The sequence below is a fragment of the Schistocerca nitens genome, chromosome 4, assembly GCF_023898315.1.
Source record: "Schistocerca nitens isolate TAMUIC-IGC-003100 chromosome 4, iqSchNite1.1, whole genome shotgun sequence".
NCBI classification, from domain to species: Eukaryota; Metazoa; Arthropoda; class Insecta; order Orthoptera; family Acrididae; genus Schistocerca; species Schistocerca nitens.
In genome coordinates this window covers 207,153,829-207,225,917 of record NC_064617.1, presented here as the reverse complement: position 1 = coordinate 207,225,917, position 72,089 = coordinate 207,153,829, and positions in this window count along the sequence as shown.

Below are 72,089 nucleotides of genomic sequence, written 5' to 3'. Positions count from 1 at the left end.
AGGGCTTCCTCATTAAATGGATAACCTGCTGTAGAGGTAGATTCAGCAAAAATTCACCTGAGTTAAGTAAGGTCTAGGGTTACTATTTTTGCTGAGGTCTTTATGGATTTCTAAATTGGGGTGTGAATTCAATTCAGATTCGAATCCCTCGTCTGTGATCCCAGTGATAACAGCAGTGAGGTTGAGAGGACAGTGGGGAAGTCAGGGTCGTTCTGCAGAGGGGTTGGTGGTGAGAGATGCTAAGGCGACTTTGGGATCAACGGGAATGTGAGGAATTTTACAGATGAGGTCGGAAGGAAGTTGGGTTTTGGGAGGTTCATCAGTACTGAGTCTTTCTTAGCGATTATTTGCTTTATTTGTAAGTTTGAGAGGTATTTTTCTATTTATGAGGTTGTGGATTAGGGTTTTTGAAATTTTTTGTCTGGCTGGGAGAGGACAAAGATGGCAGGGAAGGGTTTTGCACGAGTTCAGTTTGAAGTTTTTTGGGAGTGGGACTAAGCGTGGTTTTGCTGTTTTGGCATTTCATGGTTTCTTAGTGACTATTGGAGGGAAACATGCTTGTGAGATACGGCGTTGTTGAGGGTTATCTTTGACAGATGCAGTTCTGTATTCGTTTCTGCTCTGCTTAAATACTTTCCTTACCCCATCAGGTGTTCGCAACGCCTCGACGCGGCATTCAATCTCAGGGTACGCAGTGGTCATAATAGTTTAGCCCATCATTGTACATCTGGTAGATGCGACGAACAACGCATGGAAGAGAATCGCCATGCACGTTCCCATCAAAGTGCATGATCTGGTGAGAAGCGTCAGGCCTTCCCTGGCTTGCCTCTCCTCATTTTTTCTCTTTTTGAGAAGCGAATCCAATGGGAAATTCGACAAATCACAGTCAGATTGATCGAATCTTTCTCTGATTTGGTAAGAGAGTAATAGCAGTAATTATAAGGTTCGATTACATTCTTCTTTCTTAATTACCAGTGTGAGCTTACTTAGAGCTTCGAGCCTGTGAAACTGTGTCTCTGGTGAGCGGACAGAATAGTTAACAGGGATAGCGGCTCAGCCGACCAATGCGGTACGGGATATGGCTGGGCAAACGATACAAGTTGGGAGGGGCTCGAGTTTTCCCGATACGTCGCGGCATTCGATACAGTATCGAGCCTGTTCGAACAATCACGTTACATTTGACTCGCGCGGCGCCAGTGTAAGGGATACGCGAGAAACTACGAACTAGCCACAACAAGAAGTAATGCTGTGAGGACGGGGCGTGAGTCGTGCTTGGGTAGCTTAGATGCTGCCGGCACGGTAGCTCAGCGTGTTCGGTCAGAGGGGTAGCTGCCCTCTGTAATAAAAAAAAAACTGAGTTAATGGATCAACGACGAACTTGAACGGGTGTCTTACGACATCCGCCCCGTGCAGATGCAACGTACGAAACCGAACAAAATGAGATATAAAGAAAAGGTAAGAAAAAGGACGGTAGAGCACTTACCCGGGAAAGTTTTAATCTGCCAGGAAGTTTCAAGAAGCTATAGCTCTGCTTAAAATCTAAAAATTTTGTGAAACAGAAGGACATAACATTAAATCTTCCGACTACACGAACTCTTGTTATATTTAAATAAATTTGCAGTAAGGGTTCTCATACAGTACTGATATGTATATATGTATAAACATTCATGCTGGAGTGGCCGTACGGTTCTAGGCGCTACAGTCTGGGGACCGCTACGGTCGCAGGTACGAATCCTGCCTCGGGCATGGATGTGTGTGATGTCCTTAGGTATATTAGGTTTAAGTAGTTCTAAGTTCTAGGGGACTGATGACCTCAGAAGTTGAGTCCCATAGTGCTCAGAGCCATTTGAACCATTCATGCTGATTTTTGAGTAAAGGTAACAGACAAATGCCGAAAATGTTGTCCTCCGAAAAAATTACTTGACTGAATCCAGTATAAAATTTTAATTTCTTTACGGGGTTTCAATCTATGCATAAATACCATTATAATAGCACTAGAAACGTTACAAATCAGTTTGAAAACGAGATGGTAACATTCAGATGAAACAAGGAAGAAAATTAATCAAGAATTAAATGCTTAACAAACGAAATATGTCGTCATGAACTGCCTGTAATTGCTATCGCGAGAACAAATCACAAAGACAAAATCAATCTAGTAGATAGTATCAACAGACGTCACTGTATCGCGGGACGGACGAAAACTCGAGAACTGGACAGAATTATGATTGCAATTATTTAGTAATTGTCGTTGTTACGTATGACTTCCACCGTAGAAAATATTTTACTCCGTGTTTCACAGATATTTTTACTACTAAAATCCATAGTGCATTAAAAACGCTAATACAGGTTGTGGACATAGTATCGACAACAGTCACTAGGTCGCGGACTGCTCGAAAGATAGAACAGAACCCGATATTCCCCTAACTGTGACTTAAACTGTTCGAACACTTCGAGTCGTGTTCAAACACAGCCCTCATAAGGACTAGCGGAGGAACGGACGCAGGTCGCCACAGGTAGACTGAGCAGAATGCATTCAGGTACACCGTCAGGGCGCGTTTTTGCCAGCCAAGGGGCAATGGGGGCGGTGTTGCCTCCCATTAAGGTGACACCATAGTGCATCTTCCTAGCAGAAAAGCGAACTGCTTTTATTGGGCAACTCTCCCATCAAATCATGGCCTATTTTTTGCTCGGTTGGATATCCAGTGAAATTCGCAGAAGACGGGAGTGAGAAAGACTGTTTCTGCATATGTCTATCTTTTCCCCCTAGTTTGAAAGCAAGTAAACCAATCCGAAAGACGTCCTGTGAGTCGTTGTTTACCATCAGATGCAGAGACGACCGGCGGACTCCACTATAGTGGGATGGCAACAATTTACCACCCACAGACAGCAAGATATGTCCTGAGAACTTGTGAAAAAACAGAGTGCCGTTTCAGTTTTTTTCCATGCGAAACGACTGGCTGCCTAAAAACGTGCGTTGATGTCGTAGACCCAAGGTCCAGAATTCTCAGAACAGAGCAGGCAGACGGACAACGGATTGAAGGCCACATTTTTTATAATCCAAAGTGGGAGTAAAACTATAGATAATATTGGCGGAAGATAGGAAAAATCTTGTCATTGGTGGATAAAGTTTTTCAGTGTGCAATGTCGCTCAGAGCAGACGCGGGGACTCACTGTCTTCAGTCTTAGCAGTATGCTCACTTCATTTTAGAATCTTCGTCAGACTCAACCTCACACTTCACATGGAGAGAGACTACAACCGATCGTAGGCTTTGAGGTGGAGAGAGGCGAAGGTGATATCTGCAACTGGATTAGTAGCAGCTGGTGACCTCCACCTCCACGTTTGCAGTCATCTCGTCCGCTAACAATAACGGTAAGATCGGACAGTAGCTTCAGTGGATTAGGTCGCAACAGAGTGAGGGTGTTATTAGACTCTAGTAAATGCATGCAGGCTCGCCATAACTGAATTCAGAGGCATAGCGCACGTCTAATTCTGTTTCTTTTTATCGTGCAATCACTGGTTTCACGCGATTCTGTATCGTTTAATGAAACTGTTAGGAAGTGGTTTATCATTGTTGTGCATAGCCTTAGCAGATAGCCTTACCAGATCCTCATTGTATTTCTTTCTGCAGTCAAATTCGCGTATAAGTTGAATATCATTCAAGTGAATCCGTGCGCACAGAAGGATTTGTAATAAAATTCAGATTTACCTAGTCCATGCATTTAATTTCGTAACCGGTAGATGCTTCTCGTGAAATTAATCAGTGTGATAATAGTAGATTAAAACTGAAGAGACTGCAAAAAGGTGGGAATTTAAGGAGATGGGACCTTGATAAACTGAAAGAACCAGAGGTTGTACAGAGTTTCAGGGAGACCATAAGGGAACAATTCACAGGAATGGGGGAAAGAAATACAGTAGAAGAAGAATAGGTAGCTTTGAGGGATGAAATAGTGAAGGCAGCAGAGGATCAAATAGGTAAAAAGACAAGGGCAAGTAGAAACCCTTGGATAACAGAAGAAATATTGAATTTAATTGATGAAAGGAGAAAATATAAAAATGCAGTAAATGAAACAGGCAAAAAGGAATACAAACGTCTCAAAAATGATATCGACAGGAAGTGCAAAATGCCAAGCAGGGATGGCTAGAGGACAGGATGTAGAGGCTTATCTCACTAGGGGTAAGATAGATACTGCCTACAGGAAAATTAAAGAGATCTTTGGAGAAAAGAGAACCACTTGTATGAATATCAAGAGGTCAGATGGAAACCGAGTTCTAACCAAAGAAGGGAAAGCAGAAAAGTGGAAAGAGTATATAGAGGGTCTACACAAGGGCAATGTACTTGAGGACAATATTATGGAAATGGAAGAGGATGTAGATGAAGATGAAATGGGAGATATGATACTGCGTGAAGAGTTTGACAGAGCACTGAAAGACCTGTCGAAACAAGGCCCCCGGAGTAGACAACATTCCATTAGAACTACTGACAGCCTTGGGAGAGCCAGTCCTGACAAAACTCTACTGTCTGGTGAGCAAGATGTATGAGACAGGCGAAATACCCTCAGACTTCAAGAAGAATATAATAATTCCAATCCCAAAGAAAGCAGGTGTTGACAGATGTGAAAATTACTGAACTATCAGTTTAATAACTCACAGCTGCAAAATACTAACGCGAATTCTTTACAGACGAATGGAAAAACTGGTAGAAGCCGACCTCGGGGAAGATCAGTTTGGATTCCGTAGAAATGTTGGATCACGAGAGGCAATACTGTCCCTATGACTTATCTTAGAAGAAAGATTAAGGAAAGGCATACCTACGTTTCTAGCATTTGTAGACTTAGAGAAAGCTTTTGACAATGTTGATTGGAATACTCTCTTTCAAATTCTCAAGGTGGCAGCGGTAAAATACAGGGAGCGAAAGACTATTTACAATTTGTACAGAAAGCAGATGGCAGTTATGAATCGAGGGGTATGAAAGGGAAGTAGTGGTTGGGAAGGGAGTGAGACAGGGTTGTAGCCTATCCCCGATGTTATTCATTCTGTATATTGAGCAAGCAATAAAGGAAACAAAAGAAAAGTTCGGAGTAGGTATTAAAATCCATGGAGAAGAAATAAAAGCTTTGAGGTTCGCTGATGACATTGTAATTCTGTCAGAGACAGCAAGGGACTCGGAAGAGCAGTTGAACGGAATGGACAGTGTCTTGAAAGGGGGGTATAAGATGTACATCAACAAAAGCAAAACGAGGATAATGGAATGTAGTCGAATTAAGTCGAGTGATGAAGAAGGAATTAGATTAGGAAATGAGACACTTAAAGTAGTAAAGGAGTTTTGCTATTTGGGGAGCAAAATAACTGATGATGGTTGAAGTAGAGAGGATATAAAATGTAGACTGGCAATGGCAAGGAAAGCGTTTCTGAAGAATGTTAACATCGAGTATAGATTTAAGTGTCAGAAAGTCGTTTCTGAAAGTATTTGTATGGAGTGTAGGCATGTATGGAAGTGAAACATGGACGATAAATACTTTAGACAAGAAGAGAATAGAAGCTTTCGAAATGTGGTGCTACAGAAGAATGCTGAAGATTAGATGGCTAGATGACATAACTAATAGGAGGTATTGAATAGAATTGGGGAGAAGAGGAGCTTGTGGCACAACTTGACAAGAAGAAGGGATCGGTTGGTAGGACTTGTTCTGAGGCATCGGGGGATCACCAATTTAGTATTGGAGGGCAGCGTGGAGGGTAAAAATCGTAGAGGGAGACCAAGAGATGAATACACTAAGCAGATTCAGAAGGATGTAGGCCGCAGTAGGTACTGGGAGATGAAGAATCTTGCACAGGATAGAGTAGCATGGAGAGCTGCATCAAACCAGTCTCAGGACTGAAGACGACAGTAACAACAATAGTTGACTGAAGACGACAATAACAACAATAGTAGAAAATTCGTACTTGAAAGTCAATGAAAGGACCACCTCGTCATTGAACCTGTGTTGAATTCAACCCCATTGCCTAACTTCAGGAAGTATTTGTATTTCAAGGAGCGAACAGCCTCTCGCTAGGTCCAGCTGATGCAAATCTGGAATCTCACACGTAACATTTCACACACGGTGACCATTGTGCATGCAACAGGAAATGTTTGCCTCACAGAATGAAAATTCAGGAGTCTAATCAGAAAAATGCTTATTGTGAAGCAGTACGAGTGTTGATGTATATGAGCTTTCTGTCAGGATAGCTACACATGCAAATGAACTTTGAAAAGAATATCTGTTACTTTTTTTATGGCCAAAAGTTTTTCAACTGATTGTATTTCTTTTTTTCTTTTTTTCTTTTTGTTAAGCCGAAACACGGACAGTCGACGTCTTTTTATTCATTGAATACATCTTTCAGTGTCTCTGTGTGCTTCGTGAAACAGTTAAGGATTGTGTAAAAAATAAGCATTACCTTGCACTTGTCTGTCCCCAAATCGACTGATGGGCAGCGACGTACAACTGCATCTATAGTCCGCAAGCCACGTTACGGTGTGCGGCGGAGTGTAGCTAAGCTGTAGCGGTACACAATAATAGAGCGAAACCTTCTTCGAGATTAGCAACACGTCACACGAGTAGGCTTTCAGAGAAAAATCTAGCGAAAAGCGGAAGTACCTTCAATAATGCCTACACATTGAAAATTGTTTTCTTTTTGTCGGACACTGAAAGAAACTACGTCTGGTGGGTCAGGAAACATCACTACCGGTTTTTTAATCACCTGTGTACTTTACCGAGGCAGACAGAAAGGGAAAACGAAAAACCTCAGTGATATATGGCTCCCATTGTTTGGCGGAAAGGACGGATTCAGAACCGATTTTTAGCTCACAAAGAGCGCGTGGCACAAGAAACGCACATGAAATATACGCATCTGTGCCAAAATGCTATGCCGTATACAGGAAGGACGACTTGGATGGTAAGAAAGGAGAGGGTTGTGTCGCCTTGATCGTGAGCGACACTTAACACTCCAAAACTATAACCTTCGCCGTTTACTTTCAGGTAGTTACTGTGCCCCTTTATTCGTTGCTTAATATAACGATCCCAGTACCTATTCAGCCTCTTTCATGAATGCTGTCTCTAATGTTCCTGGTACCTAGCAACGTTACACGCTGCACCTATTGTTTCTTAAGCCACTGTCCGTCATTGAGACTAATTCTACTCTCCAAAGACAGATAGATAGAACAATAGTCTACAGTATTACATATTGCACATATTGTTCGAAGTTTTCTGCTGAAGCTGACACCTAAATAACATATATCAATGACGTCAACTGACAAGCAGCTCTGCTGCCGTCCATAACATATAACACTTTTTGTAGACTACGCTTTTAGCCTGTATCGCGTTCTGTGTTGTTGGCACTTCCGTATCCGTAATAAGTCCCAAAATGCACTCTAAGACAAAAAAAGCGACGCATCACGAAGGAATTAACCGAATGGGACGGAAATCGGTAGATGTGACGTTCATGCACTGACAAACAAATAATTACAGTTTCATAAAAACTGGATGATGTTTTCTAGAGGAAGAGCTTCACAAAATGAACAAGACAATAACACGTTGGTCACTCTCTGGCCCTTATGCAGGCAGTTCCAGTTTTCAAGAAGGGCCGTCGCTGCGCAAAACTATAGGCCTATATCTCTGACATCGATATGTTGTAGTATTTTAGAACATGCTTTTTGCTCGCGTATCATACCATTTATGGAAACCCAGAATCTAGGCTGTAGGAATCAATATGGATTCCGGAAACAGCGATCGTGTGAGACCCAACTCGCTTTATTTGTTCATGAAACCCAGAAAATATCAAATACAGGCTCCCAGGTAGATGCCATTTTCCTTGACTTCCGGAAGGCGTTCGATACAGTTCCGCACTGTCGCCTGATAAACGTAGTAAGAGGCTACAGAATATCAGACCAGCTGTGTGGCTGGATTGAAGAGTTTTTAGCAAACAGAACACAGCATGTTGTTCTCAATGGGGAGACGTCTACAGTAACCTCTGGCATGCCACAGGGGAGTGTTATGGGACCATAGCTTTTCACAATATATATAAATGACCTAGTAGATAGTGTCGGATGATGCTGTAGTATATAGAGAAGTGGCAGCATCAGAAAACTGCAGCGAAATGCAGGAAGATCTGCAGCGGATAGGCACTTGGTGCAGGGAGTGGCGACTGACCGTTAACATAGACAAATGAAATGTATTGCGAATACATAGAAAGAAGGATCCTTTCTTTGTGTGATTATATGATAGCGGAACAAACACTAGTAGCAGTTACTTCTGTAAAATATCTGGGAGTATGCGTACGGAACGATTTGAAGTGGAATGATCATATAAAATTAATTGTTGGTAGGGCGGGTGCCAGGTTGAGATTCATTGGGAGAGTCCTTAGAAAATGAAGTTCATCAACAAAGGAGGTGGCTTACAAAACACTCGCTCGACCTGTACTTGAGTATTGCCCATCAGTGTGGGATCTGTACCAGGTCGGGTTGACAGAGCAGATACAAAAGATCCAAAGAAGAGCGGCGCGTTTCGTCACAGGGTTATCTGCTAAGCGTGATAGCGTTACGGGGATGTTTAGCAAACTCAAGTGGCAGACTCTGCAGGAGAGGCGCTGTGCATCGCAGTGTAGCTTGCTGTTCAGGTTTCGAGAGGGTGCGTTTCTGGATGAGGTATCGACTATATTGCTTCCCCCTACTTATACCTCCCGAGGAGATCACGAATGTAAAATTAGAGAGATTCGAGCGCGCACGGATGCTTTCCCGCAGTCGTTCTTCCCGCGAACCATACGCGTCTGGAACAGGAAAGGTAGGTAATGCAGTGGCACGTAAAGTGCCCTCCGCCACATACCGTTGGGTGCCTTGCGGAGTATAAATCTAGATGCAGATGTAGAAATGTAGATGTAGTTACTCGACTTGGCATTGACTGAAAGTGTTGGATGCCCTCAAGCGGGATATCGTGACAAATTCTGCCCAACTGGCGTGCTACATCGTCAAATCCGGAGATGGTTGGAGGGCCCTGCCAATAATGCCGCAAACGTTCTCAGTTGGAGGCACTGCTGGCCAAGATAGGGTTTGGCAAGTACGAAGACAAACAGTAGTAACTCTCGACGTGTGCGGGCGGGCATTATCTTGCAGGAAAACAAGCCCAGGATGGCTTGACCATGAAGAGGAACAAAATGGGTCGTAGAGAATCATCGATGTACGGCTGTGCCGTAAGGATGGGGCAGATGACACGCAAAGGTGTCCTGCTGCGAAAAGAAATGGTACATCAGACCGTCAGCCCTGGTTGTCAGGCCTTATGGAGAGCGACAGTCAGGTTGGCACCCCACCGCCGTCCGAGGCATCTCCAGACAACTCTTTGGCATGGAATCTTTTTGACTGGAGTAGAAATGTCTTCGGTGATGAGTTCTAGTTCGAACTGAGCTCCGATGACCAGCGAATAAATAAAGTATGAAACTCTTCTAAAGTTAGTCGGACTCAAGCTTAGCTATTGCTCATACCGTACACCCTTACTCACTGATGTCATAAAGTGAAAAGTGTGTGAAGTCCCATGCCACTTCGCAGAGCGTAGGGGAACGATGCGGGAGACCCACACCGCCGTACGGCAAGGTCCTAATGGAGATGGGTTGCCGTTGCCCTCCTCCGACCGTAATGATGATGACGAAGACGACACAACAACACCCAGTCATCTCGGGGCAGGTGAAAATCCCTGACCTCGCCGGGAATCGAAACCTGGACCCCGTGCTCGGGAAGCGAGAATGCGACTGCAAGACCACGAGCTGCGGACCATGTAATAAAAGTTAGGCGTTATTTAAAACAAAGGTGAAAGTTCTTAGTAGCAACTAATAACAGAAGATAGCTAATTATGATTAAAGGATGTAAGTAGGCTGTTTAGGTTTTTATACTGGTTACGCCACGTAGCACTCTGTATGAAAATCACTGGCTGTGCTGTGTGCAGTCTGTGGCTGGTTTGAATTGTTGTTCGCTATTGTAGTGTTGGGCAGCTGGATGTTAACAGCGCGTAGCGTTGCGCAGTTGGAGGTGAGCCGCTAGCAGTGGTGGATGTGGGGAGAGAAATGGCGGAGTTTTGAAATTTGTAAGACTGGATGTCATGAACTGCTATGTATATTATGATTTTTCAACACTATTAAGGTAAATACATTGTTTGTTCTCTATTAAAATCTTTAATTTGCTAACTATGCCTATCAGTAGTTAGTGCCTTCCGTAGTTTGAATCTTTTATTTAGCTGGCAGTAGTGGCGCTCGCTGTATTGCAGTTGTTCGAGTAACGAAGATTTTTGTGAGGTAAGTGATTTGTGAAAGGTATAGGTTAATGTTAGTCAGGGCCATTCTTTTGTAGGGATTTTTGAAAGTCAGATTGCGTTGCGCTAAAAATATTGTGTGTCAGTTTAAGCACAGTCATGTATAATTGTTCAAAGGGGACGTTTCAAGGAGAATTTTTTTAACTATTTAGCAGTGTTAAAAAGCAAATCTACAGTAATGGGACGAATGTAGTAAAGAAAGGTTAAGAAAATAAAAACAGTTGAATATTTTCGCTTCTACTGTATAACTTGCGTATCTCTATACTGTGTAGTCTTCTACTGGCTGCCGCGTCCGGCCATCCTGATTTAGGTTTTCCGTGATTTCCCCAAGTCGCTCCAGGCAAATGCCGGGATGGTTCCTTTGAGAGGGAACGGCCGATGTCCTTCCCCGTCCTTTCCTAATCCGATGAGACCGATGACCTCGTAGTTTGGTCTCTTCCCCGAAACAACCGAATCCAACCCAACTCTTCTACTGGCATGATGTTTTTGCGTAAAATTTGGAGTGTGAAGGAAAGATTTTTCATTGCTACTGCCGTGTAATCTTTTAGCTGTGTAGCCAGTATACTGTGAAACGAATGTAATATGACGGAGTATCTTTCTGAATATGACATGTGACTGCGCAATTCTACGATTGTAGAATAGTACAGAATTTTCTAAAAGCAATACTTGAAAATCTAATAGGAAGTACGAACTAGTATTTGTGATTGATAATTTTTGAACAATCAAATCTTTAATATTAATTGACATTTGGAACAATCATATACAGTTACTGATACTAAGTTGAATCTGTATATTAAAGCGGAACTTTTCATTGTTCCCTATTCTCGTCATAGCCCTAACGCTAATTATCATCAGAGACGCATCTTCATTCATCATCGGGACTCAATTTGATGCGGTAGTCATCGCTGAAGAAAATTCTACTCCACTCAATAAGATTCCATGCAGAAAACGTGTGTGGAGACGTCTCAGACAGCGGTGGGATACCAACATGAGTGTCTCCCGCCATACGGCATGAAAACCAGACGCGATAGTCTGTGGTGCCATTTCTTTTCATAGCAGGACCTCTTTGGTTGTCATCCGTGGCCCCCTTACGCATAGCGGTAGATCGACTACATTCTACAATTCGTTTTGTTGCCCTTCCTGGCAAGCCATCCCGAGCTTATGTTTCAGCAAGATAATGCCCGCTCGCATTCTGTCAAAGTTTCTAGTGTTTGTCTTCATGCTTAGGTTTCAGCAAGATAATGCCCACTCGCATTCTGCGAGAGTTTCTAGCGCTTGTCTTCATCCTTACATCTCAGCCAGATAACGCCTGCTCGCTTTCTGCGAGAGTTTCTAGTGTTTGTCTTCGTGCTTAGGTTTCAGCAAGATAATGCTTGCTCACATTCGGCAAGAGTTTCTAGTGCTTGTCTTCATGCTTAGGTTTCAGCAAGATAATGCTCGCTCGCATGCTGCGAGAGTTTCTAGTGCTTGTCTTCATCCTTACATCTCAGCCAGATAACGCCTGCTCGCATTCTGCAAGAGTTTCTAGTGTTTGTCATCGTGCTTAGGTTTCAGCAAGATAATGCTCGCTCATATACGGCAAGAGTTTCTAGTGTTTGTCTTCGTGCTTAGGTTTCAGCAAGATAATGCTCGCTCACATTCGGCATGAGGTTCTAGTGCTTGTCATCATGCTTAGGTTTCAGCAAGATAATGCTCGCTAGCATTCTGCGAGAGTTTCTAGTGTTTGTCTTCGTGCTTAGGTTTCAGCAAGATAATGCTCGCTCACATTCGGCAAGAGTTTCTAGAGCTTGTTATCATGCTTAGGTTTCAGCAAGATAATGCTCGCTAGCATTCTGCGAGAGTTTCTAGTGTTTGTCTTTGTGCTTAGGTTTCAGCAAGATAATGCTCGCTCACATTCGGCAAGAGTTTCTAGTGCTTGTCTCCATCCTTAGGTTTGAGCAAGATAATGACCACTTGCATTCTGCGAGAGTTTCTAGTGTTTGTCTTCGTCTTTAGGTTTCAGCAAGATAACGTCCATTCGCATTCTGCGAGAGTTTCTAGTGTTTGTCTTCGTGTTTAGGTTTCAGCAAGATAACGTCCATTCGCATTCTGCGAGAGTTTCTAGTGTTTGTCATCGAGCTTCGGTTTCAGCAAGATAATGCTCGCTCACATTTGGCAAGAGTTTCTAGTGCTTGTCTTCATGCTTAGGTTTCAGCAAGATAATGCCCACTCGCATTCTTCGAGAGTTTCTAGCGCTTGTCTTCATCCTTACATCTCAGCCATATAACGCCTGCTCGCATTCTGCAAGAGTTTCTAGTGCTTGTCTTCATGCTTAGGTTTCAGCAAGATAACGCCCGCTCGCATTCTGCGAGAGTTTCTAGCGCTTGTCTTCATCCTTACATCTCAGCCAGATAACGCCTGCTCGCTTTCTGCGAGAGTTTCTAGTGTTTGTCTTCGTGCTTAGGTTTCAGCAAGATAATGCTTGCTCACATTCGGCAAGAGTTTCTAGTGCTTGTCTTCATGCTTAGGTTTCAGCAAGATAATGCTCGCTCGCATGCTGCGAGAGTTTCTAGTGCTTGTCTTCATCCTTACATCTCAGCCAGATAACGCCTGCTCGCATTCTGCAAGAGTTTCTAGTGTTTGTCATCGTGCTTAGGTTTCAGCAAGATAATGCTCGCTCATATACGGCAAGAGTTTCTAGTGTTTGTCTTCGTGCTTAGGTTTCAGCAAGATAATGCTCGCTCACATTCGGCATGAGGTTCTAGTGCTTGTCATCATGCTTAGGTTTCAGCAAGATAATGCTCGCTAGCATTCTGCGAGAGTTTCTAGTGTTTGTCTTCGTGCTTAGGTTTCAGCAAGATAATGCTCGCTCACATTCGGCAAGAGTTTCTAGAGCTTGTTATCATGCTTAGGTTTCAGCAAGATAATGCTCGCTAGCATTCTGCGAGAGTTTCTAGTGTTTGTCTTTGTGCTTAGGTTTCAGCAAGATAATGCTCGCTCACATTCGGCAAGAGTTTCTAGTGCTTGTCTCCATCCTTAGGTTTGAGCAAGATAATGACCACTTGCATTCTGCGAGAGTTTCTAGTGTTTGTCTTCGTCTTTAGGTTTCAGCAAGATAACGTCCATTCGCATTCTGCGAGAGTTTCTAGTGTTTGTCTTCGTGTTTAGGTTTCAGCAAGATAACGTCCATTCGCATTCTGCGAGAGTTTCTAGTGTTTGTCATCGAGCTTCGGTTTCAGCAAGATAATGCTCGCTCACATTTGGCAAGAGTTTCTAGTGCTTGTCTTCATGCTTAGGTTTCAGCAAGATAATGCCCACTCGCATTCTTCGAGAGTTTCTAGCGCTTGTCTTCATCCTTACATCTCAGCCATATAACGCCTGCTCGCATTCTGCAAGAGTTTCTAGTGCTTGTCTTCATGCTTAGGTTTCAGCAAGATAACGCCCGCTCGCATTCTGCGAGAGTTTCTAGTGTTTGTCTTCGTGCTTATGCCGGTGGCATAATTACAGAAACCAGTACCTGTATGTTACAAGTATTGACCCTGGCTGTTGAGACACTTGTCTCACTGTGACACAAGGCGGTGAATGGCACTCTCATAAAATTCCCAGGACTGCGATATTAAGCAGTTCCGTACATACAGCTGGACGTCGGCGTCCGAGGTGAATCGTTTGCCCCTGTGCTGACGTTCTTCTTTGACCAAGAGGGCCTCCTTCTGCTTAATTTCCTGCAGCACGGGAAAACAGTGAATGCCCAGCTTACTCGCAAACCTTGACCACCCTTCGCCAAGCGATCAAATCAGAATGACCAGGAAATTTCACCCGTGGGGTCATTCTGCTCCACGACAATGCAGGGCCTCATACGGCCAACACAGTCACGGCACTCCTGCAGAAATTCAAACGGGAGGTTCTCGGCCACCCTACATACAGTCTGGACCTCTCTCCCTGTGATTACGCTATTTCTGGTCCCCTTAAAAAGGCTGTGAGGGGAAAACGATTCACCTCGGACGACGACGTCCAGCTGTACGTGCGGAACTGCTTCACATCACAGCCCCGTGAATTACATGAGACAGCCATTCGCCGCCTTGTGTCACAGCGGGACAAGTGTCTCAACAGCCAGTGTCAATACTTCTAACATACATTTACTGGTTTCTGTAATTATACCTCTGGCTCGTTTCTTTTTCAACGCCCCTTATATAAGAATATCAAAATTTGAGAAGATGGTAACCGCAGAAAAAATCGTACACAAATTTATTATTTAACAAATGTATGAAACTTACAGTGTGTCCCACCCAAACCTCCCAGATTTCAATGACACAGAAAAAAAAAAAATTGCTCCAACATTACCATATACACTGACCCATTCACTGTTTGTTCTGCAAAGAAGAACTGTCCAACAATCCTGTCATGCATTAGGCCACACCAGACATTTAGTTTAAGGCTATCACGAATTTAATATATTTTGTGTGGGATCTAAAATTTAAAAACCTCTCTCACACCGGCCTGATTTAGCTTCACTGATCAGGATAGTAAAAACATGCGTATATTAAGGGAATTTTCATCGACAAAGCAGGCTTATCACATTCACACAGTTCAATACTGTTCTATCCTGATTAAATTAAGCTTAACTTAAATTCCATAAGGCAGTGAAGCAATTTCGAAGTCTCGGTGCGACGAAAATTGTCAGTCGATCTCCTGGAAACATTTGTAATAATTATTAACTTTCGGTGATCACATGGGGAAGACCGGAGATCTGCTGGTAAGACCGTGTTAGCCTATTTATTTGAAGTAACTGGATATCTTGAGCATACAAAACGGCAGGTTCGTCCAGTGTAAATCAGACGTTCCCCACTGATCCCGTGCAACACAGCGTAGTAAGCAGACACTGTCAATAATAATAATCCGTTAAATAATACGCGAACACACTTACTTTAGTTTAGTTCATGTATTAAATTCCTTCTCATACAGAATCTCATCAAGATGGCGACTATCTCAACAATACATACATATACCTCCTTCTTTTACGACTAATCGGCAAGAAGTCCCCTATTCTTTTTCCTAAAAGAAAACATAGATAGCAGAGAAGCTATTCCATGGAGTAAATGGACGCTCCAAGGAATAATTGGGCTTGAAACTACTTTGCCTTGATAATCGGTAAGATAAGAAGAGATATTTCGAGATATGTACTGAGTTATATGATTTATAAAATTTCTGTAAATATCGCGGAGAGACCGCTGCAAGAGACATTACATTGCCCCTCGCAGCGAGCAAAGTTGATATGTATCCACTTTGCGAGCTAACTATTGGCTTAGCTAACTCGTTAGAATTTGTGGAACATACGTTCCTATAAATTTTAAGAAATTAGTAAGAATTTTTTGATTACAAGAACTGAAAGAGATTTTGTATCTTCGTTAGTCGATACCTAGTCGTTGCTTTCACGTGTACTGCGGCATACCCGCATCCCACGTACACAACCAGGGAAGATGGACATCTATAGTTGTTATCAGGTCTACCTATTCAGGAACTGGCCTTCACAGGGAAACCCCGGAAAACCTGGAGGCTTAGACCCCAACTAGGTATCACAGATGATAGGAAAGACAGAATAATTTAGAAATTTGAGAGTTATCTAGAATTCATAGGAAAGATAAAATCTGCCTCATAGCCAAAAAAAAAAAAACTTTACACATGCAAATTTTTTTACAATCTTCTGAAAAATTTTCTTCATCGATGTCTTGCTGAACTGCGGTGAAAGTGATCGAACAGGAACATGGGACACGGCACGGAGGACAGGCGTCGCATTGGCATACCGCACAGGAGACGTAACGGATTTGAGAGACCAGAAGGAACCTCAGGAACAGGTACTCAGGATTGTGGCATGAAACAATCGAAAATTCGTCTAAGGAATGGTCAACTATTAAAGATTCCTGCAAGAGAATGGTTAGTTGAATTTCTCCAGATTCATTTTGAACTCAAATATGGACCTGATCCATCCAATCTTCCATCTGAGGAATGGGAAAATCCATTCGTCTTATACTTTCCACACCTAGGTGTCTTAATCGATACTGTAGTTGCACAATATCACAACTCCAGATCGGAAAACAATTTTGAAAACATGGATAATTTCATCCATCTTCTTGAGTAAGCCGAAAGGTTCTAATCCTGGTTTTAATTATTCATTTATTTATTTATTTATTATTGGCTTTTCCAGGTGGAAGTAGATCTGAATCTTTCCTAATTTGGTTTCAAGTACGAATGTGGATAGCATGTCAGAATGTTAAAAACTTTATTATTGGAGACAATTTCCAAAAAAAAAAAAAATTATATCTTACTCATACATGATTAAAATGAAATTTTGCTGAAAGAGAACGTTTGATTAAGTCTTTCTGCATGACCTCTCCAGCTGAAATCAATTTTTCTCTTTTATACTCCAAATGCCGCATTTTCTCATGAACATATGTGAATGCAATATAACAATAAACAAATCCAACTGGAAAATGACACATTATTATAAATTCAATGAAGAACTTCCTTATTAACTCTAATTTTATAACACACACTAAGCTGGTTAATTAAAGTCTCTTGAATAGAATTTAGCTCGCGCCAAAAAACAAACCAGCGAGTCTTTATATCTGTGGACAGTAGCAATCGATTCTAATTTCCTAACGCGGTTCATTTGTTCTCCTGTGAACTGTCAGTTTACAAACACTAACTTCACACGCAAGCGCCGTATTCGACCATAAGGTTTCAGTAAACTTATTCTCACTGGAGATTAATACTCCCTGAATGTATATTATTTCACACGCACAAGCTTCTTTGCTGATCAACGTGTAGACAGATAAACCGTAAGTCTTCACAGCAGCAATAGCTACAGTTCCACTTACTTTTCTAAATATTCCTATACTATCACAGAAGCAATCGCTTACTGTTCATTGAACTATCACAGATGCTTGGCATGCTGTCATTTAACCTATCACAGTAGCTGAGGCATACTGTCCTTCGTACTTCATTTTTAACACCCAAATACTTCTTATAGACTTTTCATTTAATTTGAAACACTTTTCTTAAAAGCACCTCTTTAGGTCTACATGGGGAAATAATCATTTTATTCTTCCAGAATCCGGATATGCTAATAAATACGCACCAGGATTCGGTATATAAACTATTATATATGGACCTGTATAAATTAGAATCCATTTTCTGATGGTCTTCTTCAACCTTGATGACTTGATGTGTCTTCTTAAAAGAATTTTTTGTCCGATATTGAAAGTTTGAATCCGTTTGATGTTTCTGTCATGGATTTCCTTTCGCTGTCTTGCTTTCTCCGTAATATTAATGAGAGCATTGCGAATTTTTTCTTCCCCTGACATTTTGGTGTCCTCGAGTTTAGGCAAGTTATCTACCCAAAAATTTCTTTCGTTATCTCTGAACATCAGTTCATTCGGGGTAAAGTTTGTAGAACTATGAGGTAAATTATTATAAATATGCTCAAACTCGGTCAAATAGTTTATCCAGGTAGTTTGTTTATCATGACAGTATGTTCTCATGAATCTGTTTAGTTCTCGAAAAACCCGTTCAATTAAATTCCCTTGTGGATGATAGCAAGATGTAAATATCTGTTTTATTCCTAGTTGTGATACTAATTTTCTCCATAAATATCCAGTAAATATCTTCGCATTGTCGGAGATTATAGATTTTGGAATCCCTGCATGAGGAATGTAGTCATTTACAAACTTTACTGCGGCAGCTCTTGCAGTTGCTGATTTTATAGGATATAGTTTAACATATTTTGTAAACACATCACAGAATCCAATAATGTACTTAACACCACCTCTGGCTCTAGGAAGTGGTCCACAAATATCACATGATATAAGTGATCTTGGTGCTTCAGGTATTATTGAGTGAAGCGCAATTTTATTTCCCTTGTTGTCCGGCTTAGCCTTTTGACAGAGGATACATTTCTGGATGACTTTGTGCACTTGTCGCCTTACATTTGGGAAGTAACAATAATATCTAATCTTATTAGCACACTTTACAACACCAACATGACCCCAGGTCAAATGTGTAAACCAAATTAATCGTTCTTCATATTCTTCGGGTATGCAGACACACCACTTTGGATTCTCAGTCTTCCCAGATTTAAAAAATAAAATATTATTCACAAGCCGGTAGTATTCCAAATTGACCATAGGATTTTTTTGATTGAATTGTCGTATTATAGCATTCCATCGTCGATCCTTCTTCTGAAGCTGAGCCATTGTCTTACATAAATGAATATAATATAACTTGTAATTATTTTCTTGAAGAAGAAGCACTGGAAATTCAGCCTTATTATTTACATCCAGTTCAGGTGTTATTCCTTCTGGAGATCTTGACAACGCGTCAGCTATAATATTTTCTTTTCCGGCTACATGAATAATTTGAAACTGATATTCTTGCAGCGCCAGCGTCCACCTTGACAAGAGAGGATGCAGCAACTTACAAGTTTGTAAAAAGGCTAGTGATTGGTGGTCGCAATAAACGGCTATCCTTGAGCCATATACATAATAATTAAACCTTTTCGAAGACCAAATAACTGCTAAAGCTTCTAATTCTGTAGTGGTATATGCTCTTTCACAGGTGGATAAAACTCTGCTAGCAAATACAATTGGACAAAAGGTTTTTACACCATCGATGTACCTCATTTGAAATAAACAAGATCCTAATCCGACATCTGATGAATCAGTGGCTAAACAGAATCCAACATTCATATCAGGGTGGTATAATAACGGAGCATTTATCAGTTGATCCTTAATTTCACAAAAAGCCTTTTCACAATCATTAGACCATTGCCATGGTACAGCTTTCCTCAGGAGCCGGTTTAGTGCTTCAGAGTTCATTGCTTGAGTTTTAATAAATCGACGAAGAAATGAAGCCAAGCCTATAAAGCCTTTCAGTTGTCTTCTGTTTCTTGGAGTTCGAAAATTTTTTATCGCACTAATCTACGCTTCTGTTGGAAGAATTCCTTTTGCATTAATCATATGTCCTAAGAATTTAATTCTCTATAGAGAAAATTGGGATTTTTTTAGATTTGCAGTTATACCAGTTTGTTTGAACACAGCAAAAATCCTCCTAATAAGTTGTACATGTTCCTCCCAAGTTTTAGAGGCAATTAATAGATCGTCCACAAAAATTGTTATTCGACTACGTAGTTCTGGTCCTAGGGCATAGTCCAACGCAGAAATAAAAACTCCAGAGCTGATATTGAGACCAAACGGAACGACCTTGAACTGATAGCTTCTCCCTCCATATATAAAAGCAGTATATTTTCTTGAGTCCTTGTCTAACTGGACCTGCCAGAACGAACTTCTCAAATCAATACTGGTTAAATAGGATACATCTTGAAATTTCTGTATTAACTCATCGATGTTCTCCGGATGTGTGCGCACAGGTACTATAATTTTGTTAATTTCCCTTGCATCTAATACCAATCGAACTTTTCCTCCTGGCTTTGGTACAACAAGCAACGGAGAACAATATGGGCTGTTTGACGGTTCAATAAGATTCCAGTTTAACATTTTTTGTATCTCTTCCTGAACTGGTTGTTTTAATCGCCAGGGAATGGGATAGTGTGTGCGGCAAAATGTCTTATGGGGCTTAATCTGTAATGTACAAACATATCCTCTAATAATTCCGGGCTTTTCATCGAAAACTGACTCATATTCTGTTAATATATTGAATAATTGTTCCCTCTGACTATCCGTTAGGCAATCTGACTCAGCAATCTTCTGTTCGACTGTTTGTCTGAAATCCTCTTCTTGAATTGACTTGATCGGTAGTCGGCACATATTATTATTTTCAGCACAAATCAACTGCACAGCAGCACCACGGAAATATCGCTCATACACTGCCTCCTTTCTCAGTAAGATCAGTGTAACAAATTGATCTTCGATTTTAAAATGCACCTTTCCTTCTACCAAGTCCAACTTGCAATACAGGCTTGCAAAGTTCCAATGCCAAGAATACAATCTACTAACAAGTTTTCCACTACAAGGAATGTGCATTGTTTAGCTACATTTCCCAATTTTATCTCTATAAGCGTTTGTATCTTGACGTTCCTGGATTTTGCTCCCACTGCACCTATAACTCGGCAATTTTGTACTGGTAGGACAGGGATTTTCTTAATTTTACTAATTCTGCGAAACAAAGTTCCGGATACTACGTCTGTAGATGAAACTGTGTCCAATACAACATTGGTTAAAATTCCTCCCACTTCTGTGATGATCTCAGACACAGGAACCCTTTTATCTTCGACTACACAGGCCTCTAAGTCTCTTGTCAATTCATCTGTCATTAATTCGCCCTCATTATATCTCAACATTGCCACGGAATTAATTTCGTTTAAAACAGGTTTGCCCCTTTTGTATTCCCCGGCCGACTTTACGGAGCATAAAGCGGCCCTCTTCAGTTTAAATGTCGATTATTATTTCCTCTTGAATCATCTACTACTTCTGTTATGACTGGTTGTTGTTGATGACTGGTTGTGTTATTTGCTTCAAATCGAGTGTCAGAATTTCTGTACGCATTATTATTATTTGAAAACTGCTGGTTCTGATAATCTCTTGCATTTCCAAACATTGGGTTGTATCTGCGACCTGTTCGATTGTCTCTGAATCTGCCCCTCGCAGCACTGTTATTGAAATTTCCATTTCTGTTGCAATTGTTTCCGTTGAATCTCTGACTATTCCTGGTATAATAATTATTAAATCCGTTTCCATTCCGGTTTGCATTTGGCGCCTCAATCGCTCTCCTCTGCATAACCGGTTGTCTTGGCCGATGTTCATCTTCCTCGATCATATCTATAGTGTCAAGCGTAGTCATGAAAGAGTCAAGGTCATGCTCATTAATATACAGCATTCTATTTCTGATGCTGGCCGGAAGTCGAGATTTTAATATGCCAATCACGTCTTGTAGAGGCATAGGCTTATCCCAATACCGCGATTTGTTTATATGTTTCTCAAAGTATTTCTTTAAAGACCCACGTGAAAAAGAAAACGGTTCCGGGTATAATACCTCCTGCCTTAAACGTTCTTGTACTCCTTCGGACCAGTATTTTGATAAAAATGCTCGTTCAAAATCTTCATATGTGTCCCAAGTTGATATCATATCAGATGCCCATATAGCTCCTGACCCCTGAATATAACCGGTCACGAAACTAACCTTTTGCCACTCACTCCAAATTTTTGGCAATACTCCCCTAAAACTTCTTATAAACACTACGGGATGAACATTTTTCTTGTTTGGGTTGTAGATCTGGAATTGGCGTTGTTTCAGCATTTTTCTCCTCAGTATTGCTTTTACAATTACAGGCATTATGACTACCCTCATAGTGTTGTGATTGATGTTGATTGCAAAAACGAACGTGTGCATTAATGTCCCTGTCTGTACTTGATCGGGTAAATAATGTGGCTTCATTGATAGATCTTGTCATGGGTTCATTTCCTTGCGTGGAACACAAATCTTCTCGAGGTAGATTTAAAGATTTCTCATTGTTTTCTTTCCATTGTTTAAGTTCTTCGCCTAGTTGTTCTTTGGCTTCTCGAAAACTTTTATTAAATAAATTTTCTTCGGAACTCTCGGTCATAGATTGTTGCATAGCTGCTCTGACCGTATGTTCAATATTGTCTGAAGAAATGCTTTTCCTTTCTAAACTTAACTGCGAGAATTTTCCCGCGAGAATGTTTACCTTATGATCAACTTCGTCTTGTCTCTCCTTTATGTTATTTATGGATTTATCCAAATTTTGGATGTCCTTCGGGATCTTGTCTTGTGATTGTCTCAAATCCTGCATATCTGCTGACATCTCGTTTACTTGTTGCTTTAATTCATCTTGAACATCATCTAATACCGGAATTACTGCGATAGAACATTGCATCTGTTCTTGTGCTTGAACTATCTGTGGGATTGACTCGACCTGCTCTTTAATAGTATCAAGCTTAGTAGCAACATACTCAGTTAGCTCTAGGCGTAACTTCTTTGCATTTTCATTACACTGCTGAGTGACTTGCTCAATTTGAGCAGCTAATTTTAATTCTGTCTTTTCATTCTGAATTTTCAATTCTTCCGCAGTTTTATTTAATTTATCATCAAGTTTCTGGAAACTCTCTACTAATTTATTATTTAATTCCACTTTATTGGCTGCTAATTGTTCATTTATTTCCCTTTTAGTCTCTATTTGCGCTTTAGTTAATTCCCTTATAGTCTCTATTAGCGCTTTAGTTAAGTCTGTTACATTTTTGGCTAACAGTGTTAACTGCTGCATGATTACAGTCAATGGGTTTATTTCGTCCTGCTCAGATGACATCGAAACACTTAAGCTTTGTTGTGGGGCCTGACTAATGCTGCCGCTAGGCACTACTTCAGTTAAGCTAGCGTCTAATGTTTCACTAACCTCAGAAACAGGTGAGGGCTGTTGTGATTCGCTCTGCTGTTGCATTGCCATTTTATAAGCCGCCCTAGTAAGAACCATTAATACACAGAACAACAAATATATAAAGTCACTCGCATCTGAGTTAATAATGTCACTGACCTAAACTTTGCATAATACTCACTTCTAATAAACACTTCATATCTAAAGCTCAACCCAATCAATCTGATTCAAACCAATAGACATTTAAATAGTTATTATAAATTTCTATCTACGAAAATTTAATTGTATATTGTCTGGCCTGAACGACGTTCTCGTAGGTTGTGGCGAAATTGTGACTTCTGGAACAGGCCTCGTCTTCTTTTGTCTCGTGCACATGCAACATAAAATTCACACAATATTTAAGTAATGCTCAAAAATGAGTCCTGTCACGGTCGCCAAATTTAATATATTTTGTATGGGATCTAAAATTTAAAAACCTCTCTCACACCGGCCTGATTTAGCTTCACTGATCAGGATAGTAAAAACATGCGTATATTAAGGGAATTTTCATCGACAAAGCAGGCTTATCACATTCACACAGTTCAATACTGTTCTATCCTGATTAAATTAAGCTTAACTTAAATTCCATAAGGCAGTGAAGCAATTTCGAAGTCTCGGTGCGACGAAAATTGTCAGTCGATCTCCTGGAAACATTTGTAATAATTATTAACTTTCGGTGATCACATGGGGAAGACCGGAGATCTGCTGGTAAGACCGTGTTAGCCTATTTATTTGAAGTAACTGGATATCTTGAGCATACAAAACGGCAGGTTCGTCCAGTGTAAATCAGACGTTCCCCACTGATCCCGTGCAACACAGCGTAGTAAGCAGACACTGTCAATAATAATAATCCGTTAAATAATACGCGAACACACTTACTTTAGTTTAGTTCATGTATTAAATTCCTTCTCATACAGAATCTCATCAAGATGGCGACTATCTCAACAATACATACATATACCTCCTTCTTTTACGACTAATCGGCAAGAAGTCCCCTATTCTTTTTCCTAAGAGAAAACATAGATAGCAGAGAAGCTATTCCATGGAGTAAATGGACGCTAAAAGGAATAATTGGGCTTGAAACTACTTTGCCTTGATAATCGGTAAGATAAGAAGAGATATTTCGAGATATCTACTGAGTTATATGATTTATAAAATTTCTGTAAATATCGCGGAGAGACCGCTGCAAGAGACATTACAACGAACATGTTCAATGACAACATGCGGATTTTGCCAACCTCAAATCCGAACATTATGCCTATTAACCCTTCTGATAGATGAAAAGTTGCTTCATCTGAGAATAAACATCTTTCCAGGAAATTGGCATCCATATCAATATGGTGCTGCATATCCACAGCAAATTGTTGTTGGCGTGGTTTGTCGTTCGGCGTCAGATGTTGCAAGATTTGCACTTTGTAAGCACACATACGAAGACGCTGGTGAACTAAACGATGCAATGTTGATCGAGGTACATCAAGTTGCGTAGTGCTTGACGAATTGACTTATGTGGGCTTCTGAGAGACGTTTGTCTGATGCCCTCCACTGTCTCTTCTGAAACTCCGTAATGTGGACTGCCAGATTTTTTCAGAACACTTCCTATTGCCAGAACTTCCTATACCATTCCTTAGTTATTTTCACATCAGTTGGATCACATTCAAACACACGAAGATAATTTCTTTGCTCAGTAATCGGCGACTTTGTTTCTGCAAGCCACACTATTGCTTGTGTGCACTGCTGTGGAGTCGCCATCTTCAATTCCGTCTCCCATGCTGCACTCTGGCGACGATAATTGGCACTTCTGATGCGGGAATATAAGTTCTTTGATATGCTCTACAATGTGGTGCATTTTTCACTGCCGTACCTACTGTGGCTTTTCCATTCTGGGTCCTTGAAATCAGGGAACTTTGAGTGGAACACTCTGTATTGTGAAACCCTGTTGTAATTTTACAATTAATATAACGCCCTTGTATCTCCTAGCTTGATAAGAAACGGTCTTGTAATAACCTTCAGCGGAAATGGGTAGAGAAATGAAAAAAATAATAATATAAAAAAACAATGTTCAGGTTTCCAACAGAGGATACAAAACCGATTATCCACGACACAAGCCATTAAGCTACTACTTGGACTGAAATTATTGCGGTCTATAAGGCATCGAAATTACATCCAAAACTTTGATGGTTGTTTTCTCAGAAACTATCGAGTATCTATGAATAAGCAGAGACGCGAGTTCGCTTTTTTTGACCCCTTTTCCACTGACCAAATTTTCTGGGAAATCGGGTTATGGCACCTGCCGTGTTCTCCTTGTCAGTCTATTTCAGCTTACTCTCTGAAAGTTGGAAGAATGAGGCGAGAACACTGCCTTTCATTTTCAGCAAACATTAATATACACTCCTGGAAATGGAAAAAATAACACATTGACACCGGTGTGTCAGACCCACCATACTTGCTCCGGACACTGCGAGAGGGCTGTACAAGCAATGATCACACGCACGGCACAGCGGACACACCAGGAACCGCGGTGTTGGCCGTCGAATGGCGCTAGCTGCGCAGCATTTGTGCACCGCCGCCGTCAGTGTCAGCCAGTTTGCCGTGGCATACGGAGCTCCATCGCAGTCTTTAACACTGGTAGCATGCCGCGACAGCGTGGACGTGAACCGTATGTGCAGTTGACGGACTTTGAGCGAGGGCGTATAGTGGGCATGCGGGAGGCCGGGTGGACGTACCGCCGAATTGCTCAACACGTGGGGCGTGAGGTCTCCACAGTACATCGATGTTGTCGCCAGTGGTCGGCGGAAGGTGCACGTGCCCGTCGACCTGGGACCGGACCGCAGCGACGCACGGATGCACGCCAAGACCGTAGGATCCTACGCAGTGCCGTAGGGGACCGCACCGCCACTTCCCAGCAAATTAGGGACACTGTTGCTCCTGGGGTATCGGCGAGGACCATTCGCAACCGTCTCCATGAAGCTGGGCTACGGTCCCGCACACCGTTAGGCCGTCTTCCGCTCACGCCCCAACATCGTGCAGTCCGCCTCCAGTGGTGTCGCGACAGGCGTGAATGGAGGGACGAATGGAGACGTGTCGTCTTCAGCGATGAGAGTCGCTTCTGCCTTGGTGCCAATGATGGTCGTATGCGTGTTTGGCGCCGTGCAGGTGAGCGCCACAATCAGGACTGCATACGACCGAGGCACACAGGGCCAACACCCGGCATCATGGTGTGGGGAGCGATCTCCTACACTGGCCGTACACCACTGGTGATCGTCGAGGGGACACTGAATAGTGCACGGTACATCCAAACCGTCATCGAACCCATCGTTCTACCATTCCTAGACCGGCAAGGGAACTTGCTGTTCCAACAGGACAATGCACGTCCGCATGTATCCCGTGCCACCCAACGTGCTCTAGAAGGTGTAAGTCAACTACCCTGGCCAGCAAGATCTCCGGATCTGTCCCCCATTGAGCATGTTTGGGACTGGATGAAGCGTCGTCTCACGCGGTCTGCACGTCCAGCACGAACGCTGGTCCAACTGAGGCGCCAGGTGGAAATGGCATGGCAAGCCGTTCCACAGGACTACATCCAGCATCTCTACGATCGTCTCCATGGGAGAATAGCAGCCTGCATTGCTGCGAAAAGTGGATATACACTGTACTAGTGCCGACATTGTGCATGCTCTGTTGCCTGTGTCTATGTGCCTGTGGTTCTGTCAGTGTGATAATGTGATGTATCTGACCCCAGGAATGTGTCAATAAAGTTTCCCCTTCCTGGGACAATGAATTCACGGTGTTCTTATTTCAATTTCCAGGAGTGTAGTTATGTATTAATTTTAATCGTTTAATCATGATTTTAGCATACGTGTCCTGGATCTGGAGGTCAGGCCACTAGATTTTAAAAGACTGATGAATTTGTTAGACCTTACTTTTCATGAGAGATGTCAAAATAAGAACGATGAGAACATCTTACATACTGAAATAGCTCAATGGCTAGAATGTGAGACAGACAGAACGTGCTTGCTACAGTTTTAGAGGCGTTTCATTAGGTCTCGAATAGATTACGCCTTACAGAACTAGGTGTCGCAGTGGATACTGGGCAGCAGTCAGCATTGCGTTTCAAATCCTCCTGCGGCCATCCAGGTATAAGTTTTCTGTAGTTTCCCAATAGCGTTCAACGCAAATTTCTGGATGGTTGCCTTCACGCGAACGACTTCCTTCCCCACCCTTATTGTCCCAGTATTGTCACGTCGTCGAAGGACATCTTTATTATTATTATTATTAAACGGCTTAAAGCCGGCCAGTGTGGCCGAGCTCTTCTAGGCGCGTCAGTCTGGAACAGCGCGGCCGCTACGGTCGCAGGTTCGAATCCTGCCTCAGACATGAATGTGTGTGATATCCTTAGTTAGGTTTAAGTAGTTCTAAGTTCTAGGGGACTGATGACCTCAGATGTTAAGTCCCATAGCGCTCAGAGGCATTTGAACGGCTTAAATGGTGGCCCAGACCACGTTGTAGGTTGCCTAGCCAACGGCTTCTAGTGGAACAAAAATTTGATTTTCATTATTTCACATACCGAATTTAAAAATCTGAAATCCTCTCATAAGCTACTAATTAAGAGGTATAATGTGAAATTACATGTTTAATACAGTAAGGCAAGTATTAAAATTAGAAACTGCGTATATTGTCTTGAGGTAGCGGAACTCAGGGTGCACGATTACCCAGACGACATTAATCCAATATGTGAGGGTGAAAGCATTTAGCGACTTCCATCAAACAGTATGTGTAATTTCAAATATTTTAGAAATTTAACTCATTTGTAAAGTAATCAGACGTTTGAAACTGTTGTATACGGAAGTCTGATTCCTTAAAGACTCTCCTGAAGGGGTTGGGAGGAACAGTAGTAAAATTTTATTCTTTCTTCCTTATTTCGTTTGCATTCGATTGTATGCACAGACGGGTTCAAGGTTTACCCTTGATTTTGCTGTCCTTTCATCTGGACATGCCTTCGGAAACCGTCTGTAGCGTATGCGTATCTACACGGTCTTCTTACGCAAGATATTAGATGAAGTTCATCAAGAAGGCATCAGGATGGTTAGTGGCCCTTACAGACTCAACCCCACATTCAGCCCTTGTGCTGAGGCTCGGGACCCACCACTATCAGTCCAGCGGCAGCTCTTCAAGGTGCACTGTCGTGTAGTCGTCTGCATAGCACTCACCCACTCATAGGGAAGAGTGGGTAATAGCGAACACTTAAGGGAAAACTTAAATAAAACAAAACCAGATACAGTTACGAATACTATTTATTACTGAAACTTTACTGAAACAAATCATTCTTATGTTCGCATAATGAACCTAGGTAAATTTTCAACAAAAATCAAATATTAACAAAATAAGACCAGGGTGTCCGGGATTGCCCCACAGAGCGTGGGGTAATTACAGACAATATGTAAGGTAATCACGGACATAGTCTGAAGTCACAGATAAATCCTCTCGATGTACTTTCACCGCTCTTGCAGTTTTCGTGAGTCCATAAAATACATTTGTAGCGTTTTATCCATTCTTCAGTGGGAGGATCTTCATACTTTTTTCAGAAAATAGTCAATAATAATGGAGAATACTCCATCGTAGCTCCTTCACTGATCTTTTTCTTTCTGTGTGGTATGTCCTTCTCTTGAACCATCATCTTAATGTTGTCATCTGGAAATGCTTGAAGGTTCTTCACACCCTTCCTGTCTTTAGTGGAGCGTACAATCTTTTTCACTTTCTTTCACCCGTTCCTTATTGTTGTTTTATTTCTTCGTTTTCTTTTAAAATATCTTTCGTAGGAGAACTAACTATAACAGCTGAACGTCGTTTTCTGACGTTTTGTTTACGTTTCGTACGTGGCAGTTTGAGAATATTAGGAATAGCAATATCTTCAAGTGGAGTTGATTTGTCCAAAACAAACACAGGTGCTACTGGCCTCTGTTGCACATTTAATGCCGATACTAGGGCTATCTGCGAATCAAGTGTCACTGCTCTTTGCACATTTGATGTCAATGCTACTTGTGCATCAGCTGTCACTGGTGTCACATCTACGAAATGTTCATTAAATTTAGTTGTATCTATTGGCCAAATACCAGCTGCCCGGAAAGCGTTCGCTGCTTTCTCTATATTGCTAATGAGATTGAAGGCTTCCGTGAAAACTTCGACAACTTCACACTGTGTAATTCGTCCGCCTACATTTTAAGTAATGTGGAAGTCGCATTCTCTGTTATATGAAGCCTTGAGAGGCCCAAAATATATCAGGTCCAGTGGTCGCATACGATATGATACATGCGGTGGGAGGGATGACAATATTATTCCATGCTGGCGACGAAGCAGACAACAGACAAGACTAACGTAACTTTCACTTTCATGATTGACTAAAACATGTAGAACTGGTTCTGCAACAGTTGGTTTACCATAGGAGATGAAGTGGTGTAGCCTATCTACGAATAGGTTCTCGTTGATCTAACCCGAATCGGTTACTGCTGCTGTCATGTCAGCATTGTCTCCATGCAATAACTGAGTATTCATTCGCTTCCTCTTAAAAATAACAAAACGGAGGAACTTATCCTGAAGCAGTAAGTGCAAAAACAGCTGTTGCTGTAGTGCCTTTCTCACCACTTGTTGCCATGCCCAGATGTTTCTGGCCGTTTGGTGCTAAAATCCATTAATTTACTTGGACATTAGATACGCATGTCTCCTCAACATTGTAAATACAATTATCATGAAAATGGTATTTTGTTTGCAAAGCTTGCAAGTTGTTGAAGAACATTTTCATTCCCGTTTCAATAAAAACTGAATTTCTATTGATGGAAATGGACTCAGGTTTCTGCTGTGAAAAATTATGATGCCTTTTTTTAAATCCGTACAACCAGTCTTTTAGGATGCTATTTAGGGTTTTTTCTCAATATTATGCTTCGAATTATTTACTTTAGCAAATATGAAAGCTATTTTCCGCATTATCTCTATGGTTAGTCAATAAAATAGTTTACTGCATTTTAATATATGTTCTTCTAATTCCTTTCTTGTTCTTCGGAAAATATATAGCCTTACGTCCAGGTTTTGGTTGCTGTATTACTTCTTTCTCGAGATGGTCACTTACAGTACTTTTTGGAACAGAGTAAGCAGCAGCTGCTTCTCCTAGTGGTCGTGTTTTGTTCTTGTCAACATTAATGGCACTCTCTAACTCGTCTAGTCATTATTTTGTCTCCGTCGTTCTTTGGGAATTTCGTGGCATCTGAAACAGATGTGATTAAATGTGGAACGGTAATTACGGGCGGTCGGGATTACCCCACGCAAAAGGTCCGACATTACCCAACACATACGGTAACTCAAAACAACGTTTTTATTTGAGGCTAGAAATGCACGATGCACGTGGCGAGTACGCAAAAAGTTGTGTAATTAGACGTTAATTCTTAAAAAGGATACCGCGTTTCTATGTTATACCTAAAATATTGTACACCTGTTCTAGTTTGCTCATCCTTTATACGAAATTGTTTAAAAAAATTAAGTTAACGTACTCTGTACAGAGAGTGCAGCGACAATTCAGAACTGTTTGTTTGGCACTACATTCAGGCTCGACTCACAATTGCACCTTGAAATATCTTTCATCCTTCCCTAACATAGCCAAACAAATGTGCCGCCATTACACGATTCCCCCACTCTCCCCTAAATCTGTAGAGCAAACATACATAACATCCAAGAGCTACGAGTCCTCTCGGGATTTGGAACAAAAAAGCAGCAGACTGGACAGGCACAGACATTTTTTCAGTACGAGGGAGTAGAGTTAATCTCGTATCTCAAATCAAATATTATGAGATTTTTAATAAGAATTATGATTTCAAAATTGTGTAAACAGAAGGGTCTAAGTAAAGGTTTAGCTTTGGCTCGGCAGCCGTTTTACATGATCCTGACTTCACAGTTCGTCTCCAAAAGGAGTTTACTACCTTTGAATCAGAACGCGATGTAATTCAGAAGGCAATGGAGCAGATGAGACGTGAAGCGAAGAGCAAACCGAGTGTGTAGGCGCAATGCCACATACCTACTCTAAAGAAGAATATATAGACACCATGTATGTTTACGATTTAGCTTTGGCTTACCAGCAGTTTTACCTGATAGTGCCTTCGTATTTCATCTCCCAAATGAGTTTTTCTGTCTTTGGAGGAGAACAGTTTAATTCAGAAGGCACCAGAATATATGAAACGTGAAGCGAAGAGCAATCTGGGCGAATAGGCGCAGTGGCAATGCGTTCGGGAGTCTGGCGGTTCAAATCCCTGTCAAGACGTCCCCATTTTGGTTACTCGTTATTTCAAACGCCAGAATGATTTCTTTGGAAAAGGACGCGGCTCATTTCCTTCCCCATCTTTCCTTAATACAGATAGTCAAATAAAGGTAAAATAGTCGTCCACGCCAGCCACTTATTTATTACAGCACCACTCGTTTGATGGTACACATTATCATCTACAGGTGAGGGATTATATTATTATATTCTTGGCATTAGTGAGCAGCATTGACGCCATTTCACAGGAGCAGGCAAGCGAAAACCGGTTTTCTGGTGATAAAAATGTATAAGTCTACCTCTAACCTACCCTTTATCTCTGTCATGTGATGATTCGCCAGGAACGACACGTAGTTCCTTTTCCACGTTAAGTAACGTTTCTCCGTTAGGAGTACTGTGGTAGGTCAAGGGACCGCAAGTGCCACTGAAAACTGGCACCCGACTGTTGCGCCACAGGGAATTACTACTACTTAAAGGAAAGCAGAACCAAGTAGACGCTGTGTACTGCTAATTTGATGTACGAGCTCTTCACTGAATGTTTTATACGAAGATTATACACATATGAGCTAATATATATATATATATATATATATATATATATATATATATATATATATATATATATATATATATATACTAGGGTTATTTGGAAAGTATGGAACGATCGGTCGCGAAATGGAAACCGCAGTGAAAATCCGATGAAGTTTTGTACAGGTTTATTGGGCAGTGTCTCTAGTACGCCCGTCGATTGCATTACGTCGCTCTTTTTAGTTCTGAGCACACAGGGAGCACATAAAGATACCTAGAACATTAGTGTCTCCCGCCAAGTACGAGGGCCTGGTGAGAAATTTCGCCTGAAACTATGCAGCCAACATTACACAACTGTCGTGTGTTTTCTTTTTTTTAGACAATTCTCAGCCGCATTCTGTAGGGGCAATGAAGATGCTCCTGCATTGTTTTCAGTTGGGAATGTTTGATTACCCACAATACAGCCCGTAATTGTCTCCCTCTGAGTTTCATCTCTGCTCACATGGACCGCTGGCTATGAAAACATTTTGGCACAGGCAACGAGCTGTAGGCCAGCGTAGAGAATTGGCAGAAAGCACTGGCGGCTGCCTTCTATAACGAGGGTATTGGAAAGTTGGTACAACACTACGGCAAACGTATAAGTCGGATCGGCGACTAAGGAGATAAGTGGCTGGAAGTTGTAGCTAACCGTTGCAAATAAAACAGTTTTGATTTTCACAGTAGTTTCTATTTCGCGACCTATCGTTCCTTACTTTCCGAATAGCCCTCGTGTATAAATGTGTGTATATGTGTGTGTGTGTGTGTGTGTGATTGTAGAAAAGAAATTTGAAATTTGGCTCAAAGGTACCTAAAACTTTCTCTGTAATAGGGCAGAGCGAGCCGCCCTGCAACGTCACTCTCGAGCCCTGTTACGCATCAGACAGCAAATGTCGACAAGTGCAAAAGAAATGGCCAGAGCTCAGAAGTTCATGTGAGGTGGGTTGATGATGTCACATTGTCACCAAATTTCACCTCAATTATACCCACCGCAACGGTGGACGTGTCACACTGTGAGAACGTCGTCACACCACGACTTACCCACGTATCATCTCTTCTATTGACACCTCTGCGTTTGAGGTAGGAGTGGCAACGGCCAGTGTTGAAATCATGGGGTTTTCTTGCGGTGGGTGGCGGAGGACAACATTTGAGACACACTGCCGCTCAAAATCGACACTGAAAGGCTTTAACAGGGGGCGTAAAGGGCGCGAACGTAACCGCCAGTTCCTTTGTGGCGTTAATTCGCACTCATCTCGAGGTCGTAATCGATTGTTCGTAGTGCGATGAGCGACAGGACGACGTTCTGATACCCTTTGATGCTGCTGACATCACCTGGACGATCGAACCTTTCCCTAAGGACATTTTCGACCTGCATCGCCGCTGAAAGTGATCGCAACGCTATGGAGGTTAGCATGACACCAATTTTTGCTCTGGTGTACATGGTGGAACCTCTGTGGCCGTTCAGATCCATTCGACGCGTTTAAAAGTGTTCCGAAGCAGCAAAGGGTGTTTATGCTTTTTAGCCCTCCTGTCGCGTGATCATAGGGGGCTTCGACATTGACACTTGCGTGAATGAAAAGGCAAAAGGCTCCTATAAGACGTCACAGTTCGGCAGCACCGTCGGTGCCACCTGCACTCCTTTGTTGGGCGCTTCAAAAACGTTGCTGTACAGAGACAGCCGGTTACTAAGTCCTAGGAGCCGGGATGGCAGACATCCCTTTCAACACCCCTTACAAGGGAACCTCCCCATCGCACCCCCCTCAGATTTAGTTATAAGTTGGCACAGTGGATAGGCCTTGAAAAACTCAACACAGATCAATCGAGAAGACAGGAAGAAGTTGTGTGGAGCTATGAAAAAAATTAGTAAAATATACAAACTGAGTAGTCCATCCGAAGATAAGCTACGGAGCACCGTGGTCCCGTGGTTTGCGTGAGTAACTACGGAACGAGAGGTCATTGGTTCAAGTCTTCCCTCCACTGAAAATTTTACTTTCTTTATTTTCGCAAAGCTATGATCTGTCCGTTCGTTCATTGATGTCTCTGTTCACTGTAATAAGTTTAGTGTCTGTGTTTTGCGACCGCACCGCAAAACCGTGCAATTAATAGACGAAAGGACGTGCCTCTCCAATAGGAACCGAAAACATTTGATCGCAAGGTCATAGGTCAACCGATTCCTCCACAGGAAAACACGTCTGATATATTCTATGCGACACTGGTGACGGCATGTGCGTCACATGACAGGGATATGTTGTCGACCCACCTAACTTGTACACTTAGCGAATGGGTAAAAAGATTCTTCTACCTTGTCCGATTTAGGTTTTCCTGTGGATGTGATAATCACTCCCAAAAAAGTGATGAAAACATAAGAGTTTGTCACATAAACTGAAAATAAAAAATTAAACTTTTCACTCGAGGGAAGACTTGAACCTAGGACCTCTCGTTCCGTAGCTGCTCTCGCTAACCACGGGACCACGGCACTCCTTGACTCGCGTTCTCCTTGATGTTGCATATTTTCGCATGGACTACTCAGTTTGTATATTTTACTAATTTTTTTCATAGATCCACACAACTTCTTCCTGTTTTCTCGATTGATCTGTATTCAGTTTTTCAAGGCCTATCCACTGTGCCAACTTATAACTAAATCTGAGGGGGGTGCGATGGGGAGGTTCCCTTGTTAGATTCTGTATGCGGCCGGAAGGAGTTGCTTCAGTGACACAGTGCCACACAACTCAGGAGTGTCGAAATGGTTGTGTGAGGTTCCCTTGTTAGATTCTGTATGCGGCCAGAAGGAGTTGCTTCAGTGACACAGTGCCACACAACTCAGGAGTGTCGAAATGGTTGCCTGTGACATCGGTGCATAGAAATCAGTGACTGGCTCTGTGTGCAGGAACGCACGCATTGGTAGCACTCAGGATGTTACTGAAGTAGGAGTCTTTAAGGCACCCTCCGTCATTTCATCCATGCGTGTATCAATGTCGCACCCCCCTCCCCCCACTCTTTTCCTTTCCCTCCCCCACCCTCGATCATGCCAGAGGAGGGCACGAAGCAGGATGGATGTGAGAAAGCATTAACACCTTTAACTGTTTCGGAACATTTTAAATTCGTCTAGTGGTTTTGAACGGTCCTTAGTGGTTGGTTGGTTGTTTGGGGAAGGAGACCAGACAGCGAGGTCATCGGTCTCATCGGATTAGGGAAGGACGGGGAAGGAAGTCGGCCGTGCCCTTTGAAAGGAACCATCCCGGCATTTGCCTGGAGCGATTTAGGGAAATCACGGAAAACCTAAATCAGGATGGCCGGACGCGGGATTGAACCGTCGTCCTCCCGAATGCGAGTCCAGTGTCTAACCACTGCGCCACCTCGCTCGGTGGTCCTTAGTGGTTCCACATTGTACACCAGAACAAAACTGCACTTGCAATACACTCCAAACGGGTGCGATCACATTCAGTGGGGCCACAGGCTGACGATGTCCTTAGAGATGCACTGAATCGTCCGCGAGGTGTCAGCAGTGTCAACGGTTGTCAAAATATCGTCCTGTTGCTGATAACACGGCGAACCGTTGTTTTAGATCGCGAAATGTGAGGAAATCAACGCTCCATCGGAAGTAGTGGTTTCATTGGCGCCATTTATGCCACCTCCTGAGGCCGTTTCATGTCGATTCCGAGCTGTGATGTGCCTTCTCGGCCACAGGTAAGACAACCGCGTGATTGAACACTTGGCGTCGCCATTTCTAACTACATCGCAGAGGCGTCCAGATAACGGGTGGTATGTGGATCGTGTGACACCCCCATTGTGGCGTTGGCCAGAATTGTGGTGAAATTTGGTGCCAATGTAACGTTATTAATCCACCTTACACATCACATTAACTTCTGAGAACGGACCGTTTTTCCTGCATAGTATGTCAACACCTTGCGTCGCATAGATCGAGGGTGACGTCGTAGGGCGCCGTGCTTTTGCACCATTACTAAAGAAGTTTGTAGGCCCTCTGAGCCAATTTCGAATTTCTGTGTCGCAGCAGGAGACAATTACGGAGTTCCGAAAGAGTGAGACTTTAACTGCGTTGTTAAGTAAGTACATATTTACATACGTTTAAAATGTGTTAGTGATATAAGTGCAGATATTTTTAGTTGTCACTGAGGACAGCATGCTGAACAAAATTACAATGTGGCAAGAGCAAGCCATTAAAGCTCATTTTCCGCCGAGTAGCAGGTCAGGTATTGAAGTGCGGCCACGTGCATTCAAAACTGTTAGTCTATGCTCAGAGGTATAGTCCACTTAGTGGTGCAGTTATGACTGCCCAAAAAACATCAGGTAGTGACATACATGATGTGTCTATTGGAAGACTGTTAGACGCGGAAGAAAAGCAACTCACAAATGACCACAATGTCTGCACTTATACCCTTAACACGATTTGTATATAGAGGGTAAATCACCTAACACTTGCACCTCAAACATTGCGGAAGTGGAAAATGCTTTTAATGTGCGGTTTTCACAGAATGGATTGGTAGTCAGAGGCTCGTACTGTTAGCCAGTCAACAGTTGGTTAAAATACTCGTAGTTAAAAAGTGTTTTTTTTTTAAATGAAACAATACCTATGGATATTAACCAGCTAAACATAAGGTAAATTAGAATTTAGTGGTGTTTGTCTCAGAATTATAGTGTTAGTCGTTTACCAGATACCTATTTTGAAAAGTACGCACACCGACACTTGTGCAGTACCCGTGGTAGCACACACTAAAGAACAACATAGGTACATACGCCAGTGCTGCGAGGGAACTGACCATCACAGGTTATGTTAAAATTGACCAGCGACAGTACACACTTCCAGTCTGATGTGGAATGACTGCTTCACACGTGCTAGCATTTCAGCAGAGATGTCAGAGTAGGCTGCAGTGATACGTCGTTGCATATCATCGGATGTTGTTGGTATGTCCTTGTAGACAGCGTCTTTCAGCTTTCCCCACACAGAAAAGTCTACAGACGTCAAATCCGGGGAACATGCCTGCGTCCAACGACTCGTGAAGATATGCTGTAGTACTTCGTGCACTGAGGGTTGGACAGCCATCATGTTGGTACCACAGGTTGCACCTCGTCTGCAGAGGAACACCTTCCAGCATCCGTGGAAGATGGTCTGTTAGGAGGCTGGGATACCTGTGAGCGTTCAGTGTTCCGTCTATGAAAAATGGGCCTTTGAGCTGATGATTCACTATCCCACACCACGCGTTTACATTCCATGGATGCTTACGTTCCACGTGACAAAGCCAATGGAGAGTGTCAACAGACCAGTAATACATGTTTATGTGGTTTACCTGGCCATCATTGGTTTTATCATTAATCAAGATACATGATACGTCTGGAATATCCTTTTTTAATGCCCATGTACAGAAGTTAACACGATCCTCACAATCCTTAAAGGCTGCTCTTGGTAGAGAGAGATGTTACAGGGATGGAACCTATATCGATGGAGAATTTGTAGGACACTTGCCAGATTCATGCCACTTCCTAGTGCGATTGCGCGGGAGCTAACGCACGGATCAGCTGTAACGGCAGAAAGATCATTAATTTCCTCTTCTTCTGTCGTTACTTGTTTCCTTCTGTTATATTGTCTAGGTGTTACACTACCATTTTCACGTAACTGGTTGAAGAAGCTGATTAATAATTGCCGAGGTGGTTGACGTTGTAGGGAAGCAGCCTACTCACGCCGTGGTAAATTCACATCAGTCTTTCCATTGTGTGCCAGCCAGTCTGCTGTAACTAGCTCTGACGTCATAAATGTTGCGCAATACTTTAAAAATCAAGCAAATAACCTAACACTTTTCTAGCATGTCAGGTGTAATACTAAATTAATATGTGTTGAATATCAGTTTGATAACTTTAGCCATTTTCGAAATTTGGACGTTTTTCTGTAAAAATCATTGGCGCAACAGAAAAGAGCTAGAGACTTCAAAATTTATATTTAGATTCATCTTTCATAATGATTTAATAAAAACAGTACTTTGGATTTCACAAATTAAGATTTTAGTGGAAATTCATGATTTTCTGGTTTTCGTCTCAAAACTTAAGGAAGCAAGATAGATTAAGTAGGCTAATAAATAAGGCTAGGATGTTTAGATTTAAATAGGTTGGAGATCCGCTATAGCTATGAAGATGTGAAAAGTTTCATTTGAATACCTATAAAATTATAGCGATAGCGTATCTCCAAAGGGTCAGTTCAGAGCTCATCTACTGCGTGCAGTGTAATTAAATTAATTCTCTCGCCCAAAATATTTAACTTAGCCACATCAAAATTTTATTATCAATACTTACCTGTGTGCTGAATGCACATTTAAATTGAGAGCTTCATCGGCCATCAACAAGAGAAGCTATGATTTATTCGGTAACTTAAAGTGGTGCATTTCTAGCCCAGCGGCTAGTCGGGAGAGCCGATTTGATCAGGCGTTCCCTTAGCCGTCCGCACCGCGGCTTTATATATAAGAACGCTGCGCGAGGAAGCAAGGCCCCAGTTCTCTCTAGACGCTGAATAACACGCCATCTGTGTCGGGAGTCGCGTCGCGTCGGTATCATTGCTACAAACAGCCTCGGATGCCGTATTCAGTTACTCGAGATGCGCGTAACCAGGAAATCATTTTCAAGTGAAGTGTTAATTCTGGGATGATTTTCATTATCTAGCTTCAGTTTGCGTATTGTCGTATTTTCACGTGCCGTCGCGGGACAGACATTCTACCAATTATTTAGCGTGGCGTTTGATGAAATATTTTCATCAAATTATGGCGAGCATTCATTTTAACATTTAATTCGGACATTTATAGTTGCATCAGCGCATTAGACTCTGAACTGCTCTGTTAGTTAGGTTGTAGGGATACTTGTGTTTTTCATCTGTGACTTTCAGAATATACTCAATTATTTTAGAAAATCGTTTTTGATTATAAATCCCGGACAATCTCCTAATTCTTCAGAGCTATAAGCTGCAGCTATAATTGTATTCTCAGATGAAGTGGGCACTAGGAATTCTAATTACAGGCTTCACGTTTTGTTAAATCACTTTCTGGTTGCTAAAGTGTAATTAGAGAGCCAGTGTTGAGAACGGCGAAAGACAGCATAAATAACATTCTAAATGCCAGGAACTGGATTCTATATTGAAACTTTTATACAGCAGGTATATTTTTCTCCACACCGCCGCCCCACAACGTCTATTGGGATATCTTGTCGCATACACCATAAAAACTAACTACGTTGTTCCTACACTCTCCATACAGCATGAGAATCTCGACATTTCCTGCACTGGGAGATTCCACTATCGTCTCACGACCTACTGCTTGGACTGTCAGACACTGCATAGCGAGTCGCATTGCACTCAAGGAACACACAACTACGCAGGTTGAATGACAAAAACAAGTGTCGGCGTGGAAACTTTTCAAAATGCTGTATCTCGTATACAACTGGCACTATAATCCTGCAAGAAACACCAGTGGCATCCTAATTTACACTTCTTGTAATATGTTAATGCCAACAGTCACTGTCCCATTTAAAAAGTTAATGTTTACACAAAAATATATTTTCCAAGCATTACACTGAAGAACCAAAGAAACTGGTATAGCTGCCTGTACACGATAGAGCCCCCGCGAGCACACAGAAGAGCCACAACACGACGTGACATAAACTCGACTAATGTCTCAAGTAGTGCTGGAGGGAACGGACACCATGAATCCTGCAGGGTTGTCCGTAAGTCCTTAAGAGGACGAGGAGGTGGAGGTCTCTTCTGAATAGCACGTTGGAAGGTATCCCAGATATGCTCACAAGGGAACCTCCCCATCGCACCCCCCTCAGATTTAGTTATAACTTGGCACAGTGGATAGGCCTTGATAAACCGAACACAGATCAATTGAGAAAACAGGAAGAAGTTGTGTGAAACTGTGAAAAAATAAGCAAAATATACAAACTGAGTAGTCCATGAGCCACATAGGCAACATCAAGGAGTAGGGGAGCTCAGGAACGCCGTGCTCTCGTGGTAGCGTGAGCAGCTGCAGAAGGAGGGGTTCTTGGTTCAAGTCTTCGCACAAGTGAAAATTTTACTTTCTTTATTTTTGCATAGTTATTATCTGTCCGTTCGTTCATTGACGTCTCTATTCACTGTAATAAGTTTAGTGTCTGTGTTTTGCCACCGCACCCCAAAACCGTGCGATTAGTAGACGAAAGGACGTGCTCTCCAATCGGAACCGAAAACATTTGATCGCAAGGTCATAGGTCAACCGATTCCTCCACAGGAAAACACATCTGATATATTCTATACGACACTGGTGACGGCATGTGCGTCACATGACAGGAATATGTTGTCGACCCACCTAACTTGTTCACTTGGCGAATGGGTAAAAAGATTCTTCTACCTTGCCCGATTTAGGTTTTCTTGTGGATGTGATAATCACTCCCAAAAAAGTAATGAAAACATAAGAGTTTGTCACATAAACTGAAAATAAAAAATTAAAGTTTTCACTCGATGGAAGATTTGAACCAAGGACCTTTCGTTCCGCAGCTGCTCACGTTACCACGAAACCACGGCGCTCCTGCAAGCCCAGTGTCCTTGATGTTGCATATCTTTCCATGGACTACTCAGTTTGTATATTTTGCTTATTTTTTCACAGTTCCACACAACTTCTTCCTGTTTTCTCAATTGATTTGTGTTCAGTTTTTCAAGGCCTATCCAATGTGCCAACTTATAACTAAATCTGAGGGGGGTGCGATGGGGAGGTTCCCTTGTCAGTAATGTTCATCTCTGGGGAGTTGGGTGGCGAGCGAAAGTGTTTAAACTCAGAAGAGCGTTTCTGGGGCCAATCTTAAGCAATACTGGAAATGCAGGGTGTCGCATTGTCTTGTTAGAATTGCCCAAGTCCTTCGAAATGCACAATGGACATGAATGGATGCATGTGATCTCACCCGTCGGGGCCGGCCGGTGTGGCCGTGCGGTTAATGGCTCTTCAGTCTGGAACCGCGTGACCGCTACAGTCGCAGGTTCGAATCCCGCCTTGGGCATGGATGTGTGTGATGTCCTTAGGTTGGTTAGGTTTAAGTAGTTCTAAGTTCTAGGGGACTGATGACCACAGATGTTAAGTCCCATAGTGCTCAGAGCCATTTTTTCACCTGTCAGAATCGTATCTAGACGTATCGGGAGTCCCATATCACACCAGTTGTAAACGCCCCACAAAATTACAGAGCCTCCACCAGCTTGAACAGTTCCTTGTTGACACGCAGAATCCACGGATTCATGAGATTATCTCCATACCCGTACACATCCATCCGCTCGATACAATTTGAAACGAGACTCGTCCGACCAGGCAACATGTTTCCACTCGTCAACGGTCCAGTGCTGGTGTTGAAGGGCCCAGGCGAGGTGTAAAGTTTTGTGTCGTGCAGTCTTCAAGGGTACACGAGTGGGCCTTCGGCTCCGAAAGCCCATATCGATGATGTTTCGTCGAATGGTTCGCACACTGACACTTGTTCATGGTCCAGCACTGAAATCTACTGCAATTTGTGGAAGGGTTGCACTTCCGTCCGGCTGAACGATTTTCTTCAGTCGTCGTTGGTCCCGTCCTCGCAGGAACTTTTTCCGGCCGCAGCGATGTCGGAGATTTGATGTTTTACCGGATTCCTGATATTCACACTGCACTTGTGAAATAGTCGTACGGGAAAATCTCCGCTTCATCGCTACCTCAGTGATGCTGTGTCCCATCGCTCGTGTGTCGACTATAACACCACGTTCAGATTCACTTAAATTTTGATAACCTGCCATTGTAGAAAAAGTAACCGATCTGCCAACTGCGCTAGACACTTGTTGTCTTATGCAAAGGGCGTTCAAAATGTTTTGCACAGCCGCCTCTAATTTTTTTATATTTTAAAGGAGGAGAATGAAATTTTTTTGTGAACATACTTGGAACATTTAGCTACATATAGTGACTACTCAGTATAGCCTCCATCAGCCGTGACGCATCTGGCCCAACATTCTTTCCCTGATGTAAATGCACTTTGGTAAAATTCTGGGGATTGACTTTTACACCGTCGCTTGACACATCACTTAAGGTCTTTCTCACTATCAAATGCTTTACAGCGCAAGTAGGTCTTCAGGCGACCAAAGGAGTTAAAATCAGACGGAGCCAAGTCCAGACTGTAGGGAGCAGGAGGAGGAGGAACAATTTTCCAACCCATTTTCCTGATTTTCTCCTGCGTCATAAGGGTTATATGGTGTTTGGCATTGTTATGGTATAGTCTGATGAGCTGACCCTGAAGCTGTGGTCTGTGGGTCTTGATGGCACGTCGCAGCTTGTCCAATGACAAACAGTGACGGTTCCGGTTAATTGTGGACCCAGGTTCAAAAGTCAATGAAAATGACACCTAACTGATCGCAGAAGAAGGAGGTCATCATCTTTCGGCCTGCTGTTCGTGAAAGTCTTGTTTTTTATTTTCCCGAGGGGAAGGGATTGGGATTTGCTCTCAGGTTCGGACAAAAGCAACCATGTTTCATCCTGGGTAATGACCCCATCAAAACACTGTTTCCACTCTTCAGTAAAGGTCTTCATGAGACCCTCGCACACATTCTTCCTCGTCGTTTTCATTTCTCTTGTCAATAATCTAGGCACCCAACGTGCACAGAATTTTTGTGCCCTACTGACTGTACCAGTGATACCACACTACCCAATGACAAACGAGTCATTTCAGAAAGCTGTCGTGTCGTCACAAATCTGTCATTTTGGATGATTTAATCAATGGTCTCCTTATTCACATCACTCTTTGCCGCCGATGGTCTACCGGATCGTGGATTGCCCAGTAGAGAGAAATCACGTTCTTTAAACCTCAGCAGCCACCGCTGGAAACTGCTTCGATCCACTGTGTCCTCCCCATAAACAGGAAGCAACTTCCTGTGAATTGATGTGACAGAGTCATTGCCGGTCTTGAAGAGGAAATCCATCACCGATCGTTGTCGCAACTTCACGGTCCATTATGGCTTTTATATAGCAACTTATAGCTAAATTTTCCAAGTATATGTTCACAAACAATTTCATTCTCCTCCTGCTAAAAATTAAAAAATTAGAGACGACTGTGCAAAACGTTTTTGAACGCCCTTTGTATATGCGTTGCAGACCGCAGCCCCGTATTCCGCCCATTTACGTATCACACAGTATTTGAATTCGCATGACTATATCAGTTTCTTTGGCGCTTCAGTGTATTACAGTCTGTTGATTGGTTGACAGTACGAGCCCCTGACTACCAATTCATTCTGTCGAAACCGCGCATCAGTAGCGCTTTCCATTTCCGCAATATCTGTGGTGGAATATACATAAAACTGTGTTTGATATGTGTAACCGTTCACGGCATGAAAAAGGTGTTAATATATATATATTGGGAGAGTCACGTAAGATGTAACACTCCTGTGATGTCGTGAACGGTTACACATACCGAAACGCAGTTTTCGCAAATGGTAGAGCGTCGAAGCGCACGTATTTTTTGGTTTGGCTTACGTTTTTAGCGCTGGTATCAACGGATATATGGAAGCAAGGAAGTTTTTTTAGATGGAGCGTATACTTTTTATAACTACATTCGATAGCTCTTGAGAAGACATTTACAGTGATATACTGTTTGCTAATGTTGACATTAAATCCTGGCGCAAAAAATTCGCGAAGTGCCTTAGAAGTTGAGAGCACGGGTTCCGCAATCGGAATGAGCGGTGCATGCACCGCCAGGCAGAGCTCTCGTGCTACGCTGTGTCAGAACAGATTTGCCTGTTTCCTTGTCGGCACTGCAGGCCACTTATTTCTGCTTTGCGTTGCGCGCAGACAAGTACTGCAATGAGGAAAATCTGGATATAATACTGTTATGTCGCGAACGTAAAAGAAATGCTGTAAAACCAGTACAGCGATGTAGGGCTAGCTATATGGATCGCCAGTGTCCGACGAGCCAAGCAATTGCACGAATTATTGCAGACAGGCTGCTTGAACGTCAAAGAGACGACAAGAAAAAGGACTGCAACTGACAGAGAACATGAAGAAACAGTTCTGGTATGACGCTAATGATTCCACCTAGGTTTACGAGCCATACTGCCAAGGAATATGGAATAAGCGAGACGAGCGTCATTCGCATGCTGAATAGACAGAATTTCCATCTCTATCATCTGTCGTTGCATCAGGCACTCGATGAATATGATTTCGAACATCGTTCAGAATTTTGTCGGTTTGCCCTTGAGCTCTTGAAAGATGACACTAGGTTTTTGCAACGTGTGCTAGTTACCGATTAAGTAACGTTTACTTAACCACATTGGTGTAAATTTGAATAACGTGCACTACCTGGCAGCCGAAAATCCACAATGGTTTTGTCAATGATTGTGGAGCGTAAACATACTGCATGGCATCGTAGGAAATTACATTGTGGGACCTTACTTCACCTCAGGCGTTCTAAATGGACATTTGTACGCACACTCTCTGACGAAGATTCTTCTGGTTCTTCTAGAAGAGGTACTACTGGATACTCGACAGTGTATATGGCTGCAACTCGACCGCTGTACACCTCACTCGTCCCGTGTTGCAACGCAAATACTGAATGAGAATTTCCCTAAATGTTGGATAGGGCGAAATTCTGCTTTCAAACAGCCTTCGAGGTCCCCCGATTTGACTTCTCTTGATTTTCTTCTTTGGGGGCACCCAAAAATGCAGTCTATGACGAAGCCCCAACAACGCCAGACGATGTGTGTCTTCGAATCGCCGAAGAATGCTCTACCATATCATCCACTATAATTACATCTGTTCATCGCTTATTCGAACGGCGATTGAAGATTTACCTTTTAGTTCGTTGTCAACAGTTCGAGCACATGAAACTACCTAGCAGATTAAAACTATGTGCCGGACCGACTCGAACTCGGGACCTTTGCCTTTCGCGGGCAAGTGCTCTGCTATCTGAGCTACCCAAGCACGACTCACGACCCACCGTTACAGCTTCAATTCTACCAGTACCTCGTCTCCTACCTTCCAAACATCACAGAAGCTCTTCTGCGAACCTTGGAGAACTAGCACTCCTGGAAGAAGGGATATTGCGGAGACATGGCTTAGCCACAGCCTGGGGGATGTTTTCAGAATGAGATTTTCACTCTGCAGAGGAGTGTGCGCTGATATAAACACATACTTAAATTAAAGATATAGTTATTTTTTTGGAAGAAAAAATTTATGTTATGTGATTTGGGTGGTTACCAAATCATTGTTAATAAATTGTTTATTTCATTTACGTGTGTAGGAAATTGCATTGAAATGTCAAATAAGTCGACAGCGTGTATCGCATGTAGCTGGTAACACAATCATTATGAGTTTACGTTCAGCATGAAACGACGCACAGGTGGTCAACAAAGTATTTTTAATAAAATGTTTAGTTCAACGAATGTATACAACATATAATTTAGAGCGGTTAGGTAGTTGTCCGACAGCACGTGTTTTACTTCTAAGAAGCACGTAGCTACGTACAGTGAAAGATAGGTCAAATCTTCCTCGTAACATTTAGATATAATACAGTAGTTGCTTTTTGCAGATTATAAAAAATGGCTCTGAGCACTATGGGACTTAACAGCTATGGTCATCAGTCCCCTAGAACTTAGAACTACTTGAACCTAACTAACCTAAGGACAGCACACAACACCCAGCCATCACGAGGCAGAGAAAATCCCTGACCCCGCCGGGAATCGAACCCGGGAACCCGGGCGTGGGAAGTGAGAACGCTACCACACGACCACGAGATGCGGGCTTGCAGATTATAAGACCTCTTTATTTTTGAAGAATGAACAGCTGATTTCTCTGTTTTAACTCACGTAAATCTGGCAGGATGGACAAATATGAAATAATTTTCCTAAGCATTTTGTGATACGCTTAATTCTAGCCTATGTCGTATTTCCATATACAATACAATATTCGTAACGACCTGCATCTAGGTCGTAAGTTGGTTCAGGAGGAAATAATGGTTTATTCTCGTACCGCAGGCATACCTTACGATATAGAACTACGCAGCGTGGACAGAGACCCTGCTTGGCAGTGTTTGCTCCGCAAACGCCGTTTCTGGCCATAGTGCTCTCGTATTCTAGGAAATTCCTCGAATTTTTTTCAGAGTGAACAAACGCATTATGAGTGTAATTGCCTTCCCAAGAGCTGTCAAATGCAGATACAAAAAGTACACTGTTCCATTAAAAAAAAAGTGCTCATTTCAATATCTCAGTTGATACTAGCACTAAAAACATCAACCAAACAAAAACATACGTGTCCGCCGACTCTCTAACATTTGCCAAAAACCGCGTTCCGATATATGTAACCGTTCACCAAATAAAAGTGGTGTTACGTCTTACGTGACTCACCCTGTGGATATATCAAAAGAAGTTTACAAACTGACACGGCACATTGGGAATATAACAAGGATCAGTACTCACATAAGAACGGGGGTCGTGAACGCCACGAGAGAGCGCTATGTTAATGAGAGGGCGTTGCTATACAAACACGGGCGGAGCACACGAAGACCATCGCCATTCGGGTCGTAGAAGCGTTCGGAGCACCATGGATAGCTCCACGTACCACTAAATTTCTGAGATTCATTTCTTTTTATTTATGACGCGGCCAACTGCGATTGACGAGAAACCGTGCGATTGTATCGTGCGAAATAATTCGGTAGAAAGGTGCTATACCACACGTTATTAGCCACCCTGCATCGATGATCGTGCGAAACCGGTTTGTTTGTGTGCACAAGCTGGATGCTAGTCGCTAACCAACAATACGGACACCGAGCGGTCTAAGGCGCTGCAGTCATGGACAGTCCGGCTAATCGCGGCGGAAGTTCGAGTCCTCCCTCGGGCATGGGTGTGTGTGTTTGTCCTTAGGATAATTTAGGTTAAGTAGTGTGTAAGCTTAGGGACTGATGACCTTAGCAGTTAAGTCCCATAATATTTCACACACATTTGAACAATACGGACAGTTGCGGCGGAAGAAAGCGTTCTCGATAAGGTGCAGCATACGTAGTCAACAAGTACAGGAGCCACTAATATCCCCCAACTCCTCCTCTGGTGCATTGTACACGAAGAAGAAAAAAATTGTTCAAATGGCTCTAAGCACTATGGGACTTAACATCTGAGATCATCAGTCCCCTAGACCTAGAAATACTTAAACGTAACTAACCTAAGGACATCACACACATCCATGCCCGAGGCTGGATTCGAACCTGCGACCATAGCAGCATCACGGTTCCCGACTGAAGCGCCTAGAACCGCTCGGCCACAGGGGCCGCTCACGAAGAAGAACTATATCACTTTCATTATCAGAAAGTTAACTTCGCTTATCGTTAATCTGTTACTTTGTGACTAACGTTGCGGTACACAGATATGTTACAGAACCGCATCACCCCTAGCCTATGGGATAAATACCTGCTGGATGTACGACGTTAATGCAGGATGGCAGCAGACCGTATTATTCGTTTCGGACCTCTTGATAAGTATGGAAGTGTGATTACGCATGTCAATCACATCGCGATTACGAGCAGCATGGAGTTCACGCCTGAGCCTCTGTCGTGCGCTAGCAGCGCATGTCGGGTGTTTCAAGCCTCAACTTCGCGTCGTAATATCTCGGGATGTAATGGGAATATTGCGATGCAATCAACGCCATTGTGTATGTGCTTTGTCATGCTATGGATTGCTGCAGAAAAAATATAGGAGGACCATTTAAAAAAACATAAGTTTGTGTTAAGAAACACATATGCTTTCGTTTTAGAATGTTTCCAAATATGTACATTCATGGGCCCCAGCCCTACATTGATACCGGTGAAAGTCGTTTTCCAATAGCTGTTATTGTTCCAGAGATATTTTGGGTGGACAAGATAGCTGGGACACCCTGTATATATACACTCCTGGAAATTGAAATAAGAACACTGTGAATTCATTGTCCCAGGAAGGGGAAACTTTATTGACACATTCCTGGGGTCAGATACATCACATGATCACACTGACAGAACCACAGGCACATAGACACAGGCAACAGAGCATGCAGAATGTCGGCACTAGTACAGTGTATATCCACCTTTCGCAGCAATGCAGGCTGCTATTCTCCCATGGAGATGATCGTAGAGATGCTGGATGTAGTCCTGTGGAACGGCTTGCCATGCCATTTCCACCTGGCGCCTCAGTTGGACCAGCGTTCGTGCTGGACGTGCAGACCGCGTGAGACGACGCTTCATCCAGTCCCAAACATGCTCAATGGGGGACAGATCCGGAGATCTTGCTGGCCAGGGTAGTTGACTTACACCTTCTAGAGCACGTTGGGTGGCACGGGATACATGCGGACGTGCATTGTGCTGTTGGAACAGCAAGTTCCCTTGCCGCTCTAGGAATGGTAGAACGATGGGTTCGATGACGGTTTGGATGTACCGTGCACTAGTCAGTGTCCCCTCGACGATCACCAGTGGTGTACGGCCAGTGTAGGAGATCGCTCCCCACACCATGATGCCGGGTGTTGGCCCTGTGTGCCTCGGTCGTATGCAGTCCTGATTGTGGCGCTCACCTGCACGGCGCCAAACACGCATACGACCATCATTGGCACCAAGGCAGAAGCGACTCTCGTCGCTGAAGACGACACGTCTCCATTCGCCCCTCCATTCACGCCTGTCGCGACACCACTGGAGGCGGGCTGCACGATGTTGGGGCGTGAGCGGAAGACGGCCTAACGGTGTGCGGGACCGTAGCCCAGCTTCATGGAGACGGTTGCGAATGGTCCTCGCCGATACCCCAGGAGCAACAGTGTCCCTAATTTGCTGGGAAGTGGCGGTGCGCTCCCCTACGGCACTGCGTAGGATCCTACGGTCTTGGCGTGCATCCGTGCGTCGCTGCGGTCCGGTCCCAGGTCGACGGGCACGTGCACCTTTCGCCGACCACTGGCGACAACATCGATGTACTGTGGAGACCTCACGCCCCACGTGTTGAGCAATTCGGCGGTACGTCCACCCGGCCTCCCGCATGCCCACTATACGCCCTCGCTCAAAGTCCGTCAACTGCACATACGGTTCACGTCCACGCTGTCGCGGCATGCTACCAGTGTTAAAGACTGCGATGGAGCTCCGTATGCCACGGCAAACTGGCGGACACTGACGGCGGCGGTGCACAAATGCTGCGCAGCTAGCGCCATTCGACGGCCAACACCGCGGTTCCTGGTGTGTCCGCTATGCCGTGCGTGTGATCATTGCTTGTACAGCCCTCTCGCAGTGTCCGGAGCAAGTATGGTGGGTCTGACACACCGGTGTCAATGTGTTCTTTTTTCCATTTCCAGGAGTATATATATATATATAGTGTTCCAAAAATGAACAGCATAGAGACAGAACTGATGACACTTTCTGCACGACCTGATCATCATTTTGCAGGACAATGCTCAAGCACGTACAGTGCAAGCTGTTACTGATTTGTTTGACTGATGGGGCTGCTAAGTGCTATACCACCTACTGCACTCCCTTGACTTAAGCCCTCGTAAGTTCAACCCGATTTCTAAATTGAAGGAAACACTTCACGGCATTCCCTTCAGAACTGCTACAAATTCGTCGGAAAATAGACTGCTCCGCTCGAACTGTCAACACAACCGGACCTGCTAAGAGTATCCTACGACATCCACATCGCTGACAATGGGTTATACACAATGCTGGTGACTACTCTGAAGGTCAGTAAAACTTTGAAACACGTATCTGTTTTGTAGGAACAGTAAATAAATAGTTGCCACTAAAGTGTGTGTGTGTGTGTGTGTGTGTGTGTGTGTTGTGCTCCTTGTATTATTAAAATACGGATGGATTGTAACAGAGTATGCACATGTACATAAGTAGTGGTGACAAGAGCAAAATTGTTTTATTATATTGTTAATGAAGTGAAACCTATTATAAATGTAATGTGCATTTAAATTAAGAGCACCTAATGTGGCTGGTAGCAGAGTTTGGTTGCCTATTTCATTGCGTTAACACTATTTTACTTACGTATCACTTTTCTATGTTTCTTAAGTTATTTCTTGTCTTTTATAAATTTAAATTAAGAGAAGCTAATGTGGCAAGTGGCAGACTTCGGTTGCCTGTTTTGTTGCGTTAACACTATTTTACTTACATATCACTTGTCTACGTTTCCTCAATTATTTCTTGTCTTGCGCATATAAAGAGACTGCAAGTGGACATACACATACCGATGTTAAAACTTATCGGGACAAGAGTAGGAAAGTTTTGTTAAAAATTTGTGCACAGAAATTTATTGGATATTGTGATAAAACTTTAAGTACTTCATCGTTATTGTACAAATTTTCCCCTAATTTATTTCTCTTGATTTGGTCGCACACCGACACCTTTTGTCCTTTATTCAGTGTATATAGTATCTTAAGTTTGTTTTGTACGATATCCGGTATCTTTTATAGGGAGTACAATTGCAGAACTGTGTGTAGTATTGTTTCGAAAGCAATGGTATGTTCTCTCTATATAGTGTGCAAGCTACGGCCTTTTTGAACTCCATATTGAAATGGGCATTTGCTGCATAAAATTGTCAAGATAAATTTTCATCTAACTGCAACTAAAAACTAGTACCATGACTCAGTCCTTACTTCGCCCGGATAGTACAACAAATCTCCGACCAGTGTTTATTATTTGCACTATTTCTTTTGTTCAAACTCCGAACTACTCTGCTGAGATTTCTCTTCCAACAGTGTGGAAAGATTTTCAATAAATGCACAAAAGCCACATAATGATTTTACCAGAATTTTTACTAAATCAATTAAAATACACGAAATGACACATATATTTCTACTTGCCTATCGTATATGCAAGCACGACTTCCTTCTGCGTGGCAGTATAATATGTTTTTTTTTTCTATATAAGGCTGTTTCGTCAGCTAGGATTGCAAAACCTGCTCAGCTGTCATGTCGAATGGCTGTATTATCATTTCCGGGGTTAACCAACAGCGTTATGAATTGTGTGGACTGTAATGAAGGTGTTTACTATCTCCGCACTACATTTATCTAATTTATCGTACGTTAATGAAACCTGTATTGACTTTTGCTTTCTCATACAGGAAATCATTTACGACTGGCCGTTACCGTCATTTGTTGTGCCACATGTTTTTCCTTCATAGAGAGAGCAACAGTAATAGGCGACATTCACAGTCCATTGTTGGTGTGAGAACTCAATCATCTAAATAACCTTCAGCTAAAAAACAATGAAAAAAATTTGACAGCACTTTACCATTAGAGTAGCGTGTCCCGGCCTTAACCTGTTTGCACAGCGTACCGCATAGCCATTAAGCCGAGAAACTGGATGGTAAGAAATGCTCTACATCGAATCTGAAAGTCCGATCAACGATCGCTAACCGGTATGTCACCAGGATTGAATGCAGCATACCCACTCAGGGTAATATCGAACTGGTCCCTCACCTCCACATCATAAGGATTCCAACAGTTAGAAGCGAAAACAATTACGGAAGAAAGATAACATGACTTGCAGGTTGATTGTGTATCACGCATGCTCGCCTCACAGTAATAAGGCGCCAGGAAGGGCACCCAATTACCAGATCTGCCAGGAAAAGTACAAAATATGAAAAACAGAATACCGCAGCAAAAAAAATTCATATTTCGTCCTTTAATTTTGCTGCTTCGCTTTTCCTTTGCTAATCTCCTCTTGCTTGTTTTACTCATTTCAGTTCACGCTGACATACGATGAAAAACTCCTTCAGTCGTAATGGTCCGGTGGTAGCCTTGTCTATAATACGTTAGTTAAGGAGATGAGGGACAGCACTTGCGTACTGATTCTTGGATTCGTAGTCCTCGGTGATGATGGTATTGTTGTAATTAATACAGCTACAGTTTACCGAACGACATATTGTGTAGTATTGGCAAATTAGAAAATATTAAATTAAAGAAACGATTGAAAGCAAGAAGAATGAAATAGGGAATTATTTTGAGCAGGCATCACATTTTATTATTTACGGTGGTAGATATCACATTGCAAACAATACAGACAAAATTTAAGCATCATGTGAAGATTGCTTTAAATGTTTATGTAGTGACAGAGGAATCAGAAACATAATATAGCCAGTCAACGTGCATAACGCACTTGAGGAGTGAAGGGAGCAAACACCCCTGCAGATCATAGTGTTTCACTAGAAATGATAAATCCCAAAGCAAAAGTAATTCAAAATAAATAAGGGAATTAGAAGATTATTTACATAATGTGTGCTGAGTAAGTAGGTTCCCCAAAATTCTATTTCTGTAATTCGGTAATCAAGGCATCGAACCGAGAAGTATATGAATAAGCAATAAAGTTCTAGAAGTATCTGATATGATTCTGTAGTCCAGGCAGTTGAAGATAACACTTCTATGGACAGCAAAAGATACAGGGTGCGACAAATAAAAGTGCCCAAGAGAACAGGGTTTCAAGGTACAAAGAAACACAGCAGAGGAAAGGGAATCCGTTACTAACTTGACTATAAAATATGTTGAAAGTGGCCACCATTCATCTCTTGGCACTTCTCAGCCCTGATCAGCAACTTGCTGAAGACGGATCGAAGCTGGACTGTTGGAATTGCTGCAGTCTTATCCGAAATGTTCTGCTGCAATTCTTGAAGACTATGACGGCTGTTGCGGTACAGTTTAGACTCGAGGGCTCTCCACACAAAGTAATCGCACACTAACAGACTCGGGTGGTCAGCAAGGACCGCGACCAGACTCTTTCAGGCGTGAAGAGTGTGTTAAATGTGCTCCAAGGTTCGGCCGGCTGTATGCGCAGTTGCTCCATCACATTGGAAGTAACTGTAGGTTTCTCCTCCTCCGATCGTATCCATTTGTTCAGGCCACTTTTATTTGCTCCACCTATGTAAACAAAAAAAAAACAAAATACCGTCCGAACAGGCTTTGAAGACCCAACGGTACCGGTACCGACCAGCCGCCATGTTACCCTCAGCCCAAACGCGTCACCGGTTTCGAATACGGAGGGTCATGTGGTCAGCACACTTCTCTTCTGGCCATTGTCAGTTTTCGAGACCATTGTCGACACTTCTCAGTTAAGTTGCTTCTTAATTGGTCTCACAAGAGCTGGGTGCACCCCACTTGCCAACAGCACTCGGCTGACCCAGATGGTGAACCTTCCAAGGGCTAGCCAAGCTTGGCAGCACTTAACTCCAGTCATCTGATGGGAACTGGTGTTACCACTGTGGCAAGGCCGTTGGCGACCTGCATTAAGCAAAAGAGTAAAATGGTCATCAATGTTTCTGATTTATTAAAATAACGTTTAACTAATTTCATCGAAATTAAATAATGAAGCCTAAATCAGTGGTGCTCACCAACATGAAATTATAGCAGTGAAAATCAGTTTGTAATAATATCGTGTTACACTGTGTGTAAGAAGTAAGAAACATTTAGCACTTGTCTGAATTCGCAGTCTGTCAGGACTGTGGCTTATCGTTTCACAATATTGCTACTCGTGTCAATCAGGTAACACATGTTCTGCCAATATGGAATCAGTGGATTCAGGAGGACCATACTGAACGCCATGCACGATCTCAATGGCGGCACGCGACTACGGCCTGAGAGGCAGATGTATTCTTTACTCGTCTAAGCAGTATCATAAAACCACATCATGTACCTTGAGTCTCACAATAAGACAAGTTTCCACATTGGTGTGTGACAACGTCTGCAGAATCACGAACTCTTAGCTTCGCAAATGGTATGTGACTTCTCTTGAGGTGGAAGTAGAGACTGGTATCCAGATGGTGCTGCATTCGACAGTAACGCTGGACACATGAGTGGCCCAAAGTCGTCTTTACATAGTTCCAGTTCCACATGTAGAATCTGCGTATGGGAGCTCCGAGGAAAACGACCGGACTGTATTCGTCATCTTCAAAAGGCTTAGCACCTGGTGTGATTATATGGGATGCTCTTGGATACAGAGCTCGATCGCCTCTGCGTTGTATAGCCGGTAATTTGGACAACAGCCGTTACATTTCAACCGTATTACGACTGGTGGTTGTTTTTGAGGTCTCCATGTCTTGTCCTTTCAACAAGATGGCGCAAGGCAGTATGTTATTGTGCCGTCCTGACCTGCCTCGATGCAGAGCATGTTAGACTGTTGCCAATGCCAACATGCTGTCCATTTCTCTCACACAATGTTATGCGTTGCCGACAGATTGGCTCATCACCACTGGCTAATCGCAGTAATTAATGAATTCTGCTATGGCGCTGAAGCAGTATGGAATGACGTACCCGTACAGGTTCAGTTCGACTTGATGTCCAGCTGAGTTGGAGCTGTTGTTTCTGACAGAGGATTCAGCTCTGTGATCTGAACTTCACACACTAGAAGTATTCATACACATTCCATTTACAAAATTAATTGTGCATTCTTCCTGTGTATACCCACTAAGTGAAATTCATTTATAAAATTAAACATGTATTCTTTCTGTAAAAACACAATAAGTGAAATGTCGTTATTTGTTTCCCATGGTTGCAATTTTAATAGCTAGCAGTGTATATTGATTCAATTAAATTCTCTGAAATTATATAAACAGAACAAAAGGGGATATAATAAATTAAACTGAATAACATGAAATTATATTGGTGTTTAATTTCATTCCATATTCCTAAAACTGCGCTTCAGGGAATTTTTGTAATCTGTTTGTGATCCTTCAACCAGGTGCAAAGAAGATTTTTCTGTATTTTGGCTGGAACGTTTATCAAGTAAGTTGGCTGTGAGATATTTATGCATCTCAGATCTCTGTTTTACCCTTTACAGCATTATGAAATTCCAAGTTTTCCGAATTCTCCACACCCTTCTCCTCACAAGAAATTTGGATACGCAACAACTTGGCTTAACTGTTGTTGTATAATTATATTCAGACCAGGTGGTTTCTTTTTCGTTGACTCTATTACTTGCTACCTCTGCATCAGTGATGGGGCAAGGAGAGAACGAGTAAACCTTGACCTTGGCCCAGAGGTCATTCTGGGAATTCTGGAGTCAGCATCAGCACTTTCTTATCTTCAAGATCATACCAGGAACCATAACATCGGCATCATTGCAACTGCCCACATGGCAAGGGCATGGAGGGGGAGGGCCCCCACGCTGCTGCCCCCCCACAGCCCTGCAAACTTGTCAGCCCCAAGTGCCCCTACGCTGCAGCCAAAGATATGCATGTTGGCAGCATGAAGTGCAACGCTGCATTCGCACTTTTTTCCGCATGTTTAACACTCATCTGCATGTATCACTTTGTTCACGCTTTTCGTGGGAGCAAGAATGGGTTGTAGTTCACATCAAGGTGTAAAGCAGGTGCTTGTAATCCAATGCGTGCTTACTGAGCACCCAGAACGCTATACACCCACACACCCACCCACGCATCTCCGTTCCACGGCACCCGTGCTCGGTAGAGAATATGATGATTTCACGATATTATAACTAATATTGTACATACAAATTAATATAGTTTTGTCACACGTGATTGGGTCCACCAGTGCAGAGTGCTGCATGTGTTGGAATTGCTCACCATTTTTAAAATGTCTACCCAGGTTTCCACCATGCAAGAAGTGTAAGCAAGTACAGTAAGTATTCATCTGTCTATAATTGTTCATCTGTCTATAATCTGTCTATAATTCATCTGTCTATAATTGTTCATGTTTTTGTACAGTGTCATACTTCGGACTTTTTTTTGTTATTATAGCCCTAGTGGAGGAGCTCACAGCAGCACCAGGAGGTAGATTTTTAAAATACCCATGCACTGCCTTTGCGTCTTGACAATGATGACCATTATTGAAGACGTCAGCTGTAAGTACTTGAAAAAGAAAAGTCCGCCATTTTCACATCATAATGCTAGGCATTCAGTCTTATATACAGGGTGATTCTAAAGTCAGTATACATTTTGTACTTAAACAAATTTTATTATCCAATATGTACTAGCACTGCAACTTATGTTACAATAGGACATAATTTCAGTACATTTCAATGTGACCACCTTGCATGTCTAGGCACACATCCCAGCGCTCGACTATAGACTGAGAAACCTGCCCAAGCATATCTGGTGTAATCTCATCAGCTGCGGCTCATATCCGCTGTGTTAAGTGTTCAGTGCTGCTGATCTTCACCTGGTATACCTTAGACTTGATAAACGCCCATGCAAAGAAGTCTAAGTGTGTCAAGTCTGGGGAGCGGGGTGTCCACATCCGTGGAGAGGCACCACCAATCCATCTGCCGAGAAATGCTTGATTCAGATAATCCCGAACAGCGAGGGCAAAGTAGGGTGGTGCACCATCCTGTTGGAAATCAACCGTATCCATAATCCCATCAGATATCAACTGGGGCTCCAAAAACTGTTCCAACGTATCTAGGTATGTGGTTCCCGTAACGGTTTGTTCTGCGAAGAAGACGGGCCCGTACACTGTTGACATCGTTACCCCTAACCACACATTCACTTTTGCTGTGTCCCGTTGCCACTCCTGCAGCACACTTGGTTGTTCGTCTGCCCAGATCCTGCAGTTGTGTCTGTTCACATGTCCACAGGTATGAAATGTAGCTTCATCGCTGAACAAGTCATTTTGTATCAAATTATCATTTTCCACAGCTTGTAGCAGGTCATGACACACAGCTTGTCTGGCTGCGTAGTCCCCGCTTCAAGAATATGCACGACCTGGATATGGTACGCGCGTTTGTGCAGCTTGTAACGAAGAACTCTCCACACAGTGGTTTGAGGAATACCAAGCTCCCTACTAAGTCTCCTGGTAGATGCGGAAGGCCTACGTGTGATCGCATCCTTCACACTTTGCACAGTGTCTGGCGTTATGGCCGGCCTCCCTGGACGTTCTTCATCTGCAACACTACCAGTACGCTGGAATTTATTGACGAATGTCTTGATAGCAAGCCTGGTGGGGCCTGTTTTCCGGAATCGACGGGCAAAGTCTGTTGGCAACTGTTCATACTTCATTCCACGAAGACGAGCAGAAACAACAGCGTTTCGTTCTTCTTTGGTTAGCATTCTGTCGTAGTACCTGCAAGAAAAAAATATTCCGTTACTATATCACTGAAATGATAGTGACTTTAGAATCACTCTGTATTTAATTTTTTTCGACAGCATGACGTGATGGGAGTGCTGACGACAACGTAATTGAAGCATCTTACTGTTGTTGGTTTGGTAGTATAGAGATTGTAATGAGGATATTGTCAGGAATTACGTAATAATAAATAATTATTGCTTCAATAAATGTGTGTAATTCCATGGAAAGCGCCTGTGCTCACAGTAGTAAGGTGGAATATTGTAAATAAATATGTCCCGCACACATGCAGTTTAAAATTTAAATGCACAGCGCACTGCCTCTGGCTCTGAGGCGTGGTATTCATCATGTCATCACTGCAGCCCCAACTTCAGCACATCATCTAGATTACCATCCTAAATTTTGTAGCCACAGGAACATAGACTTAGGTAATTGTACTAAAGATAACAATATTGGCAGTAGAGTTCGTGAATATACTTAAATACTACAGTGATCGATAAATAGTTCATCCACTTGAGTGAGAAACATGCTAAGATGAGAATGTCAAGACATATATCAACACTACCTGCTGCGAGGCAGTGTAAGTATTAATGCTGGTGGAAATGAACAGGGGAAAAAAAGGAAATATACTTAACTAATAATGCGTGTTTCATTGCAACTGAGGTGAAGTCGTTCAGCAACAGCCATCTGACACGGAAATAATGCTGTTCAAGCAAATCTACAGTTTGAATACCAGTGGGTGTAAGCACGTCAGTGTCAGTATGATATCAAATAAGCTGTTCTACTCGGTAGTAGTATTTGAAAATCTTTGATTTAACAACGTCAGAGTAACATTATCCAGGTGCCAGAGTCGACGTGTCGGACATGTCCGCAAGAACAGATACCATCTTCATATAGTTAAGGCTTACCGGCCCTCTGTAATAAAAAACTGAGTAAGACCAAACGCAACGGACCATATAAAAAAAAAGACCGTTAGAGCGTGAAACGTCCCCTTTGAACATGACTGTGCTTAAACTGACACACAATATTTTTAACGCAACGCAATCTGACTTTCAAAAAATACCTACAAAAGAATGGCCCTGACTAACATTAACCTATACGTTTCACAAATCACTTACCTCACAAAAATCTTTGTTACTCGAACTACTGCAATACAGCGAGCGCCACTACTGCCAGCTAAATAAAAGATTCAAACTACTGAAGGCACTAACTACTGATAGGCATAGTTAGCAAATGAAAGATTTTTGATAGAGAACAAACAATGTATTTACCTTAATAGTATTCAAAAGTCATAATATATATAGCAGTTCATGACATCCATTCTTACAAATGTACTGTTTCTGATGGACACACGTCCAGATCATCCTGTCTCAAAAATCCGCCATCTCACTTCCCCACATCCACCACTGCTGGCGGCTCACCTCCAACTGCGCAACGCTACGCGCTGTTAACATCCAGCTGCCCAACACTACAATGGCAGACAACAATGTACACTAACCACAGACTGCACACAGCACAGTCAGTGATTTTCATATAGAGCGCTACGTGGCGTTACCAATAAAAAAAACCTAAACAGCCTATTTATAAGCGTCTGTCATGTAAGCAGCAGGAGGTCCCAGGTTCGAATCCCAGGGGGGGGGGGGGCACACATTTTTCAACTTTCACCGTTGATATTTATCAACGCCTGTGAACAGTTAAAGGTCTGGATTTCATTATAACTTCAATAATAAATTGCGTCTAGGAAGTGAGGAAGTTGTAAAACCTCCTATATCCTATGTCACTGACGATTTAAATGTGTGTATGAAACGATACGGTATGTAAAAAGATTTGAGTTAAACGTAAACGTTAATAATTTAAAACGGAGGTAAAAACAACAGTAGAAACAGCCACGAAGATTCAATAGGATCACTACTATATTGTGCTGTAGCGTAATACTGACTAAATTTATGATTTGAATCAGTCAATGGACATAACATGAGTCAATAAAACAATAAAATTTACGTAGAGTGTAATACTGCAACGCAGGTGGCAGCACTGCGCGTTCGTGACAGTTAGTGAGTAAACAGTCCGCCGTTTCAGTAATCTTGGATCAACGGAACGGACAACACCGTGCGTTAGCCATAAATTCTTTTTTTATAAAATCAACGATAGTTTGATAGGGGCTCAGTAGGAGTTTCGAAGTTTTTATTATTTACGACGTCATGATGCCGTTCCGTTGAAACACGCGATCAAATGCTGGAATAATAACTTTGAAGAGACTGGGTCTGCCCTCAAGAAGAAACCAACAGGACGACCAAGAAGTGTGCGTTCTCCAGCGAACATTGGTATTGTACGCGAGGTTGTCCTACGGAGTCCACGGCGTTCAATTCGTAAGCAAGCAGCAGTAGTTGGAATGTCCCGGGAGAGTGTTCGCAGAATTCTCCATCTTGACTTAAAATTTCATCCATACAATCTACAGATGGTGCAACAATTGAAAGACAAAGACTATCGTTTACGATTAGGATTCTGTCAACAAATGATAACAAAAATAGACAATGACGATGAAGTTCTAAATAAGTTGTGGATGTCAGATGAGACACATTTTCATCTCACAGGTTATGTGAATAAACAGAACTACCGTTACTGGGCAAACACAAATCCTAATGACGTTCATGAGCGCCCTTTACACGCTAGCAAAGTGACAGTGCGGTGTGGTGTTTCATCATATGGGGTTATCGGACCGTATTTTTTCGCAAATGAACAGGGAAACACAGTATGCGTCAATGCCGATCGTTACGTGTAGACGTTACGAACTTTCGTTACATTTGCATTGAACAACTTTCCAAGTGTCCAAGAAGCATGGTTTCAACAGGAAGGGGTGACATCACACACTGTACGGCAATCAATGACATATGTGCGAGAACTGTTTGGCAACCGTGTGATCTCACGATTCCGTAACATTCCCTGGACCTCTAGCACGCCAGATTTATCCGTTTGTGATTTTTTTTCTTGTGGGGTTACCTCAGGAGCAAAGTCAACACGACTCGACCAAAAACCCTGGATGAGTTAAAACAGAGAATTCGGGATGAAATGCACAGTATCCCAGCTGAGATATTGCATTGGTCAATGAGGAATCTCAACAGCAGATTTTACGAATGTATTCGTACAGGAGGACGCCATCTAAAGGACGTAATTTTTTGAAAATGATAAATGTCATGAATGTTTCGTAAATGGCAAAGTTGTAAGGTTTCAATTACTATGAATGCAATTTCTATCCTTCATCACTTCTAGTTTTATTGGATTGTGGAAATGTTCCCGTTTTTCTGTGTCACCCTGTATATCTCAGTGACGGTTCAGAAATTAGACCATCACGAGCTGAATATCATAGGTCAGAAGACGAATCTAGTCGTTTTTCACAGTGAGGAAATTAAAGTACCTTTTCATCCGAAACAGCACTATGAGTATGAAGTATAAATACGGCATACTCACCCACCCATCAGAAGGTCATTTTAGAGTGGAAGTAGAATGCGATAACACGCAATAATTACGAGTTTCTTAAGTCAGTAGGAATGATGAGATACGCATTATTATTCAACACCTACATGGATTGACACTTCCAGGCAGTAGATTCCTATATCTAGAAGCGATATTTACGCCTAAGAAGGATTCAGCGACAGCAGTGACATCATGCTTTACACGTAATGCATTTGTCTTTCTCTATCAAGAAATAAGATATGAACTTAATGGGGCTGAAATAAAACTGCACCAGAAACGTTAGTATCATATCAATGCCCAAGACATACCTGTATGTCTCTGCGTCAACATCGGATCTGAATGTCCTGCCAAACTCAGGATGGGTTATACATGTATCGACAGGTAACTCCTTTTGTATGTGCATTTCACTCAAAATGTCAATCGCTTCTTTGAAGGTATTGCTCAAATGGTTCAAATGGCTCAAGGCTCTATGGGACTTAACATCTGAGGTCATCAGTTCCGTAGACTTTGAACTACTTAAGCCTAACCAACCTAAGGACATAACACACATCTATGCCCGTGGCAGGATTCGAACCTGCGACCGTAGCAGCAGCGCCGTTCCGGACTGAAGCGCCTAGAACCGTCCGGCCACAGCGGCCGGCAGGTAATGCTCATCTATTACGGATTCTAAGCAGGAACTGACGCCAGTTTGAAGAGCTGCTGATAACTCATACGTTCTAGGACAAGGAGAACAACCTCTCCTCTCAAATAGGCATCGGTCAGCCAATAGGCATCACAGGATGCGGATGTGGAGTACCATGTAATCAGCACACCTCTTCCCCAGCAGTTGTCAGTTTTCAAAATGGTTCAAATGGCTCTGAGCACTATGGGACTCAACTGCTGTGGTCATAAGTCCCCTAGTCTTTAACTTAGAACTACTTAAACCTAACGAACCTAAGGACAGCACACAACACCCAGCCATCACGAGGCAGAGAAAATCCCTGACCCCGCCGGGAATCGAACCCGGGAACCCGGGCGCGGGAAGCGAGAACGCTACCGCACGACCACGAGATGCGGGCTTGTCAGTTTTCATGACCAGTGCCACTTCGCAATCGAGTAGCTTCTCAACTGGCCTTGCAAGGGCTGAGTACACTCCACTTAGCATCAGTTCTTGGCAGACTCGGTTGGTCACCCATCCAAGTGCTATCCAAGCCCGATAGCGCTTAACTTCGGTGATCTGATGGGTACCGGTGTTACCACAGCGACAAGGCCATTAGCTATACAAGGAGGAGCATGAAATTGTGCTGTATAAATGTATATGGAAACTACGGCACTTATCTCTGTCGGACGAAGAAAATCTAAAACTCTTACCTGTACTTAATTCAGGAGTCCAGCTGCCATTAACTTTCCATTCATGGGAGCTGCCTGAATATCCAATCACTGCACAATTCTCTCGCCATGCATGGATGATTAAGACTTCCTTTCAGCTACCTATAACTCGCTTTATTATTCTAACACTACAAAAGGACAGGAAGGGCAATGTTGAAAACAACTGAAGTGCCTTTGGCAACTCCAAATTAACCACAGCTAGAGTCTACCTGTTTACCAAAACTCCCGGTTTTTCAATACAACAGTTTACAACTTGACTGGAACAGAAATGCCTATGAACTGTTGGACAACATGTATGCAAGATTTTACACATCATATTATAAGACTGATGATGCTTTCCGATATACACTTAGCCCGCAGTAGTTTATGTAATTATCATCCATAGTGGTGACAGATTGTTCAAAGCAACATGAGATGCCGAAGACTGGACTTGTGGATGTACAGATTGAATTCGAACCATAGCAAGGTTTCCCTGCAGGCACTGCAGTATATGCATTAATACAGTATGACTGTCTCATGAACTATTCGTCACTAACATGTGTTATACAACCTCCTGGCAGATTAAAACTGTGTGCCCGACCGAGACTCGAACTCCGGACCTTTGCCTTTCGCGGGCAAGTGCTCTACCATCTGAGCTACCGAAGCACGACTCACGCCCGGTACTCACAGCTTTACTTCGGCCAGTATCTCGTCTCCTACCTTCCAAACTTTACAGAAGCTCTCCTTTGAACCTTGCAGAACTAGCACTCCTGAAAGAAAGGATACTGCGGAGACATGGCTTAGCCACAGCCTGGGGGATGTTTCCAGAATGAGATTTTCACTCTGCAGCGGAGTGTGCGCTGATATGAAACTTCCTGGCAGATTAAAACTGTGTGCCCGACCGAGACTCGAACTCGGGACCCTTGTCTTTCACGGGCAAGTGCTTTACCATCTGAGATACCGAAGCACGACTCACGCCCGGTCCCACAGCTTCACTTCTGCCAGTATCTCGTCTCCTACCTTCCAAACTTTACAGAAGCTCTCCTGCGAAACTTGCAGAACTAGCACTCCTGAAAGAAAGGATACTTCGGAGACATGGCTTAGCCACAGCCTGGGGGATGTTTCCAGAACGAGATTTTCACTCTGCAGCGGAGTGTGCGCTGATATGAAACTTCCTGGCAGATTAAAACTGTGTGCCCGACCGAGACTCGAACTCGGGACCTTTGTCTTTCGCTTGCAAGTGCTCTACCATCTGAGCTACCGAAGCACGACTCACGCCCGGTCCCACAGCTTCAATTCTGCCAGTATCTCGTCTCCTACCTTCCAAACTTTACAGAAGCTCTCCTGCGAAACTTGCAGAACTAGCACTCCTGAAAACATCTGGAAACATCCCCCAGGGTGTGGCTAACTCATGTCTGAAGCTGTGGGACCGGGCGTGAGTCGTGCTTCGGTAGCTCAGATGGTAGAGCACTTGCCCGCGAAAGGCAAAGGTCCCGAATTCGAGTCTCGGTCGGACACACAGTTTTAATCTGCCAGGAAATTTCATATCAGCGCACACTCCGCTGCAGAATGAAATCTCATTCTGGATGTGTTATACAGTATGCAGTATAAATGTAGAGGTATTACACAGCATGCTGAGCATTATACAACGATGCCTCGAAGAGTGGAGGTCGTTGCACACACACAACGGTTTTACGATGAGTGCAGACAATTTTTGTTTAAAGACGTTGCATTTGGTACATACTGCAATGCCAGACAACTAGTGACGATGAATTCCACAATCGTACCGTTGAGCTCAGTACAGTGTACTAAAACTCGAAAAACGGCGGCGTGACTGGCACGATTTACCACGCAAATCGCTATGATGATGGAGTGGAATATGAAGATATAGCTCCAAATGTATGATCCTAGAGACAGCATAGTTATGTGAAAATTCGTGAGAAAATGTCCTGACTTCATGAAATTTATAACTGTGTTTTCCGGCATCTGGAAACAGAAGGATGTCCCAAGCCGGCCGCAGTGGCCGAGCGGTTCTAGGCGCTTCAGTCTGTTGGTGTAGCACTAGTGCTTGAACCTTCCTCATTCATTTGCTGGTGGTTCGGTTGTTCTGCAGTATTTGGCGCCAGCAGAGGACTGTTCCAAAATGGTGTCTGATATGGACGCTCGTTTAAAACAGCGATGTGTGATTGAATTCCTCACAGCTGAAGAAATTGCGCCGATTGGAATCCATTCATGCTTGCTAAAGGCGCATGGAGACAATACAATAGACGTGAGCAATGTGAGGCGATGCGTATGGTATTTTCAAGGTGGTGAAAAGAGTGTGCGTGACAATCCATGGCCCGGTTGACCCTGCAAAGCTGTCATTCCTCGGAATGAAGAGCGTCTTGATCAACTCATTCGTACTGATAGGCAGATAACGACCAGAGAATTGTGTGCAAAGCTAAATGGTGGCTGTAATCCCTTGGAAACAATGTTGCAACATCTTGGGTGTAGCAAAGCCTGTGCGAGATGGGTCCCATAGATGCTTATAAAAGAACAAAAAACTCATCGAATGGAAATTTGTCGGTACCTGCCGGACCAATATGAAGCTGAAGGTAACAATTTTCATGACACGTGCTGTCACCACTACGAGCTAGACTCCAAGACAGTCCATGGGATGGTGACATGCGAACTCTCCTTCAAAGAAGAAATTCAAGACACAGCCGTCTACAGGCAAAGTGATGTGCACAGTTGGCTCTGAGCACCATTTGAAGTTCTCTGGGACAACCAGGATGTGATTCTTTTCGATGTCCTCGAACATGGAGAAAATGTCAATTCAGCACGCTACAATACGACACTGACTAAGCTGAAAGCCCGAATTTCCAGGGTAAGGCCAGAGAAGAAGACCAACTTTTACCTGCAATATGATAACGCCAGGCTCCACACAAGTTCTTTGACCACGCAACTCATTGCAGAGATTTCTCTTTATGCTCGAAAACTTGCGCGGGATGTTGATGGCCTTTATAGCAAAAAGGTTCCAATGACCAACTCGCAGAAGAATGATGCCTTATACGAGCAGGCAATTAAATGTCATATTTGTGACCTCCCTTTAGACAGAAAAGTGGAAACTCCAGACAGAGATCACTGTCATCTAACGGGGGAGTTCCACAGTGCAGTTCACAATACATGCAATTGAAGTACAAACTGCCACTACACGTACCCGTCTTCTACCACAATTTGTGCAAGTATGATGTTGCTGAGCACTTGAGAGAATTCGGTTTGGAGAATGACATAGTCAGTATCATACCTGACAATGCGGAAAAATACAATTCATTCTCCACGAAAATCACGACAAGAATATCGCTCCACTTCCTGGATTCTTTTATGATGGCACCTTTTCAGTATCTTGATGACACGATGCGTCGGGAGGATATGCATATCACTCAAGCTGCATTTCCCGACAGTGGTAACTTTCACGTTTAACGAAGAATGGAGCCTTTCCAAACGAATATCTGGATTTGATGGCGAAACTTCGCAAAAAAAAAAAGAAAAAATATCGTTGCCCAATATAGCAGCATTCACCAACAATCTCACAGGTACAGTTATAATGGATGTGGGGTACAGGGAGGTGGTGAATGTTTGGTAGGAGTTCAGCATCTCTGATTTGGACAGATATGCTAAATTGCACATGGAGACAGATGTTCGCTTGCTCGCAGACGTTTTTGAGAAATTCTGGAGTGTATGCCTGGGCACATAGACTCTGGATCCTGCGTTCTGTTGTATTGCACCAGGGCTTCTGTGGGATGCAGTGTTGAAAAACACACGCATCAGCATCGTATTGTTGACTGATGTCGTTATGTTGTTTTCTTCGAAAGCGGGATTCGCGAGAGACTTTGCCATTGTGTCCACAGGTATGCCAAGACAAATAACCGGTGTTCGAGTAAGGAGGAACGCAGGCCATCTAACGATTTGAGTTACACAGTTTGGCTGCTGATGTTGGTAGGGCATATGTCCTAGAGGCAGGCCTGGAATATCTCACACAATTGTTTGAAGAGCTCAGTGACTTGTCACTGTGTCTGGAGCACCTACTCCCGCGAAATGGTTGCTTTTCTAAGTTGGTGGCAACGCTGAGGAATAGGCAGAGATACACTCTACACTACAGAAACTTCCAGCAATGTTTCAGGTTGGAGATACGATTTCTTAGAATCACCCACAGCATCTCCTTCAAGCTGCATCCCTTGTTGAAGGAGTTCATTGACCTAAATATCGAACAGAGGGCTCTTGCGATGTGTGATTTTGAAAACGATTTTTTTGAATTAATGAATAATTCAATTTTCAGCAAAACCATGGAGAATGTTAGAAGCCTACGCAAAATTAGTTTACCGTTGGGATGGGCTTTATAGTGCAAGAGATTACACCACTGGGCCAAATTTTAAATGGGCCACAACCTCCAATGCACGACAGTCGCTGAGGAGGTGGCTAAGATTTGAATGGAGTCCACGAAGCCTGTCTATATCAGTATGTGTGTTCTGGATCCCTCGAAACCCCATATGTACCGATTCCATTACAAGTTTGCGATACCAAACTTCGCTGATTCATTTTATATGGATACAGATAGTTTCATGTACTGGGTGAAATACTGTGATCTGTATGAATTAATTAGGTACAATCCCAATGAATTCGTCTTGTCTGAATATGCGGCTGATAACCCTCACAGCATAACACTTCAGAACAAGGCTACTGGCCTGATGAGGGATGAGGTTAATGGCTCGCATATTGTTGAGTTTCTACGGCTCAGATCAGAGATGTATGCGAAACATGTGGAAGCAGGTCTCACTCAGAGACGGGCTAAGAGTGTGCATTGTGCGGCCTCACAGGTGTTCATGGGCGAAGATTTGTCAGTTTGATGATGATGAGTCTCCTTAGATAGTGCAGCAAACAGTCTCTTGGTCACCGGGTCATGAGATACATACTCCACTGTAACCGAAAAACAGCCTGTCGTGTTATGATGAAAAACACTTCATCTGTGTGAATGGGATCGGGATTGCTTGAGTGGTTGTGTGCGTGTGTGTGTATGTGTGTGTGTGTGTGTGGAACAGGTAGCTCTGAAGCATTTGTTGCAGATGTGTGTATGTGTGTGTGTTTACACATGAATTGTCTATTATTATCTGTACCATGTACATCATTGTACATTGTGTGTGCTTGTAAAAATATGTTGTACATATTTTGTGTGTATGTGTGTGGTTCTTCATCTGCTGCTGCTAGCCCCCATACACACCATAAATAAATAAAATCATTCTCCTCCTTTCTTACTACAATATATCTGTGCTGTTGTAAATATTATATAGCTGATTAATTACTCTTATGTAATTAAAATAATTCTGCTTTCATGCAATCACTTTTTGAAAAAAATTTGCTGTTACTCGTATAACATATCTCTGCTGCTGTGAGATATTCTATACTTTGTCAGTAGCTGTTATGTAAGTGAAATCAAATTACATTCAAGCAATCTCTCTTTTTGAGAAAAAAAATGTTTCGTTTATGACAATAAATTATGAGTTAATTTGCTATAGCTATGTTATTATTATTGTTTGATCATTTCACCATTAAAGTTATTCTAGGGTGGAAATGAATAAGAACAATTTTATAGAACATTTTTTTAAATTACAAACAATCATTCAGCTTTAGACACACGTCCAAACAATTGTTTTTTGTATGCCTTGAATGCAGACTAAATCGTACTCAAGCCTTGTGAGTGTGTGGGTTTTATTTTGTCAAGTTGTGCAATGGATTCATCCAACAAGTACCCTTTGGCTCCTGCAAGAAACAATTTCCACCTCACATTACTACAGAAGCCAGACAAACGCTCCTAATGTACCAACAAGAACTGCTTGAAAAACATTCAGCAAAAATTATCTTCTCGAGTCGTCTGCTGTAAGGAAAAGACACAAAAACGTTCTATATTCTTACATAACTGGTGGAATACTTGCGTACTAGAATATTGCTAGTTAGTGTAAAAAAACATTAAACGAACGAAAAATATTATTTGTTGCAAAAATTTTGAGAAATCAAGTGAAACTTTTTCTTATAAAATAATAAATTTCTGGGTTCTTTTCGGAACAGTAGATGGATAGGAATGCTATTATTTTACAAAGTATGGAGAGGTTCTTTTCTCCCTTTTCTGTAAGAATGTTATTTACTCGGCAGAATGGCTGAAAGCCGCGCCTACACAACCTGAATAACTTTTCTAGGTACGGTCAAGGCTGTCACGTAAGAAATGTAATGGAGTGTACTGTTATGGAGGACCGATGGGGCTCGCATACTCTGTAGCGCACAATACCGTGAGCTGCGACGACTGCTGCCTGTGTCGCTCGCTGCTGACAAATAACACAACTATCCCTTTCTATCTGGATTGACCTTCGCCAATCAAACTCTCACTATGCCTTGATGAAGTCAAGGACTCCTATCCGCCCCTAGTCTAACTATTGGCGCGGTGCACTGGTCAGATAACCAGTCCACCGCAATGCCACTCAATATTCGCTCGCAGGAATTTAACTAGTTTTCTGTCCCTGTTCATACTGTACAATAAGTGTGGTGGCCAACACAGTGAACAACGCTTAATCGCGAGCAACTCAGTATAGAGTATCACTCCGATTTGCTAATGACAGAGGGGCACTCCCAGTGAAGTACTGAGGAGACACTTTGTTCCTCGCTCTTTGCGTACACGTACGAGTGCACTCGCTCTCGTTACGTGTTCCCGCTCCAAGAGCGACAACGGAACGGTCCCTTTTTCTGGAAAAATCGCAAGGGTATGTCATTTGCTGTCTTCCCTCACTCCTCTGGCTCTTTGCATCAGAAATATTCCGCCAATCAGCGTTGCTCTTTTAAACGGGAGAATGACGTTTCGTGTAAGTCGACCAATGCGGAAATATGTAGCATCTCCATTAGGCGTATACTATCCTCCTGTGAGAACTCCATAACTACACAGTCAGTCTGTCAAAAAATGCGTCTTCTGGGCGCTCCCACACAATGTAGTGGAATTTGCTTTTAAGTTGAACGTGGGGGTCGTTATCCCTTCGCTCTGGCAAAAGTTGTCCTCTCTCTGGGTAATCGCCCTGGCCAAAGTAGGTGTGTGTTGACTCAACCCTCTGAAGGGACGGGCCTCCCAGCGAGCTGGTTGCCTCTTTAAAACGAAAATTCCAGTGACCGTCATGTTGTGTACGCCAACCTTCACTTTTTCAACCTTGGTGCACATTTGCGATTTACTTATTAGATTAGCATATCGCTTACATGAATTCATACAAAATTGACTCTACCTTATCGAGTTTGGGTTCGAATAAAGCGTCTTTATGTGCAGAATATGATTGTGAGAATGGAATATGTGAGAAATGAAGGTCAGGAGACCACGTCACCTTACAGCCTATACTTACAGTTACATGCATGGGCATTCCTTCAGTAAATCAGCCTCCACACTGATTTTACAGTCGCAGGTTCAACACTTACATGCTGTATTGGGGGGGGGGGGGGGGGAGATACTGGCATTGATGCATCACCCCACTTGATTTGTATGTACACTGTTATTGTGCAAATTCTCAACAAATTCACAGTATGGCCAATCAATAAAGCATTTACAGATCACTTACCTGTACCAAACCAGAATTTTTAATGTCTGTGCTTACTCCCTCAGATTTTAACGCAAGAACTGGTTCCTCATACATATCGATAATTGTATTCAGTCGTCAACTTTCTCTCTGTGAACTCCATTATACTACACAGATAGTCCCACTAATGCCATGAATACTGCACTAACATTGAACATTCTCTACTTGAGTCACCACATCAAAGACATTGTGAGGAGCCAGGCAGACATTCACACATTGAGAAACACTGGCAGTTAAATTGTAAATATTGCAATTCAATCTACTGCTGCTCCTGTGACTGTGTTATGGCATAGACAAACAACGCCAGGTTCTGTCGGCTGCGGCTGCTGTGCTGCTGCATGAAATGGCTGCAGGCCCTTGTCCAGCATTGGACTATAGTCTGTAACAGTAATAGCAAATAAATATAATGAAGACTACATATATAATAACAATATTAATAATTAATAATTAGATATGCTTTGGCATAATAAATGTTGATAGTCTTATTCTTCCCAGCTGATCACTGCTGTTGCTGTTGGCAGCGCTTCATGTTGGACAACAAATGATGACACACATGCAACCACATTATTATTTAAAGAATGCCCAAAAATGGAGAGCTCGGCTTGCATGCCAAGTGTGGGTGTTTAGCGTGTTGGAAGAATGCTTCATGCTGACAACATTAGGCAAATTTGCTGTGTATTATAGCAGGGTTGTGGGTATAGGGCCACAGGGGGCCTTCTCCACTCCCTCCATGGCCCGGTAGGTGGCTGGGTGCAATGATGGTGATGCCATGATACCCTATATAGCGCTGGCCACTGGTGGCGCTTCAGTTCTAGGCGCGGTTCTAGGCGCTTCAGTCTGGAACCGCGCGACCGCTACGGTCGCAGGTTAGTTAGCTTTAAGTAGTTCTAAGTTCTAGGGGTCTGATGACCTCAGATATTACTCCCATAGTGCTCAGAGCCATTTGAACCATTTGAACCCTGTATAGCCTTGAAGATAAGAAAGAACTGATGGTGATGTCATGATTCCCAGTGTGGCTTTGAAGATAAAAAAGTGGTGATGCTGGTGCCAGCATTCCCAGAATGACTTCTAGGTTGGGATCACGGTTGGCTCTTTCTCTCTTTGCCCCACAACTTACATCTGCTCTACGTCTATAGCTATACTCTGTAAGCCAACTTATTATGTGTACGGCATTTACTTTGTGTAGCACTGTTGTTGTTGTGGTCTTCAGTCCTGAGACTGGTTTGATGCAGCTCTCCATGCTACTCTATCCTGTGCAAGCTTTATCATCTGCCAGTACCTACTGCAACGTACATCCTTCTGAATCTGTTTAGTGTATTCATCTCTTGGTCTCCCTCTACGATTTTTACGCTCCACGCTGCCCTACCATACTAAATTGGTGATCCCTTGATGCCTCAGAAAATGTCCTACCAACAGATTCCTTCTTACAGTCAAGTTGTGCCAAAAACTTCTCTTATGCCCAATCCTATTCAATACCTCCTCATTAGTTATATGATCTACCCATCTAATCTTTGGCATTCTTCTGTAGCACCACATTTCGAAAGCTTCTATTCTCTTCCTGTCCAAACTAGTTATCGTCCATTTTTCACTTCCATACATGGCTACACTCCATACAAATACTTTCAGAAACGACTTCCTGACACTTAAATCTATACTCGATATTAACAAATTTCTCTTCTTCAGAAACGCTTTCCTTGCCATTGTCAGTCTACATTTCATATCCTCTCTACTTCGACAGTCATCAGTTATTTTGCTCCCCAAATAGCAAAACTCCTTTACTACTTTAAACGTCTCCTTTCCTAATCTAAATCCCTCAGGATCACCCGAGTTAAGTTGACTACATTCCATTATCCTCGTTTTGCTTTTGTTGATGTTCATCTTATACCCTCCTTTCATGACACTGTCCATTCCGTTCAACTGCTCTTCCAAGTCCTTTGCTGTCTCTGACAGAATTACAATGTCATCGGCGAACCTCAAAGTTTTTACTTCTTCTCCATGGATTTTAATATCTACTCCGAATTTTTCTTTTGTTTCCTTCACTGCTTGCTCAATATACAGATTGAATAACATCAGGGAGAGGCTACAACCCTGTCTCACTCCCTTCCCAACCACTGCTTCCCTTTCATGTCCCTCGACTCTTATAACTCCATCTGGTTTGTGTAAAAATTGTAAATAGCCTTTCGCTCCCTGTATTTTACCCCTGCCACCTTCAGAGTTTGAAAGAGAGTATTCCAGTCAACATTGTCCAAAGCTTTCTCTAAGTCTACAAATGCTAGAAACGTAGGTTTGCCTTTCCTTAATCTAGCTTCTAAGATAAGTCGTAGGATCAGTATTGCCTCATGTGTTCCAATATTTCTACGGAATCCAAACTGATCTTCCCCGAGGTCGGCTTCTACCAGTTTTCCCATTCGTCTGTAGTACCAGTTTTCCCATTCGTCTGTAGAGAATTCGCGTTAGTATTTTGCATCCATGACTTATTAAACTGATTGTTCGGTAATTTTACATCTGTCAGCACCTGCCTTCTTTGGGATTGGAATTATTATATTCTTCTTGAAGTCTGAGGGTATTTCGCCTGTCTCATACATCTTGCTCACCAGATGGTAGAGTTTTGTCAGGACTGGCTCTCCCAAGGCCGGCAGAAGTGCTAATGGAATGTTGTCTACTCCCGGGGCCTTGTTTCGACTCAGGTCTTTCAGTGCTCTGTCAAACTCTTCACGCAATATCGTATCTCCCATTTCATCTTCATCTACATCCTCTCCCATTTCCATAATATTGTCCTCAAGTACATTGCCCTTGTATAGACCCTCTACATACTCCTTCCACATTTCTGCTTTCCCTTCTTTGCTTAGAACTGGGTTTCCATCTGAGCTCTTGATATTCATACAAGTGGTTCTCTTTTCTCCAAAGATCTCTTTAATTTTCCTGTAGGCAGTATCTATCTTACACCTAGTGAGATAAGCCTCAACATCCTTACATTTGTCCTCTAGCCATCGCTG